General features: G+C 49.6%; 1 protein-coding gene across 2 annotated transcripts; it reads right to left on the reverse strand.

Annotated features, from left to right (window-relative positions):
- Window positions 1-24,474: 24,474 nt before the first annotated feature.
- Window positions 24,475-56,364, reverse strand: PMP22 (peripheral myelin protein 22). Of its 2 annotated transcripts, none has more exons than XM_058703044.1 (5): window positions 56,192-56,364; window positions 51,525-51,636; window positions 50,061-50,160; window positions 34,074-34,214; window positions 24,475-25,842 (listed from the first exon to the last, which is right to left on the reverse strand). In XM_058703044.1, exons 2-5 carry the CDS (start codon window positions 51,600-51,602, stop codon window positions 25,679-25,681), a joined length of 483 nt encoding a protein of 160 aa, XP_058559027.1. In that variant the 5' UTR covers window positions 51,603-51,636; window positions 56,192-56,364; the 3' UTR covers window positions 24,475-25,678. The 2 variants fall into 2 exon arrangements, with proteins under 2 accessions (XP_058559027.1, XP_058559026.1); XM_058703043.1 differs by lacking the exon at window positions 56,192-56,364 and adding an exon at window positions 53,399-53,548.
- Window positions 56,365-71,391: the final 15,027 nt, after the last annotated feature.

Consider the following 71,391-nt stretch of genomic DNA (forward strand, 5'->3'; position numbering starts at 1 on the left):
CTATATGGATGCAAATCTTTATTTTTAAGTAAATTTGATAATTAAAAAAAATGAAACCCAAGGAGGCGCATAAAGAGTGAAATAGGCGCAGGGGCGCCTGGGTGGCCCAGTTGGTTAAGCATCTGACTTCGGTTCAGTTCATGATCTCACGGTTCGGGAGTTCAAGCCCCACGTTGGCTTCTCTGCTGTCTGCACAAGCCCACTTTGGACCCTCTGTCCACACCCCTCTCTCTGCCCCTCCCCTGCTCTCTCTCTCTCTCTCTCTCTCTCTCTCGAATCAATAAACATTAAAAATTTTTTGAAAAGAAATGAAATACGTGTGCCCAAGTCACTATCTTTACTCAATTATAATCCACAGTGCACATAGGGTTTTGTCTCACAGCACCCTTTGTTTAAGGAAACGACTCCTTCAATTTCTGTTCGCCTGGTTTAGGGGGTTAACCCCATTCCCACTACTACAGAAGTGGATACACGACCCAGGGTTGGCCAGAGTCCTCCTCGGAACTTGGCTTTGCGGAAGCTACTGGAAGAGATGCGCCCCTCTCCCTGAAGTAGGGGCTCTGAGGACCATACGGGCCGATGGCTGCTGAGGCCCTTTTGCAGCCATGTGCAGAGCACCTATCAGAATGTTTCCAAGCCAAGGCAACAATTTTCAAGAGAAAGGAAGAGACAGAACCCCGATGGTGTTCTTAAACCTCTGTTAGCCTGTGCGCCTGCGTTGGAAAAACTTCGGTCTGGTTTTCTCCACTCTCGCACAAGCACCACACTCACAACCCTTCTGACCCCAGATGTGTGGGGCTTGTCCTCCACCGAGCAATTCCCTGAGATACCAGCGGGGTATCCTACAATCTCACTGCATATGATACTATCTCCCCGAAGACAGCATCAGGCTCCAGTGGGCTCAATCCCACTGCTTCAGATGCTAATCACAACTAGTAGGTCTCCAGGTTACCTGCAACTTCTGTCCAACTTGGCTACAAACCAGAGGTTCCGGGATGCCATCTTGGGTGGGACTGATTTATCAGCGTGGCTCACAGAACACGGGGAAACACTTAATTACGCTTACCAGTTCATTAAAGGACATGATAAAGGAAGAGCCAGATGAAGAGGTACACGGGAAGAGTCTCGGATGGTACCCAGTGTGGGAGCTTCCGTCCCCGTGGAGCTGGGGTGCACCACCCTCCCCATGTGGGGAATGTGTTCGCCAATCCGGAAGCTCTGCAAAACCCAGCCTCTTTGGATTGTTATGAAGGCTTCCTCAGATAGCCGCGATCGGTTATTAATCCCATTTCCAGCCCCTCTCCCCTCTGTGAAGACGCAGGGGTGGGGCTGAAAATTCTAAGCTTCCAATCATCCTTGGTTTTCCTCCTGACCAGCCCTCACCCAGGAGCCATTCAGGGGCCCGCCCAGAGTCACCACATGAAAACAGACGACGCTCCCGTCGCCCAGGGAAATTACAAGGGTTTAGAAGCTCTTTGCCAGGAACCAGAAGCAGAGATCAATTCATATTTGCTATTATCTCACAGTGTCTGAGGCCAGGTTTGCCTTCTCGGATTTCCCAGTTACAAATGCTAATAAATCCTGCATCTTATCTGAGCTACTTTGAGCAAGCTAAGCTAGATTTCTGTCACTTGCATCCAAAGCAGTTCTGACAATTATAGAATCGGCCCTTCCTACTTCTCTTTAGCATCACTCAATATTTTAGGAAGACGGCCTTTTCATATTCCACCTGGTTTACATGAACTATCCGGCCTCCTCCGCATCTCCTATTCTGTCAGTCATTCACTGTGAGTAGATAACAAAATCATGAGACGTGGAAGTCTGAATAAAATATTCACCGGGCACGTATTTTCTGTCAGGACTCATGCTGGGTCCTTTATATCAGTCACTTGGTTTCATTTTTGCAATTCTCCTCTGTCACTACATTTCATTCTTACAATCCCTCTTCAGGCTGTTGATATCTGCTTCACAGACAAAGACCCCCAGGGTCTCTACACTGAATTCTAAAGTCCTTCTGCCACCAGCACACGTCTTCCCTCCCACCCCCATCACTTAATTATGTCACAGAAATGAAAATGCGGTGAAGTCAGATCAACACAACAGGGCATAGAATATTACGCTGCCACCTTTAGGCTTCACGAAAATCCCAGATTTTTCATAGCGTCTTTCATTTATTTTAAATAGAAGTGTTAACAAGTGTCGCATTTTAAAACTTTAAGAATTGGGACGCGTCTACGACGGGTCACGCATTTCCGCAACAGATGTCTTTGCTTTTTCTGGAGACGTTTTGATTGAATCAAGGGCATATTGGGGCGCCTGGGTGGCTCAGTTGGTTAAGCACCCGACTTCAGCTCAGGTCATGATCTCACAGTTCGTGGGTTCGAGCCCCACGTCGGGCTCTGTGCTGATGGCTCAGAGCCTGGAGCTTGCTTCCGGTTCTGCGTCTCCCTCTCTCTCTCTGCCCCTCCCCCATTTGCACTCTATCTCTCCCTTGAAAGGCACTTGAAAAACAGAAAAGGCAGGGAGAGGCTTTCTCTGAACTTCCCTGATCTGTTCAGGGAGACATCCTCCAAAGGGACTCAGTCTTCATAAATCTGCTCCCCCAGGAGCTTCACCACTGAGGGAAGACTGACCCTCGTGCCGGGAGGGGAGCCTAGCAGCTGACGCCCCACCCAGATCTCATCTGATCTCCCCTGTTCCGCTGCGAGATTAGAGGGCCAATTTGATTACTTTCCTTTTCCAGCTGACTTGCCCAGAGTAGACCCTCCATAACTATTTACTGCAGAGCGAAAAAATGAAGAAACTGCAGTTCAGGGGTAGTATGTGCGTGCACGTGCGGGCGTGTGTGGGCTCGGCCCCAGATCGCACCAGGCGTGAAAGGCAGAACCCATGTTTTCTGGCATCCGGCCAGAATATTTGGCCTGCCAACGGTAGTCTTTCCTGAGCCTCCGCCTGCTGGTCCTCCTGGCAAAGGATCCAAGTGAGCCCCAGGTCTGATCAGGACCCGTCCCAAGGTGAAAATGTCAGGAGTCTCGTGCAGGAGCAAGTCAGCTCTTTCAGAGCTCTGGGTCCTTGAGGCCAAGTCGTGTCCTGGACAGAAATGATGACGTTCAGCCGGATCACCAGGCAGAAAAAAAGGGAGGGCAGGAGAAGTCTCCGCTCTGGAGAGCTGGATCTCTTGATCTTCTGGGAGACGGTGCTTTTAATTTTCATCAGTGCAAGACTACGTCCCCAACCAGAAGGGGTTTGCCTAATTCATCATGCTCCCTGGCCACACAATGGGACCCTTGACAAGCAGAACATTGGAGAGCGAGAGAAACGAACATCACCAGTGTCCATGAATTGCAAATGCTTCTTCCTTAAAGGATGGTCTCTTGCTCGGGACCATCTGCTTGATGTAACTGGGCCCAGGTCCTCGGGCTAGCAACATCTGCCACGTTAATAATTTTACCTCTTAATTAAAGCCCAACCACAAGGGGGCCATGCCTAGCTATGACCCTGGACACAGCAGACATTCGCCATACCGAGGGCAAAATGCATCTGCCTCCAGTGCGGCACGAATGAGAACACGTAGGTGTGCCATTCACCCAGTGTCTGTGCTCCCAACTGAGATACCACAAATCCAGGCAAAGGGATCCCCTTTCCCCATTGACTTCGTGTGTCATTCCAAAGATATTGGCCTCCAGATTTAACTGATCTTGCCCTGCTAGGGCCTCCTGACTGGTTTGGTTTTCTGCTGCTCTGCCCTACACCATCCTGGTCACGCCGTTAGTGACCTGGACATAAACACTTGGAGACTCCAGGCGGTGGGGGGGATGTTATTTAAGGGAACCCTGCACGAATCCTTTTGCCCCACGAAGAATTCTTTTGCAACGCAAATAGATGCCCTGTAATTGATCTGTGTTGTGAGTCCAGATCTTCAGATTAATTTCAGATGTTCATATCAATTTCACATCTGCTATCCCGGGGATACTGCGTGGAAACACTCCAACACATACCCAGTAAAGCACTGAATAGCTAAATGGCGGCTGGCCCTACGATGTCTCCCTTCGCGATCCGCCCACATCGTCTTGGACTCGGGTCACATTGTAAGCACGCCAGAGATTCCAAGCAGGCCCCTGTCGACCCCCACCCCGTCAGTCTGTGGTCTCTTGAAGAGCGAGGCACATCGCCTTTATTTTGTTTCTCCTCTAGCTGTCTTGTACTGAGTTCTGTACTTCGGGAGTGGCTGTTGCCAAAGTGATTAAGAAAGAGGACCCGTCGTTTGCGCATCTGCTCATTCGCTCAACAAACACTTGTTCGCCATCTCTTTGTGCACCGGGAACGTAGCCATAAGCGAGACACGGTGAGGCCTTTGTAAAGCTTCGGTCGAGCGGACAGCCAAATAAATACGTAAGTAGAGTGCTCAGTAAAATACCGGTAAGAAACGCCACCTAAGCAGAATGAAGCAGAAGACAGAGGCGGAGAAGCTGTTTTAAGGAGGCTTGGTCATGGAACACCTACCTCAGGAGTCACGAAGAAGACTGACGCATGCCATGGGGGTGTCGTGTAGAAGGTGCAGCCAGTAGAATGGCCCTGGGGTCCAAGTGTGCCTGGCATCTTTGGGGAACAGGAAAATGAGACCTAAAGGATGGGACGGAAGGGGTAAAGGAGATGATGGGAGGAAGTGAGGGTTAAGAGGTCATGGAGGGGCCAGATCATGTCAAACCTTGTGTGTATCGTGTCCCAAGACCTATAAGAGAAGACTTCATGATATTCTGTTCGGCTCCTTCTCTGGAGGAAAAGACTACGGCTGGATGACTATGAAACCCCCAACAGCATTTGCGAGCCTCTAAAAAGCCACCGAGGCATCTAAAGCCGCCCAAGTGTCAGGGGGGACCCTAACAACCCAGCTCCCTCATTTCACGGCTGTAGCCCGAATAAATTCCGGTATTTTATGTGATCCAGGCTCAAGGGAATGTCTAGCGACCAATAGTAATTAAAACGTCAGCTACTGACTCGGAGAATTGTAAGGGAGATTACATGTATCCTGAAAGACTGCTTAAAACCCCTCCCTTCTCCCAGCGTCTCACACTCCACCCCTGCTTTACTGCAGGCTTTCCCTTCCCGGTTCTCGCCGTTTCCTTCCCCCAAATCTCACAGACACCCTGAATCTGCGGGCTCAGCTCTGCACCGAAACACCCTGCACTGCCTCCCTACCAAAAGGCATCACTCCTGCCCCCGGAAGGGACTCTGCCCGCACCTGCTGGCTGTGTAATGCCTGCAATGGCTAAAGGGACCCAGAAGTTCCACACCCCAACCCTCCCTCCTTCAATATTCCCTGGAGGATAGCTCTTCCCCCTTTCCAACTGCCTTTCTCAAGGGAACCCGGCGGGGAATCCGGAACAGAAAATCATTCATTCCACTCCACAAATGAGCAAAGACTGTGCTCAGAATGGGGAGGCGGGATGTCTAGGGCGTAAAATTAAGATCTCTCCGGGTTTCAATGCAGCACTTTTTCCGGGATGGATAGAACACAACCTATATGCCAGGTGCCAGACATTTACACGCACCGTTCCACGCAGTCTCCTCCACAGAGGAAAATATTCGGGCTCTGAGGGGACGGTTCTACATTCCCAACGACACCCAGCTGCCATGTTGAGCCTGCATTGGGAAGCCTTGGCTACTGAGGACTAATCAAGTCCTCTTACATCTGGGCTTCTGACTTCAAACCCCGTGTTCTCACACTCCAAGGAAGGGATTCGCCGTCTTTAGCCTACAGGCAGAGACTGTCAAAAACTCGGCTCCTTTTTCCCCCTCGAGGGAAGGATTTGAAAGAATAGCATTGCCTGCTGTTACCTGCTTTGTGAATCATGGGTGTCCCATAGCTTATCCTTCGGGGCTCGTTTGTTTGTGTGGATGGGCAATTCAGCCACCGTGCAATATTCAAAGGGTACGTATGAACGGGCTAAACTGAAAAGTAATCATCCCTGCACTCTCCACAGTTATCTGGGTCCCGTCCCTACGTATTTTTTCCAGAAGTATTCTGTGCATCTACACACGACAGACTGACGTATCGATGATAGACTACTCAACTGATTTCCACCTTGGGGTTTTTCAAACCATGTAATGTTTCCTGCATTGTGTTTTCCATAGGAATGTATCTTAGCGCTTGTTTCATATCGGTACCCAAAGAGCTTTCTCATTCTTTGTCAGAGATGAATAACGTCCCATCAGGCGGAGGCATCACACCTTCCTTAACCGGTCCTCTATTGACGGGCATGTATATTGCTTTCACAACTTGACTGTTGACAGATCTTGCTGCCGTATTTAATTTCACACCATTTCTCATGTGGGCAACTACATCTAGCACGTTCCCAGTAATTACGGCGCTTGGGTGGCTGAGTTGGTGAAGCGTCCGACTTCAGGTCAGGTCAGGATCTCGTGGTTTGTGAGTCTGAGCCCGCGTCGGGATCTGCACTGACAACACAGAGCCTGGAGCCTACCTCAGGTTCTCTGTCTCCCTCTCTCTCTACTCCTTCCCTGCTTGCACACTCTCTCTCAAATATATATATATATATATGCAAATATATATGTACATGTACATATATATACATATGTATATATACATATGTGTGTATATATGTACATATATGTATATACATATATACATATATGTGTATATATACATATGTGTGTGTGTATATATGTATGTGTATATGTATATGTATGTGTGTGTGTATGTGTGTGTGTGTGTGTGTGTGTCAAATAATTTACCTAGCTGGGAATTGCAGGATCAAGAGTATAGCATTTTTCATTTTAATAAATACTCAGTTGCCAAATTGACCACAACCTGCACCAACTTGCACAGCAATCAGTGAAGTGTGAGCAGGTAACAACACTTTTGTCCTGAGTTAAAACTCTCACTCCTGGACAGACACCAAATTGTCTTCTTAACCACGCTTAGGGGAGGTGATTTAATGTTCAGCTAATGCGGAAGAGCTAACCGTTTCGGCAAAAATGTCTACTGAAAGGTAGACACAACCACGTGCTCTTTACAAAACATTAGTATTTACGGAGAAAATGACAAGTTTTGTACTATCTAATTTCTTTTTTTAATTGTTTTTTTTTTAAGTTTTTCAGTGTTTACTCGTTTTTGAGAGAGAGGGAGAGGAGACAGAGCACGAGCAGGGGGAGGGGCAGAGAGAGAGCAAGACACAGAATCGGAAGCAGGCTCCAGGCTCCGAGCTGTCAGCACAGAGCCCAACGCAGAGCTTGAACTCACAGAGAGATCATGACCTGAGCCAAAGTCGGACGCTCAACTGACTGAGCCACCCAGGCGCCCCGAAGATGTATCTTAAAACCCTGAAGCACTGAAATACAAAACAAAGAGCTATACCAGGTAAGTCCACAAAGGAAATAAAATCCTATGATGGTTTTTGGTGAGTCAGCTTGGCTGAACTAAACTCCCAGAACAGGAGGAAGAATAACATTTTGTGGCACACACATACCTCTCCCAGTGTTCAATCAAATGCTGATGGGGATTTGCAGTGAAGGAATATAATTACCGTCTCTAATCCATTGGCTTTAATAAAGAGATAATCCTGGTGGGCCTGGCTTAATCAGTGGAAGCGTCTTAAAAGAAGGCTTAGGCGGTCCCTGAGCCAGTTACCAAACAACAGTTGACTCTACAATTGCCCTCCTTTGGCTGGATTTTCCCTTCCTGACTGCCTGTAAACAACAGCTTTGGCCCATGTCTATGGTGTTCGAGGCTACTTATGATCTCTTCTAGACTGCCTGTCTCATGGATTTCAGACTTGCTTAGCCAGCCCCCATAATTATCTAAGCTAGTTTCTTGTAATAAGTATCTATCATCCATCCATCTATTATCTCTCCCTCTCTCTCTCTCTCTCTCTCTCTCTCTCATCTATTCATAGGCATATGTATCTTCCAACCGATTCTGCTTCTCTGGTTGAACCCTGAGTGATACTAATGGAATCATTAAAAAATATTCTATTAATCCCCCCAAAATCAAACTTTCTCTTAAATGACCAGATGGTGAATATTTTAGGCTCATAGACATATAGTTTCTGAATCAGTTACTCACTTTTGACATTGTAGTAAGAAAGCAGCCATCTACAATGCATAAACAAATAAATTAAGTTGTGTTCCAATAAAAATTTATTCCTAAAACACATGACTGGCTCACAGGCTGTCGTTTGCCAATCCCAGTCTAGATAGACTGACCTGGAAGAGACAGAACACAAGTAACCAACATCAAGACTGAGAAACATGCCAGCCTGGATTATATCACGCAGACGATAAAAGGGAAATTAGGAAATTTGTAAACAAATTTATAAATTTTATGGATTATGTAATTTCAGTGAAATGAGCAAATTCCTTGAAAGACCCACCTTACCATACTCATTCAAGAAATAATAGAAATCTTAATAACCCTATACATATTTTAAGAAATTGGGGCTCAGGGCTGTCAACTTAGAGCCTGCTTCGGATCCTCTGCCCCTCTCTCTCCACCCCTCCCCTGTGTGCACACTCTCTCTCAAAAATAAATAAACATTATATAAATAGATAAATAGATAGATAGATACAATGTATATATACAATGTATATATAATATATACGTGTGTGTGTGTGTGTGTGTGTGTGTGTGTGTGAAATCAAAACCACACTCAGATATCACCTCACGCCAGTCAGAGTGGCCAAAATGAGCAAATCAGGAGACTATAGATGCTGGAGAGGATGTGGAGAAACGGGAACCCTCTTGCACTGTTGGTGGGAATGCAAACTGGTGCAGCCGCTCTGGAAAGCAGTGTGGAGGTTCCTCAGAAAATTAAAAATAGACCTACCCTATGACCCAGCAATAGCACTGCTAGGAATTCGCCCAAGGGATACAGGAGTGCTGATGCATAGGGGCACTTGGACCCCAATGTTTATAGCAGCACTTTCAACAATAGCCAAATGATGGAGACAGCACAAATGTCCATTGACCGATGATTGCATAAAGAAGTTGTGATACACATATACAGTGGAATATTACTCAGCCATGAAAAAGAATGAAATCTTGCCATTTGCAACAACACGGATAGATCTAGAGGGTATAATGGTAAGCGAAAGAAGTCAGAGAAAGACAAATCCCATATGATTCCACTCATATGTGGAATTTAAGAAACAAAACAGATGAAAATAGGGGAAAAAAATAAAAGAGAGAGGCAAACCATAAAGCAGACTCTTAACTACAGAGAACAAACGGAGGGTCGCTGGAGGGGAGGTGGGTGGGGGATGGGTTAAATGGGTGATGGGTACTCAAGAGGGCACTTGTGATGAGCACCGGATGTTATATGTAAGTAAGTGATGAATAAACTGATTTCTACTCCTGAAACGAATACTACACCGTACGTTAACCAATTGGAATTTGAGCAAAAACTTGAAACTACCAAAAAAAAAAAAAAAAAAAGAGAGAGAGAGAGACACTGGTTGAAAGCAAGCACATCAAAAAATGCTGGACAACCTTCAGACGAGGGTGTGAATTAAAAGCAAATTAAAAAGGAAATGCGAGTGCATAAGTATTAGAATGTGTCTAAAGAAAAACCCCGCTCAACTTCCCCGTCCCGTGCGGAGCGGGAAGAGAACCTAGGTGTTCCCTACTGTGTATTTCTCCTGCGAGTCTCCTTAACTGCTGACACAGGAACACTGCATTTCTGACATTGCTGGTCACCAAATGTGAGGTTTATGCCACATAAGCAATTCTCTGCAACACCAACTAGGTGTGCTACCATTCACTCAATGCTCACACTACCTACCTGGAGGTAGCATCAGATCGCACAAGTTAAGGGCTCGGTCCCACAAGACTGTCCCCCTCAACACACACACACACACACACACACACACACACACACAGCGGAGGCCAATGTCAGTCACCTGTGCTTCTGACCTGCCGTCTGTAGACAGTTCCAACTACCCCCTCTTCTGGTTCGCTTAACTTGCAAGAGCATCTTGCAAGGTCAGGAAAACAGGTTGTTTATGTTTACTTGTTTATGATAAAATGGCACAACAGAGGAGACAGATGAACAGCCACAGGCAAGAGACGCATCGGACAAAGTGTGTGGGAAGGGCTGTGGAGCTGCCATGCCCTCTCTGGGCATGCGACTCTCCCAGACCTCCCGGGGTTCACCAGACCCGAAGCTCGCTCTCCAAACCTCATGCTTTGGGGATTTTATGGAGGCTTCCTCACATAGGCATGATCAATCATTCACTTCATCTCCAGACCTCCTCTCTTCTCAAGAAAATGGGGGCTGGGGCAGAAACTCCAAGCTTCTAATGTGGCTCGATCTTCCTGGTGACCAGCTTCATCCAAGAGCCATCTGGGAGCCCATGAGAAACAAGACCTTCCAAACCCCCAGGAAATGGCAAAGGTTTCAGGAGCTCTGTGCCAGGCACAGAGGTCCAAGACCAATAAGAAATAAAAATTCTGTTCTTAATACGCAAGCGTTTTATTTAAAAAGAGCTTAATAATAGGGGCACCTGGGTGGCTCAGTCGGCTAAGCATCCAACTCGGTTTCAGCTCAGGTCACATCACAGTTCGTGAGTTCAAGCCCCGCATCGGGCTCCACAAGGACAGCACAGAGATTGCTTGGGATTCTCTCTGCCTCTCTCTCTGCCCACTTTCCCACTCGTGCACGCTCTCCCTCTCTCTCTCTACAGTAAAATAAAATAAGAATTTAATTAAAAAAAAAAAGAGCTTAAGAATATATGCTATAAAATGAGAAAACACAATAAATGATATAATAATAAAATAATCTCACCCAGATTTAATTCTTGCATGACGAGTCAGTGCAGTAGAGTAAAAAAACTTTGCAGTTAGGACATCTTGGGTTTAGAAGTGACACCGACTAGCTACGAAGTAGGATTGCCAGGACAGGAAACGCAGGGCACCCAGTTAAATTTGTATTTTCAGATAAAGAAACAAATTTTTTCTTGGTGCTAAATATATTCAACTGTTGCACAGCACCTACACGTACCAAAAGTTATTCGTTGTTTATCTGACATTTACATGCAACCGGGCTCTCTGTAATCTGTTTTGCCAAATCTGGCAACTCCACATTTAAGTCACTTACCTTCTCTGATCTGATTTCCCCTGAGAAGTGCATAGAATTGTTGAACGTTTGTATTGGACCCCTGGGGCTAATATAGCACCGTACGTTAATGAACCATGAATTAAAAAGAAAAACAAAAGAAAGAAGATATAGGGGCGCCTGGGTGGCTCAGGCGATTGAGCGTCCGACTTCAGCTCAGGTCACGATCTCGCGGTCTGTGAGTTCGAGCCCCGCGTCGGGATCTGGGCTGATGGCTCAGAGCCTGGAGTCTGCTTCCGATTCTGTGTCTCCCTCTCTCTCTGCCCCTCCCCCATTCATGCTCTGTCTCTCTCTGTCTCAAAAATAAATAAATGTTAAAAAATTAAAAAAAAAAAAAAAGAAAGAAAGAAGATATAAAAACACCTTAACTCTCTGAGTTTTCAAGATACGATCTTGTCTCATATGCTGGTGTGGCAGGCGCTAACTGTCCCGGAAATCTAAAGTCATGGCTGCTCTCTGCGTGTCTCCTGTGGTCTAAGGGGATAGGACACCATTTCACAGACAGGAAATCAGCACCAAGTGTTCTCATCACTTAGGAAATTACAAAGGTTTTAGGAGCCGTGTGCCAGGAACCGGGGTGGGCAGCGACGCATCTATATTTTCAATGGCCTCACAGAACGGCTAACATTGACGACTGACCACACGATGGCAAAAATGTGGAAGGACCAGCGCTCTCATATCTCTGCTGGTGGAGACTGAACATGATGCAGTCACTTTGCAACACAGGGTGGAAGTTTCCTAAAAAGTTAAACTTACACCCAGCAAAGGATTCAGTCATTTCAGTCCTAGGTTATTTGCCCAGGAGGAAAGGAAACATACAGTCATTCAAAGACTTGTGCACGCGGGTCCATAACAACCTTATTTGTAATTGGCCCCAAACGGAAACAACCTTAATGTCCACTAACAAGTGAATGGATAAAGAAGGTGTGTTAGTCGTAAATTAAATTTTGTCTCCTTTATTTAAAAATTTTTAATGGGTATTCATTTTTGAGAGACAGAGAGAGACAGAGCGCCAGCGGGGGAGGGGCAGAGAGAGGGAGAGGGAGAGACAGAATCCGAAGCAGGCTCCAGGCTCTGAGCTGTCAGCACAGAGCCCGACGTGGGGCTCGAACTCACGAACCGTGAGATCGTGTCCCGAGCCGAAGTCAGACGCTCAATCGCCTGAGCCACCCAGGCACCGCCACTCACCCCCCCTTTTAAGTTTATTTATTTATTTTGAGAGAGAGAGAGAGATGTAAATTAATGATAACTAAATAAAGTTAAAAATTCACTCCCTCGTCACACTGGCCACATGTCAAGGGCTCAATCGCCACCTGTGGCTGGTGGCTCCTATGAGGAGAGTGCAGACATAGGCCGCTCGCAAATACTCTGAAGTTTCTCAGTGCTCGGTATTTATGCAAAAACCAAAGCTCAACTCTATCCTTCAAGTACACGCAACCCACCTACAGCAAATGACTGAGGCTTCCGAGGTTCCCCAACCTCACCCCCGCCTTCCCACCTCTCATTCTAAGAGGGGGTGCGAAAGTATGCGAAAAACCTGTCTCGGAACTCCAGTCTCTTCACTCCAGATGTCTGGACTTTCCTTCCACCCAAAGGGCAGATTCTATAAAAGGTTACGGGAGACAGAGAGCAAAGTCAGCTTTTAAAACTGAGGTTTTGCAACAGCAAACTCTTCTTTTGTGGAATCAGGAGTGGGAGGGACTCTCTGGAGAAATCCGGTAAATAGAGACAGTGTAAAATAATCCAGGAGGTCCAGAGCGCATGAATTAAAAGCTGAACCTTGATGTTGAGACTTAGGCTAATGTCTTTCGTTTGTATCACGTGGGTCCTGAGAAGATTACATCGTTGTACACACAATGACCACCCTCCCCCTCATTTGGGCGGCCTCTGAGTCTGCGTGGCTTTTAACGGCAAGTCGGATCGGTTCCTAAAGCTGGCCACTTCAAGAATGAGAAGAACAAGCAAACACCATTGTTGGGCATGACGGACACAACCACGGGATTCAGTCGATGACGAGTCCGGCTTTGTCTCACTCGGAGAAATCACTAAGAAACCACTTTGATTTTCTTCCCCAGACAGCGCTCATAGAATGCTCCCACCCCGGAGACAATGGATGAGCCCCAGGCTCACACCTTCTTGCTGGTCCACACCTGGGATCCATCCTGCCCTTGACTTTACCCCTCTGAGGCTTTATCTGAAAACTGCATGGTAATTAAGAAGGTTTGGATGAATGTGATTCCAAGGTACATGCCAACCACCCATTCAAAGCCTCTTAACTGGTTAATAATTAGTATGTATCTTTCAACTGCAAAATGAGTACAGTAAGCCCCCAGGACAGATGGACGGCGCTCAAATATTCGATGCTTTGTGGTCAATCACCAGGCACCAAAGCCAAGGTCTGGAATTGGTCCAATCCCAGGTTGGGGGATTCCTGCCCTGGGATCTAGACAAAGAATCAGTAATTTGGTTCCTTTCAAAGAAAAAACAAATCTTGCGGTTAACGTACAAATAGACCCGAGGGGTGGAAAAATATGAAAATGAATTCTACCCTAAGTCTTTACTGTGTGAATTTTGATGAAGGTGACAGGGACAAGGATAGAAATGGTCCCCCCATTGTATTACCCGAGCAAGGGCTCCCTCTACTGGAAATCTATTTTGAAACCCGTGAATTGTAATTGATTCCTTGAAATGCCTATTTCGCAGTAGAAAAAGCACCCATAATTTAAACTTTTGAGACTGACGTCACCTGTCTACCTGGGTAATGATAGCTTTTCAAAAATACTTTTGAAGCTAAGGCACTGATTTAGTAAAGTAAAGAATATTCATTTGATTTAGGATGAACATAATGACTATAGGAAGACGCTCTAAGTCTTGGGAAAATGCTCCCGAAGAATGCCTTTTTGTTGTTGCTATCCTTAATTTGGCAGAGCTATAAAATTATCCCGGGAAATACTTTATGGAACTCAAAGTAGTTAAAAAGAGTGAAGGGCATGAGTTTTCACTCAACACCCTGATGGCTTGGCCGCCATCCATCTGAGATGTGGGCTCACTGACTTTTTCTCAGAGATTTAGACCTTGACTAAATGTGTAGGCATCCCAAGGTGGTCACCCTACCTCTCCAACTCTTAAACCTACATGCCTGCCCAACCTGGATCAGCACACTGAAGATTTTGTATTCTAGATCTACGATGTAGTGATAAAGGCTGGGCGTTTTAAAATCTTATATTGCCTTCCTCTGGGCTCCATTTGTAATTAAAAAAAAAAGAAAGAAAGAAAGAAAGACTGATATAAACTCCAAACAATGTCCACTTGAAATGCTAAACAGGTAGAGTGACATTTTGGAATCCACAGATTAGATTGTGAATGATCGTGTCTAAAAGACATTATCAATGATGTCAAACCAATAGGTCATCAACCGTGAATTGTCTTACAATTCCCAGCAGTCAGGTGCACAGAAGTGTAGAAAGCCAGTCTTCCCATTTGTGTGGCCAACAAAACAAATTGACATTCTCTCTATACAGACTGAGTTCATACCACATTTCCATCCTCAACTCACACACACACACACACACACACACACACGCCAATAATACTCATGTAATCTAACCAGTTGAAAGCAAAGGGTCACAATTCAATTCAACAACATTCACTGAGAACTTTCTGTCAATTCCATGAGAAATTTGTTAGCAGGAGCGATGTCTAAAAGGCAATGAAAAGGACAGAGGGTGAGATGTGTCCACAAGTAAATAACATTTTTGAGTGTGAGTTAAGGAGTTTCTTCATTTTCACGTTGACGTGGAGATCCATGATTCTATGAACACTTTGAGATTTTTGTTATGAACCAGTTTTGTGGCAGAGAAGTGTTCTCCCTCACAAAGAATATAGCCTTATTTCCGTAAATCTATTATAATGTAGTCGATAATCGGGGTGCCTGGGTGGCCCAGTCGGTTAAGCGTCTGACTTCAGCTCAGGTCATGATCTCCGGGTTCATGGGTTCGAGCCCCATGGCAGGCTGTCTTCTGATAGATCAGAGCTTAGAGCCTGCTTCGGATTCTGTGTCTCCCTCTCTCTCTGCCCCTCCCCGCCTTGTGCTCTCCCTCCCTCTCAAAAATACATAAAGCATTTAAAAAATATATGGTAGATAATCAATAAAAATGTGTAAAATTGAAATGAGCAGAATTACATTAAAATGGTGTTTTATAGCCAGCTTTCTTCATTTTACAATGCATTCTGATTATATGTCCGTTTTTATAAATATTCTTCTACATTTCATTTTTAAAGGCTGTCTGGTAGTCCTCGTATGCGTGTATCATAGTTTATTGAGACAGTTTATTATTATTTCCAAGTTTTCTATTATAAACAAGTCTGACATTAATATCTTTGAGGCTAAATCTTTTCACACAGTTCTGATTACTCTCTTAGAGTAAAACCCAAAATGTAGAATTGCTAAGGCAAAGGATATTTTCACATGTAGTAATTTTGAGGTATGTTAACAAATTGCCCCTCCATAGAGGTTATACCAATTCATAATTCTACACTAACTTTTTTTTTCCAATTCGGCAGACCACAAAAAAGGATCTTGCTTTAATCTTTATTTTTTGATTCATGTTTAGCACCTTTTATGATTTTTTATAATCACAAATTGCCTGCTTTTAACATTCAACCATTTTTCCACTGGTATGTTTGTTATTTTTTATTTATTAGCAAGACATTTTTACAGGCAGCACTGAAAATAAGAACGCTTTGGGGCACCTAGGTGGCTCAGTCGGTTAAACATCTGACTTTGGCTCAGGTCATGTTCTCACGGTTCGTGAGTTCGAGCCCCGCATCGGGCTCTGTGCTGACAGCTCGGAGCCTGGAGCCTGCTTCCGATTCTGTGTCTCCCTCTCTCGCTGACCCTCCCCCACTCATGCTCTCTCTCTCTCTCTCTCTCTCTCTCTCCCTCTCTCTCTCTCTCTCTGCCCCTCCCCTACTCATGCCGTCTCTGTCTCTCCCAAAATAAACAAATAAACAAAAAAAAAAGAAACAAAAATTCAGACGAGACAGGTTAACGACAGAAGAAAAACCCAAAGTTTTATTACACAGGCATAGAGGCCCAATAACAAAATGGAGACCCAAAGAAATGACAGAGGCGGGCAGGTTTTACACCTTCTAGACAAAGAGACATTAAATTTGTGAGAACTTTACAGGATAAGGAGAATGGGTGTTTGGGAGTTTTAATGACTAAGGAATTCTAAAGCAGAACTTGGGCTGAGTTAGTAGGTTAGTAAAAAAAAGTAACAAGGTTTGTTTGTACAGCTTTCTCAGCTTTAAAGTCCCTGTCTCTGGTGTCTTTAAAAAAAAAAAAAAAGTGTATTTATTTATTTTGAGAGAGAGAGAGTGAGCAGGAAAGGGGCAAAGAGAGAGGGAGAGAGAGAATCCCAAGCAGGCTCTGCATAAGTGCGGAGACCAGTGAAGGGCTTGATCTCACAAATGGCGAGATCACGACCTGAGCTGAAACCAAGAATCAGATGCTTAACCAACTGAGCCCCCCAGGCTCTCTTTACTTCGCCATATAGGGAGGATGTTTCCACGTGGGAGATTTATGTCCTGTTTTCAAGGGGAAGCAGAGGGTCCGAACGCCCTTCCTGCATAGGCTGTCTCTTAAATAACTTTCATTTAAAATAATCAACGTGACAAAGTGGCACATTTTGGGGCAGGCCGGGCTTGACCCCTCCAACCCACAAGGGAAGATACGGGTTTTTTTTCCGAATAAAATCTATGAAGTTAACATAAACCCTTTCAAAGTAAATAAAGAATTTTTGTTTTCAAATTAAAAGGGGCTTCTTGTACAGCAGCTTGTAGCAGATAAATTCTCCTGGCTGAGAACCGTGAAAACAATCGGACCAAACTTCTCAAAATCTGTTTGAGAGCATCATTTTGACACTAAGACCACCAGGATTTGCGCCAGCAGATCAGAGAAAAGGAAACCCACTGCGGTGAGCCCACCACCAATTCCGAATTTCCCCCAAAGCAGCAGACCAAAGGGGGGCACTTGGGTGGCTCAGTCGGTTAAGCGTCCAACTTCGGCTCAGGTCACGATCTCACGGTTTGTGAGTTCGAGCCCTGCCTCTGGCTCTGTGCTGATGGCTCAGAGCTTGGAGCCTGCTTCTGATCCCGTGTCTCCTTCTGTCTCTGCCCCTCCCCTGCTGGTGCTCTGTCTCCCTCTCTCTCAAAAATAAATAAAGATGAAAAAAAAAATTTTTTTGAGAGTATATTAGCAGCAAACCAAGAGCTTGCAAAGCTGTCTAGAAGCAGATGCTAAGGGCAGAAAGACTAAGCCGTTTTCAGGCCCTTGAAGACTTGCAGACAAAGTTGGAGTTTAGGGTTTACTAAGACACGAGGGTACAAAATCCTGGAGAGAAAAGAAAATGGAAGAAAGCATGCCTGACGCCCTGAGGTGCTCCTTCGCTCCATCCATTTGCCATTTTGTAAACAGGACACTCCTCGAGTCTGAACGCCCGGCAGAAGGCGGCTGCTAAGAGGGCGATTTCTAATCAAAACTCCATTTGTATAAATTCCTGACATTGAACTATTTCTCAGATGAGCTCCAGGATGGAAAATAAATGTCATCAAAACAGTCCCCTGAGAAAACCCAAGATTCTTAATTTTTTTTAAATGTTTTATTTATTTTTGAGACAGAGAGAGAACAGAGCATGAGCAGGGGAGGGGCAGAGAGAGAGAGGGAGACACAGAATCGGAAACGAACTCCAGGCTCCAAGCTGTCAGCACAGAGCCCGACCCGGGGCTCGAACCCACAAACCGTGAGATCATGACCTGAGCCAAAGTCAGACAGACGCTCAACCGACTGAGCTACCCAGGTGCCCCCGAAAACCCAAGATTCTGTTAGTGAAGAAATATGTAAGCTGTTCATCTTCAATATCCTGCCTTGCTTTTTATTGCTTAGAAGAAATAAGAATCTTGTCCCTTTTGGATGGGGAGGTGGGGGGGAGCGCCTGGGTGGCTCAGTTGGTTGAGCGCCTGACTTCGGCTCAGGTCACGATCAGGGCTGACAGCTCGGAGCCTGGAGCCTGCTTCGGATTCTGTGTCTCCCTCTCTCTCTGCCCCTTCCCCCCGCCAAAGATAAATAAAAATTTTAAAAATTAAAAACAAAAAAAAAGAATCTTGTCCCTTTAGGAGAAAAAATAACCCAAACCACGAAAATAAAAGGCGGATTACTTTTCAAACAGAAAGAACAGACTTAATGAGAGAACAAGGAACAGCAGGAACAGACAACCATCTCTTTTCTTTCTTTTTATTAACAGCTTTATTGAGATATAATTATCCTAGTACACAACTGACCTATTTAAAGGATACAATTCACTGGTTTTTAGTATATTCACTTCCAGGAGAAGATATGTAACCATTATGACAGTCAATTTTAGAACATTTTTATCACCTCCAAAGGAAACATGGTTACCTGTGAGCTATCACAACACTGCGTTTCCAGCCCCGCTTCCCAGCCTTAAGTCGTCACTGATCTACTTTCTGTCGCTGTAGAGTTCCCCACTCTGGACTTCCAAGGAAATTGACTGACACGATATGCAGCCTTTTGCAACTGACTTCTTTCATTTAGCATAAGGTTTCCAAGTTTCACCCACGTTGACCGCATCTCCTGGCATTTGGATCTATGACGTTTTATTTATGCATTCTTCAGTCGATGGACATTTGGGTTGTTTCCACCTTTGGGCTGGTATGACTAACACGGCCAAAAACATCCCTGTACCAGTTTCTGTGTTTTGTGTGTTTGTGTCTCTCAGGTATATTCCCAGGACAGAAATTGCTAGGTTATATGGTAGCTCTATGTTTAATATCCTTTGAGGAACCGACAATGTTTTCCAAACGAGTTGTGCTGTTTACATTCCCGCCATCGGTGTATGGGGGCTACAAATTGTCTACGCCCTCACCAACATGTGTAATCAATTGTCCGACTTTCTGATTCTAGCTAACCTAGTGGGGTATGAACTAACATCTCCTTCTGGTTTTCATTTTCATTTCCTTGATGACTTCCAATGCTGAGCCTTTTGGCCGGGAGGGGGGTGTTTACTTGCCATTTGTATTTATTCCTTGGACCAATGTCTGCTGAAGTCCTTCACCCCTGCTTTAATTGGGTCATTCATCTTTTTTATTATTGAATATAAGGGTTCTTTTTTTTTTAATTTTATTTTAATGTTTATTTATTTGTGAAGGAGAGACAGAGAGAGACAGAGCGTGAGTGGGAGGGGGGAGCAGAGAGAGGGAGACACGGAATCCGAAGCAGGCTCCAGGCCCTGAGCTGTCAGCACAGAGCCTGATGTGGGGCTCAAACCCATGAACCGTGAGATCATGACCTGAGCCCGAGTCGGACGCTTAACCAACTGAGCCACCCAGGTGCCCCTAAGGGTTCTTTACAAATATATTCTAGATGTAGGTTCAGCATCACATATATGATTGGCAAGTACTTTCTTCTATTCAGTGGTTTGTCTTTTCACTCTCTGGATGGTGCTCTTTGAAATACAATAGCTTTTAATTTTGATGATGTCCAATGTATTGATTTTTTTCTTTTGTTGCTGATGCTTTTGGTGTTATAGCTAAGATGCTTTGCCAAACCCAAGGTCACAAAGATGACGCCTAAGCTTTCAACAGTTTTATACTTTTAGCTCTTAAATTTGGGTCATTGATCCATTTTGAGTTAATTTTTGTATATATTGTTAAATAAAAGTCCAATTTATTTTTTTGGTTGCATGTGGATGTTTGGCTATTCCAGCCCTGTCTGTTGAAAGGACTATTTTTCCCCATTAGATGGTCTTTGCACCTCTGTGAAGATCCAGTTGATGGTATTTTATGATCATAGAATTCAAATATATGTGGGTTTATGATATATGATCATAGACATATGGGCTTACTTCTATACTTTCAACCCTATTCCACTCATTTATATGTCTGTTGTTGGGCCAATACCACACTGTCTTGATTACCATTGTTTTGCATAGTAAGTTTTGAAATCCAGAAATAAGGGTCCTCTACTTCGTTCCTTTGCCAGATCGTGTTGGCTATTTTGGGTCTCTTACCATCCCATTTGAGTTTTAGAAACAGCTTGTGAATTTCTAATAAAGAAGGCAGCTGGGATTCCGATGGAAATTGCCTTGAATCTGTAGAAAAATTTAGGAGCATTTTCCTTCTTAACAATGTTAAAGTTTCCAATCCATGAACATAGACTATCTTCCCAATTACTTAGATTTTCTTTAACGTCTTCATCAATGTTCCATAATTTTCACACGTAAGTTTTTCACTTTTTTGTTACATTTATTCCTAAGTTGTTTTTTTTTTTTCCCCTTTTTGGATGCTATTCTAAGTGGGATTACTTTCTCAGTTTCATTTTTTAATTGTTCATTGCAAATATAAAAATACAACTGATTTTTGTATGTTCATATTGTGCCCTGCCTCTTTGCTGAATTCATTTATTAGTTCTAAGGGTTTTTTTTTTTATTGGATCACTTAGGATTTTCTGATTATGAGATCATTTACCTGTGAATACAGATAGTTTCAGTCTTCCATTTTAATCTTGATGACTTCTGTTTGTTTAATCTAATTTGCCTAATTGTCCTAGCTGGAACCTCCAAGTTAATGTTAAATAGAGACAGACACACTTGTCTTCTTCCCGATTTTAGAGGGAGCACACTCACTATTTTACCAATACATATGATGTGAGGTGAGGGTTTTTTTTTTTATAGATGGACTTCATTAGGTTGTGGATATTCTCTTTTATTCCTAGTTTGTTGGCTGTTTTTATCATAAAAGAATGTCAGGGCCCCCAGGTGGCTCAGTCGGTGAAGCGTCCAGCTTCGGCTCAGGTCATGATCTCACAGCTCCTGAGTTTGAGCCCCCCGGGTCAGGTTCTGTGCTGACAGCTGGGAGCCTGGAGCCTGCTTCGGATTCTGTGTCTCCCTCTCTCTCTGCCCCTCACCCGCTCACGCTCTATCTCCCTCTCTCTCTCAAAAATAAATATAAAAAAAAATTTTTTTAAGAGCGTCGGGGGGCGCCTGGGTGGCTCAGTCGGTGGAGTGTCCGACTTCGGCTCAGGTCATGATCTCGCGGTTCACGAGTTCGAGCCCTGCCTCGGGCTCTGTGCTGACAGCTGGAGTCTGCAGCCTGCTTCGGATTCTGTGTCTTCCTCTCTCTCTGCCCCTCCCCTGCTCATGCACGGTCTCTCTCTGTCGCAAAAATAAGTAAAACATTAAAAAAAAAAAACTAATTTACTGCCAAAAAAAAAAAATGCTATCGTCTGAGATTTTAGCAAGGCACAATCCCTGGTCACAGATCACCGTAACAAATGTAATACTGAAGAAGACTGACATATCGCAAAAACTCCCAAAACGTGACACAGAGGCACAAAGTGACCAAATGCTGACGGGAAAGCGGCATGGGGAGACTCGCTCAACGCAGGCCCCACAAACCTGCAATTTGTAAACGATGCAAGATCTACGAAGTGCGATGAAACAAGGTATGCTTGTATTTAGTAACCGACTGGATTCTTTTGGTGAGGTCTCTTTCCTCCGCACAGTGTTCAGCCTCTGATGTTCCTTGGGGGGGGGGGGGGGGGGCGGTGGTTAGGGATGCTTTGGAATGTTCACCATGACAGGGGATTCATAGGGCTCTCTTGCTCTCTTTCCCAGACCACATCCCGTTGTCAGACGCCATTCATTTACTGCCGGTTTCTCTGCTGTTTTCAGCAACGCCTTGGGTCGTCAACTGGTCTACGAGTTCATCCAGTCAAACTTTAACTCCTTTGAAAGAACAGTTTCTGAAGTCAGGGTCTGATTATTTGCTCTGACCTCAGGAGGCTTCCTCCTACCGGTAGTATCCACATGTTCTGTCCTGCAAACCAGTGGCCTATAATGCAGCCTGGGCCTTCAGCGTCCTCCCAGCTGCCCTCTCCGAGCACTGCCACCATGCTTGGGAGCACCCCGAGGCTTGAACTTCACTCTCCGGGGCAGCTGAGGTCTGTTCCTTGGAAAGAGAGTAGCAGCTACCCGTTTTGTGGATGCGTCTCCACCCAGGCAAAAAGCGCTGAGCCAGGGCTTAGGGAGGCTTGACGAACACAATGCAGAAGCTTGCGAGAAATCCGGAGCTCGTTGAAAAGAATGAGGTCTGTGCTGAGGTAGAAAGATCTCCAATTTGGATCATTAAATGAAAAGAACAGCTTGGTGCAAAACAGTGTGGGTAGTCTGATCCCTTTCAGGTACACGTTTTATTGATTTCTTAAGTTTTTTTCCTGTTTATTTATTTTTGAGAGAGAGAGAGAGAGAGACAGAGCGCGAGCAGGGGAGGGGCAGAGAGAGGGGGAGACACAGAATCCGAAGCAGGCTCCAGGCTCCGAGCTGTCCGCACAGAGCCCGATGCGGGGCTCGAACTCACGGACCGTGAGATCATGACCTGAGCCGAAGTCGAAGTCGGATGCCTAACCGACTGAGCCACACAGGCGTCCCTTGATGTGCTCTTTTTAAATAAATGGATGGATGTATCTATGTTGGCATTGCCTTTTTCTCCCGGAAGACATCATAAGCTATGTCTTACGTTAGCTTTGACAAGACACTGTGGGGAGGTGAAAAAGAGGCTTTCACGTGTTACTTTTCCCTCCAGATGTCTTTAGGATGTTATGCTCCTTGATATATATTACTTTTTTTTTTTTTAATGCCAAAAACGCTACCTGGGCGGGAAGATTTGGACCACTTTTGGTTTTCTTCTTTGATCTCACATATAGGCATGTTCAACTTTTAGGTAAATATTATAAAAACAAGTTTGTGACATGAAAGCCAACTCTTCCAAGTACAAGTTGGTGAGGTTCCCAGTGTTCCCAACCACCTACGTCTCCCGGGCATAGGAATGGCCATCTGTACCACCTGACCCGTTCTACCCAAGTCACAAGCAGAGTTAGCTGGTCACTACTGAAAACCTGGGAAGGGGGAAGCCCTCCTATCACTGGGGTTCAGAGACAAAAGAGTACGAAGTGCCTAAAGGTGGCTTCATTGTGGCCCTCGCTGCTTAAAGCATGGTCCGGGGGACCTGGTCCCGGGACATCAGCATCACTTAGGCAGGAACTGGAAATGCAGAACGGAAGTCCTCACCCCAGACCTCCGGAACCAGGATCTGCATTTGATAAGCTTCCCAGGTGATTCATCAGCACACTGAAGTCTGAAAAGACCCGTAGAGGCTTTCAGATCCATCAAGGCAGGTGGGGGCCAACACAGACAGAAGGAATCCAAATCTCTGGGGCGGCCCCCCGCATGGGAGATTCTCGCATTGGGCCTGATATTGACAATCCCTCAGAAGAATCGAGATCTCCTCTCGGTACACCCCAATCGTCACATCTGTGATAATCACTGATTTGCTTTCGAATTACTGATCACTGTGCTAAGCACGTTACACATTTCATCTTTTTCCTATCTACCATCCCATAAACTTGGCCTTGGCATCATCTTACAGGTGAGGATGTGGGATCCTAGAGTCGTAATAACCTGTCCAGCCTCCTACAGCAGGTAAGGGGCAAAGGGCAGGTTCAAACCTAAGGTGCCTAATCTGTGTGCTCTTCGCTACCGTATGGCTGTCTGCATACGCCTCTTCGCGAAACCATCACCCTTTGCGATTAAGAAGTATGCGATCCTTTCTTGATCCCTGGTGCCCAGTTTCACACAGATGCGCAATGAGAACTGGGAAAATATCGAACACACCGGGAGCTCGATGTATCGCGAACGCGCAATAACACGTCAACGGGTAAACGTGGCTATGAGCGAGACGCAGCCCAAAAACCTGGAGCTAGACGGCACGGTCGGCCCTCTCCCTCCCTCAGGACCACACGCAGAGCGGGAGCTCTGTTGGTGCTAACATCTCACCTGAAAGCCCAGCCTCAAGTCACCAACTTGTCGCCTTTCCACTATTAACACATCTCCCCTCCTTGTACACGTTACGGTCTGTGCCGCTCACGCCAACATTCCCCGAACGTTAGGTTGACGCAGATGTGACACGCCCCCTGGTCCCCATGCGGGTCACCAGAGGACAGCGCGAGACAGAGAGAGGGAGCTGAGCTAAATGAACACGCAAGCCCCTTCCGGTCCATGTCCAGTTTCTGTTTCGGCTGCAATTCCTGTTCTCCCTCAGTCAGGAGACATCTGCACAGGCTTACGGAAGGCATATGGTGCTCCCTGTGGCCTGTTAGGGAGCCCAGACCACGAGCTCAGCCTTGCTCTCTGCTACGGCTCTAAAGTGCACCGCCGCCCCCCACCGCGCGCGCGCCGAGGTCCCCACAAAATCCCAAGAGAGATCGTTGAGTTACTCTGATGTTTATTTGAATGCATCTTAGTCCACACTTGGTATAAAATCAGAAAAAGCCAAGCCAAAAAAAAAAAAAAAAGGAAAAGAAAAGAAAAAAAGAAAAAAAAAAAACAGGTCTGGAGTCTTAGCATCAGAAGGGCACCTTATATACAGGTACAGTCGGTGGCCAATACAAGTCATTGCCAGACAGTCCTTGGAGGCAGAGAACAGTCTAGACCCAGAAGAGTCCTGGGAATGCACGGTCCCGAGGGGTCTAGAGGCTGGTCCCGATGCTCCGACCGTAAGAAAAATGTGGGAGCAGTAAACGCTGTGTTTATTATTTATTTATTATTGTCATAACTGCAGCCTCACTAGGTACAAAAGCAGTTATAAACCATTTATATGACACAGAATTACTCAGGTGTCCATCCTACTTTATGTCATAAAACCGTTAATTGAATTTCCAGTGAGTAGTTTAGACGATTAGTGATAATAAGGAATGGTAAATCCATAGCACCATTTCATAGGTTTGCTGTCACCGATTTCTCATCTAGACGTGCGGCTGAGACACTCACGGCCAAGGGCAAGTGTTCCAAAGCCGAGGGCTCCAGTTTGGGGGTTCTGTCCATGGCTTCGCATGGAGGTGCGGGCGGGACCTGTCTCTGCGCGACGCACCGGGTCGCCCGCCAAGCAAAAGGGCTTCTGGCCAGTCGGGGCTCCCACCCACGCTTTGGTTTTCTGAATGAGGTGGAGTGAAGGGAGGTATCTACTTTCCGATAAAAGGGAAGGGGCAAGATGGGAAGTATTTTACGTCCGGGCCAAACAAAAAGAACAACAAAACAGAACAAAAGAACAGAGCTCCGTTATACGGTTAGGAGGTAAAAGTTCCTTAGCTACTTCTTTAAGATTCAACACAAGGCTGATGGTCAACATAAAAAGCGAACGATACTATGTACATATATGTAAAAAGTGTTATAAATAGGTTTTATAAACCATAGATATTATATACATCTTGAGTCAACACGAACCCCCCCCTCAACTGCTTTCTGTTTGATTTGGTTTGAGTTTGGGTTTTTTTGGCTAGCTCTTTTGTTTGGATGGTTGGTTTGGGTTGGGTTTTTTTCTTTCTTTCTCTTTTTTTTTTTTTTTTTTTCTGGTTTCCTTCCTCCCTTCCCCCGATGTACGCTCAGTGCCTCAGACCAAACCGTCTGGGCACCTCATTCGCGTTTCCGCAAGATCACGTAGACGACGCCGCTGAGAAGGGCCAGAGGGAAGGCCACCCAGGCCAGGATGTAGGCGAAGCCGTAGGAGTAGTCAGAGTTGAGATGCCACTCTGGGTGCCTCACCGTGTAGATGGACGCTGCACTCATCACACACAGACCTGGGGAAAGACAGGGACAGGTAGGGGGAGGGAGGCGGGGAGGGGCCCCCCGTCCACCTCCCCGCTGCAGATTCCATAGGACTCCGGACACCTGCCCACACCATTTCCTCTCTCTTGACACACACACACACACACACACACACACACACATACACACACATACCAGGAAAAAGGTCACCCAATCTTCCGCAGATAACGCTGTGCTCAAAGAGCATGTCTGAGGGGCGCCTGGGGGGCTCAGCCAGTTAAGCAATCGATCGACTCTTGATTTCGGCTCAGGTCACAATCTTGTGCAGTTCAGGGGTTCAAGCCCCGAGTCAGGCTCTGTGTTGACAGCGTGGAGCCTGCTTGGGATTCCGTCTCCTTCTTTCTCTGCCCCTCCCCCCTCTCGCTCTCTGTATCTTTCTCAAAATAAATAAATAAGTAAGTAAATAAACTTAAAAAAAAAAGAAGAAGAAGAAGAAAAGGGGCACTTGGGTGGTTCAGTCTGTTGGAAGTCTGACTCCAGCTCAGGTCATGATCTCACAGTTCGTGGGTTCAAGCTCTGTGTCCGGCTCTGTGCTGACAGCTCAGAGCCTGGAACCTGCTTCGGATTCTGTACCTCCCTCTCTCCCCACCCCTCCCAAAACTCACACTCTGTCTCTCTCAAAGATTTAAAAAATTAAAAGAAGAAGGAGAAGGAGAAGAAGAAAAGCAGCTGTGATTCTGGATCTGGCAGCAGGGAAGGGCCTCGAAGATACAGAAACAGGGGAAAGAATCTGCTCTCTGCTTCTGATCGAGGGGACCCAGACCAGCATCTCCAAGGTTGCTTGTCATCTTTTCTGCCCTATTTCTCTTCCTCGGACTGTCGCCAACGCCTCGTCGACAGAAGGATGTGGCCAGCAAGAATTCGACTCACAAGATAAACCCACCTAGCGCTCTCCAGGGAGGGTTGGGCATGGGAGCGCCTGGAAACCCGTAAAGCACTGTTCAAATGGGTGGTGATGTTATCTGAACCAGTAAAGCGAAGGGGCACTTGGCCACGATCTGAATTGTGCCAGGGCAAGAGCACTGGGGTCCAGGCAGACCTCAGAGCCCCTTGGCAGGACTTCCACTCAGGAGACCAAGCAAGCAATGCCAACGAGCACCATTAGGCAGACAGAGGATACAGAGAGAGGAAAAAGAAGGGGGGGGATAGGATATGAGTGGGAAGCCGAGAGAGGAATCTATCAAGCTCCATTGCATCCGGTCCCTTCTAACAGTTCTTGGTGCCCTCAAGGTCGGGTCTGAACCCCCAAGAGTGCAAGATTATCGGGTCGAGAGATAAATCAGGTGGCCCTTCCCCTGCCCACCTCTGCAGCCCTTTGGTGTGGGACTCTTGAAGCAGGCAAGTTCAAGAGCGATGGTCCGCGCCCACAGTGACAGTCAGCATCCCCCTGCAGGGAGGGGTCCCGCGATGTCAGCACCCCAGCCTGGCGCCCCACAAAGCCTGCTCTGTTCCCTCTGTTCCCTCCTGAAAACAGGGTCTTTGAGAGGCTCTGAGTGACTCTATTATAAACCCAGCGTGCTATGTGGGATTCCTGTGGTTCCAAAGCTCCCAATGTCCCAGACCACCTACATCTAACCTCCCTGCTATTTCACTGGACACTGTAAACTTTGTTTGAACAAAGCACGTAAGTGGGAATATACTACATTCGCCACCCTGATAAGACCATCCTTCTCCCAGTCAGAGGAGAAAGCTCCCACTTGAGTGGCCCCTGTTGAGAAGGCCACACAATAGTCCCGCAGCTCCCGCGGGATCGGATCCAGGACCCGCTACCTACAGAAAGTTAGGGGGACAGCGCGGATGCCCGGGGTAGAGGGAAAACCAAGGGCCGGCAAACTGCCATTCGAGGGCTCTGCTGGGAACGTGCTTTATTTGCCCTGTTGTCCGAGATCCCCGATTATCTTCCCCAACGGCTCCATGGCTGACCTCCGCAAGGTGCAAATTCTTGTCTTCAAGAAATACTTGAACTTCAAGAATACCGAAGTTGTCTCTCGGCCCGATACCCGGCTACCTCCTGGGGGCAGGGCTATAGAAAGACAAGTGTGATCCAGGGAACGAGTGCCAAAAGGCCAGGCCCATGCTTGTCATGCTGGCGAGGCTTCCGAATGGGGCCCGCGTCTACCCAGCATGGGCAGGAACAAACCCGCGGTGGCTGTGCAGACCAGCTGTGCCCAGATTTCACCAGCAGAGAGCACACGTTCCGTCGGCGACCACGGGGGACAGAGGGAGGCAGGACACCCAAGTGCAGTGACTCACTAGACGGCCTTGTCTGTAGGGTATCCGTCGAGGAGTATCTCGGGGGTTAAATGACCTTGAGCTTCGCTGCCACGAGCCACCTGCTGAGACGCTCGCAAAGCCAAAGAGCAGATATACGCTTCGTAATTACGGTCGTCGGGAGACTGATGCTTTAGGGTATACGCGATGACAAGGCGGTCTGCGTGTAGTGCCATAGCGGTGCCCTGGAACACGGGGAGTTAATGCCATACGACAGACCTCCCAATGTCACACAGGTGTTCCCATAAATGGGCGGTCCCCATAAAGTCGCTTTCTCAATGACCTGTAGGTGGGGGCATGGTGATGAAGGTCCTCCCCACCCCCCCACCTCGTGGGGAAGGTGAGGGAGGTTGCGGTCACACCAACAGTGTCCTGCCTTCTCCAAGGACGAGCGGCGTGTGCCCCGGCAGTGACAGGGATGCCCTGGGAGGGGCCCGAGTCTGGGAGGGCAGGCAGCTGTGAGTGGGGGACTCTGACCCTCTCCAGACAACACAGAAGAGCTGGCCACTCAAGAGTCTATCCCCGTCACGGGGCGCCTGGGTGGCTCAGTCAGTAAGTGTCCGCCTCTGGGTTTCGGCTCAGGTCACGATCTCGTGGCTTTGTGGGTTCGAGCCCTGCGGAGGGCTCTGTGCTGACAGCGTGGAGCCTGCTCGGGATTCTCTCTCTCTCTCTCTCTCTCTCTCTGACCCTCCCCTGCTCGTGTGCTCTCTCTCTCTCTCTCTCAAAATAAATAAACTAACTTAAAAGAGAGAGAGAGCATGTGGACATCAGTGACCTCTGCGGAAGCTGTTCATTAGAGGGCCCGGAGTGGAAGCCTGAGAGAAGTTGCTAGAAAGCACGCGGCGGGCGGGGGGGGATGGGGGGGGGGTGAGTTGCCTTGTGGCGATGGTTGGATGAGTGAACACCTGTGAGTCATGTCCTCCCCCCCGCTCCTGAGGGTGACAAAACGTCTCGGGAAGAGGCTAGAAGGTCCATTCCTCTGAAAGCGTTGGGCTCTCTGTTGGGCTCTCTGTCGGACCCACACAGAGCCTTCTCTGCACTGCCGGGCCGGTTTCCGCTTTCGGCCCCCAAATGCTGCTTAGAAAATCACCCCCACAGCATTACTGGCTTCTGACCTGGGCACGGCTGGAGCAGCATCTGGAACAGTTCATCCCTTTTTTTTTTTTTTTTTTTTTTTTTGGTTCATCCCTCTTTTTCTTTTAATTTATTTATTTTGGGGGTGGGGGAGAGAGAGAGAGAGAAAGAGCACAAGCAGGGGAGGGACAGGGAGAGAGAAAGAATCCCAAGCAGGTTCTGAGCTGTCTGCACAGAGCCCAACGTGGGGCTCGATCCCACGGACTGTGAGATCATGACCCGAGCGGAAATCAAGAGTCGGCCGCTTCACCGACGAAACCTCCCAGGCGCCCCTGGTTTAGTTCATTCCTAAGGGGGGGTTTCTAAATGTGGTGTCTGACCACAGCTGCCTTTGGGCCCCTCGGAACAGGGAGGGCATCGTGCTTTTATGCATCCCCAAAATCCTTTCGTTCTAAAGCCCTAGATCTCTATCAGTCTGTTTGACGAAACAAACAGAACAAACGGAAACCCTCCCTCGGGAGTCCCCTTTGACCGGGTTTTCTGTTCCTTTTAGTCACAATAAATAGTAAGCTATACACACACGTGACCCGAGTTCGCGGCAAGGGAACACAATTATCCAGTAATCCAACAAGCGGGTTATTCAGGCCCTTCTATGGAGCCTTCGATGCACAGAGCTCGGTGCGGGGCGTCAAGTAACGAAATCAGTCAAAACTTGGATCTGTCTTTCGGGTCTGTACTTCTGCGAATTTCTTGATGTTCTCCCATCGAGGGCAACCCAGCCCAACAGAGCTAGGGCCAGGGTAAGCGCTGTCTGAGAACAGACGGCTGCAGGTTCTGGAAATAAAAAGGACTCCGAAGTCCAGACACTGATTCAGAATGGCTCTTCTCTAAGAATGGGGTTTGGAACAATCTATGGCTCCTGAGTGGGAAGAGTCATCAGCAGAGAAAGTCCAGTAAGACCAGAAAGAGGGATTACAAAGAGCTCGATGGCCACACCAGTGGTTCCTAAGCCCTGATCAAGAGTCACCCAGGGAGCAGCCCCTCCCAAGAGCTCTCCAGGGACAAAGGCTGAGCACTGGAATTTTCTAAAAGCACCTTCTTTATTCGGGGCACCTGGGCGGCTCAGTCGGTTATGTGCCCGACTCTTGATTTCAGCTCAGGTCATGATCTCACACAGTTCATGAGTTCAAGCCCCGCATTGGGCTCCAGGCTGACGGCTCGGAGCCTGGAGCCTGCTTCGGATTCTGCATCTCTCTCTCTCTCTCTCTCTCTCTCTCTCTCTCTCTCTGCCCCTCCCCCGATTGTGCTCTTTCTCTCTCAAAAATAAACGTTAAAAAAATTTAAAAAGATGGGGTGCCTAGGTGGCTCTGTTATTAAAAAAAAAAAAACCCTGGGGCGCCTGGGTGGCTTAATCAGTTAAGCATCCAACTTCGGCTCAGGTCATGATCTCAGGGTTTGCGAGTTCGAGCCCCACATCGGGTCCTGTGCTGACAGTTCGGAGCCTGGAGCCTGCTTCGGATTCCGCGTCTCCCTCTCCCTCTGCTCCTCCCCTGCTTGTGCTCTGTCTCTCTCTCTCAAAAATAAACATCAAAAAACATGTTTTTAATATAAAAAAAAAAGCAATGAACTAGATGAAGACACCTGTTGCTATATCCCCCAAAAGCAGCCAACCTGTGAAGTATGTAATCAAGGGAAGACAGCTCGTAAATGTTAAGACCTGCTAATTACGACACGCAGAAGGGAATCAGGCAGACCAATAAGCACACACAGACGTGTAATCTGGAGAAAGACAGAGACGGCTCCCTACATGGACAGTCAGCCCCGAGAGCCCCCCACACCTTTCATCCGCCTTTCCCGCACCCTCGTGCGTGTGATCTACGAAGACCACAGCTGGATCCTTCCAAGGGAAGTGAGGCAGAGGCAGCGCAGAAAGTATTGGGAGACTCAGAAAATATTCCAAGGGCTTCCGCTTAAAACGGCTCAGTGCTTTGCAGAAGCACGGAAATCTTCAAGTGAAGCCTCTTCTCCTTGAAGTTTTCAACCTGAGTGGGAGGACCCTGTAGATCAAGTTCGAATGCAACGTTCGGGGGGGTGGGGCAAGGAACCTGCGGCTCCCAGACCACCTGCTTTCAGCTCCCGCTAACTGGGGTGAACAGTTCAGAACAGAACATTCCTTAGGGCTGGTAGATTACAACCGCTACTGTGGCTTGACTTTTCTCATCCAACACCACTTTCTATTCAAACCGGGGCCGCTAGGCTGATGAACTGATAACTGAACGTTGGATCCCATGATAGATAAGAAGCTACATTGGAAGGGGAGAAATGAAGAACAAATCATGTGCTTTTAGACATAGAGGGGTTTTTTTTAATTTATTTTTTACATTTATTTATTTTTGAGAGACAGAGAGAGAGCGCCAGTGGGGGAGGGGGAGAGAGAGAGGGAGACACAGAATCCGAAGCAGGCTCCAGGCCCTGAGCTGTCAGCACAGAGCCCGACGCAGGGCTCGAACTCACAAACCATGAGATCATGACCTGAGCCGAAGTTGGATGCTTAACTGATTAAGCCACCCAGGCACCCCAGGGTTTTTTGTTTTTTTTTTTTAAATAGCAGCAGTCTAAAAGGCTTGTATCGAGTTCAGAGGCGATTCAAAACAGAGAAGTGAGGGTGCATCAGGAACTATATTTTGGAAAAAGCGGAGTTTCCACCCTGCATTTTCCGTTCTGTAGCAATTCGGGCGGATTCCGTTATCTCTAACCATAAGGAGGTTGCTAACTATATCGAGCCCACGTGGTATCGGAGGAAGTATGGGCTTCTGGTTGTTCCTGCTTGAGCTGGGTGACCTTGGCTATTCATTATCCTCTCCTGATCTCAGTTTATCAGTAAAATAACACCCTTGTATAGGTCTCATATATATATACACATACATACACACACATACACACACACACACACATATGCATATACATATGATGATATATGTATGTATGTGATATATGTACATATATGATGATATATGTATATGCATATGTGTGTGTGTGTGTATGTATATATATATATATTTTATGAAAGTTCTGGTTCCCAAGTCTGTATTATTCTCTCTTGAGGACAGATCCACTGATGCAACAGATAATGATCATCAGTCGACTTGACATCGAACTGTAAATGGTAAGCCAAAAAAAAAGAAATCCCCAGACCACGTTCCAGTTTTGTGTATTACTTTCAGAAACGGGAATGACTAATTGATAACTCTTCTTCTAACACACCTAGGAATGACACCGTACCGCATAATGAGTAACTTAATAAAACCGGCACCACTCTAGGAGCTTGGCTCGCTTGGTCGAACTAAACCTATGCAAGCAGCAAAGCCCTATTAGGTTTTCACATCCTAAAACTGCACGTACCGGAATGCCGTATTTAAGTATTTCATGAGAAGTAGCTGTCCAATTCCCCTCCTTTTTCCAGGGAAGGTGGCGGGGGGGGGGGGGGTTCTCTCTGGCTTCTAGAAAAGATCATCAACATCTAACCTCAGCCCGTGTCTTCCCGTACAGCCGTGGGTAAGCCGTTACACCTGCACTCACCAAAGACGTGTGGGCTGTTATCAACCCTCCAATGACTGCCGCTGAGCACAGGGTGGTGATTCAGCACCACGGACATTCTGACAACCAACTAAAAGAAGAGAGGACAGCCTAGCCCTCCGCCTACTCAGCCAGCCGGCATCTAGAACATCTCACAGTACAGAGAGGCTCTCTGGTGCACCGGGAGCATGTGACTTGTTAACACGGATTATAGGATCCACCACCGCATCTCTTAATTCTCTCCAGCGCCTTCTGACTCAGTCAACTGGCAGTCAATAGACAGGAAGAGAAGAGTCAGTGAAGGAAGACACTGGCCAGAATCTAGAGACAAAGTTGGAAGCTGTCACCCTCTGTAAGAGAAGCTTCTCGGACTCTGCACATCGTACATACGGATAACCTATCCTGTGGGGGAACTGGAAGGTGGTTTAAGGAGGAGAGGAATAGGGCGGCTCAGTCGGTAAGCGTCCGACGTCAGCTCGGGTCGTGCTCTCACGGTTCGTGAGTTCAAGCCCCGCGTCGGGCTCTGTGCTGACAGCTGAGAGCCTGGAGCCTGCTTCCGATTCTGTGTCTCCCTCTCTCTCTGCTCCTCCCCCACTCGCGCTCTGTCTCCCTCTCAAAAGTAAATAAACATTAGAAAATTTTTTTTAAAAAAGGAGGAGAGGAATGAGACCTCTCGCGTGTTGTCACGGCCCCATGTTAGGAAATGATGCCGTGTGGGGGGTGCCAAAGTGAAGATACCTAAGAAGGACAACAGTAAGCCAAAGCCCAGTGGAGCCCCGGAGCTGGGGTAAAGGAGAACAAGAATGTGCCGTGGCTTCACCACTGCTTGGAGGTGAGAGACACGTATCTGAAAACAACCTCAGCCGCCCACTGGGGCCACTTTCCGTGCTGAAGGAAGGATGGTTCCTTGGGGCTTCGCACAACGTGCAGGGATACAACCCTCAAGCGTGGCCTTTGCTCTACTCCTATCCTTATTAACATTCACCTCCGATGATGTGTCCAGACCGTGGCTCCGTCCCCGGTATTAGGTCTGGCTGGGTTATGGACCTTCGTTCTCGAGTCCCTAAGTCCTATTTCCCATCTACCCTGTTCCCTGGGGAGGTAGAGAGTTCTCAAATTCTAAGGTGCATGCGTAGGTACACACACACACACACACACACACACACACACACCTGTACTTTATAAAAACCACCCAATGTGCAGACTCACAAACATCAGTCACTCACCAGCCTTGGAGACCCAGGAACAGCTTCCCCCTTGGAGTTTGTCATCCCCAACTCACCGGCAAGGATCTGGAAGACTCCGGTGATGTAAAACCGGCCCCCTTTGGTGAGAGTGAAGAGCTGGCAGAAGAACAGGAACAGGGACAGAACGCTGAAGATGATCGACAGGATCATGGTGGCCTGGACAGACTGCAGCCATTCTGGAAGGGGAGAGGCACTGGGGTTAGGAGAAGTCAGCCTGAACTCAGACGATCCACTTTTGGGACACCTGCTTGCTTGTGGCCGTTTTAAGAAAGGGCTGCAAGAAAATACTAGCGTCCCGGAACGAGGAGCTAAACTCCAGTTAAAATCTATTGAACGCCTTCCCAGTCTTTTCGCCAAGGGTCTGAGCCCCGCCCACTGCCTCTGAGCCCCGCCCACCGTCAGCTCTCTTCTTGCCCTCAGGGGCTTGCCAATTGGAACCCCTGTCTTCCAAGCACAGTTCAAAACCACCGTCCAAAATATCAGCACCCCCCCCCCCCCCGCAAGGAGAGGTGGAGATCGTGGGGCTGGCTGGGAAGAACAAACAGTGCTGGTCAGAGCCAAAGCCAATTCTGCAGGAAACTGGAAGAAAATGCTGAGGGAGAAGACCCTGCAGCGAAACCCATTTGCTCAGCCGAGCTGGATCTTGGCCGATCTCGATCCTACTCATGAACCTCAGCGCAGAGCAGCCCGTGCTCCGACAGGTCACCGGGTGGGACGCTGGACGACAGTTCCGCATCTTTGTTGAATGCCTGACCCGCCCCCCCTCCCCCAAGCCTCGGATCAAATCTCCACGCTTCCGACTACACTTCAGGCGGAAAAGAGAATTCTGTAGTTCACCATCTATGGTAAAATAGTGCCATTTCCGGAAGGAAGGGAGAGGAGACGGCCTGGGTTCAGCCTACGGAGGGAGCCTACGGTGTCCTACTCGAAGACCCGCATTTGGCATTGCCCGCCTGTCACCCGCGTCCCTTCTTCCAAGTGCCAAAGAAATCACCGGGGTGGGTGCTCCTCTACACAAGGCAAAGCAACTGGAGAAGCCACAGGGCCTTATCTTCTCCGCTCAGTAACTGGCTACTTCGTAAAGGCTTAGAAAAACACACACTGCTGCTTAACGCGGTACTCAACGCTATGAAAGCTGCATGATTTATAGTCAGTCACTGAATAAGATGAACCTGGGTTGAGGTACCAAGAGATCATGGCAGAATCTTAAGGGTGTTGGCTGGGTTAACCGTCACCGGAGTTTCAGCATAAGACTTCTCCAGACACGGTTGGAAGAAGTGTCGGATCCGGATCAACTAATCCAGCTCCTTCGTACGGAAAGAGATTTCCAGAGATGTTTGGATGGGCCCAACTGGGCACGATCAAACCTGAGAGGCCCTTGATTCCAGTCTAGCATCCTTTTCACCGTGACAGAACATACGCTTCTTTTGTGTTTTCAGTCTCTGTGTCAACTCAGGTAAGAAAAAGATGTCCCGGGTTGGGTGCCATCTTTCTCCAGCATATTTAGTCCCTCTAGGTGAGCCTGCCATGAAGTTAATGTTGCCGGAATACTGTCTTTTCGAGAGTAAACCAATTATCCGGGACTCTGGTAGGGGAGTCTGGAAACACAAAGATACGTGAGACCCAAATCCAGAACTGAAAACAGTGATTCAGTTTTGCTGGGAAACGTTCTTCAGTTTCCCTCCCAGGGAGCATGGCTGATGCAGACAGTACCCTGGATTTCCTCCCCCAGTTCTGAAATCTTTACCCCCCACTAACCCCTAACAACAGACCTCACACTTCGAGAAGACCTCAAATCTTTGACATTAAATCTACACGAAGAGGAAAGATCCCTTAGAATTAATAAGGGAACTTAAAGCCTTCTTGAGAACTTCTTTTACCAATAATTTGAGCGTTAGTCCCAACCCCATTACAATGGGGGGCTTCTGCCATACGTGGTCAAATCAGATCAGAATCCAGGGGTCAAGGAAGGTGTTATTCGATGAGCATTTGTTGAACATCTATTGCTGCGAGCCCAGCTCTCAGGTTGGCTCTGGGAGATACAGAGTTGAAGAAGAAGCTTTTCAATCATAAGTACAATAAATAAATCACATATATGAAGATAGTCCAGTCAAATCACCAATCACAATACATGTGAATGGGTTCGAGTCCCTCGTTGACCCAGAATTTCACCTTGAATTACATTAATTCCTATCTATAGTCTGAGACAAGAGATACATCTCAAACAAACAATGGTAGAAAAATCAAAAGATTTTTAAAAGAGGCTCCAGGCAAATATTAACAAAAAGAAAGCAATTATGGTAATCATAGCAGCAGAAAAATAAAGCAGAATTTAAATTGAAGAAGATGAGGGGTGCCTGGGTATCTCAGTTGAAGCATCCGGCTCTTGATTTCTGCTCAGGTCGTGATCCCACGGTTCACGAGTTCAAGCCCTACATCGGGCTCCACACACTGACAGTACGGAACCTGCTTGGGATTCTCTTTCTCCCCGACTCTCTCTGTCCCTTCCCCACTTGCTCAGGCACACACACGCTCTCTCTCTCTCTCTCAAATAAATAAACTTTAATAAATAAGTAAGTTGAAAAAGATGAAAGGGGCCAAAGAGAGATACTTCCTAGTGAAGAAAGATCCAGTTTACCATAAGGAAATGGCAGTCATAAACCTTTATGCATATAATAACACATCCTGGAAAATGTATAAAGCAAAAGATAATTGGAATACGAGAAGATATTGACAAAGTCACAATCACGGTGAAAGACTTTGGCACACTTCTCTCAGAATAGATAAATCAACTAGCAAAAAACAAAAACAAAAACACAGGAGCAGAGAGATTATTCATAACAGGGCTAACAAATTCAACTTAGTAGATACATAGAAAATTTGCATCCAGATAACAAAGACCGTGAATTATTTTCAAACGCACGAGGAACAGTCCACACACTCCGTATCAGGCATCAAAAAAATCTCAATAAATTTCAAAGGAAGCAGAAATCATACCGGCACAACTTGAGGCAAACACAAAGTAGAAATTAAAAACAAACTGGCCAAGATAACGTTGGAAATTTAAAAAATGGTATTTGGACAGAGAAATCGAGACAAAAACCAAAACTTTCTTCAGCAAGGATTGCCGCTGTACCACGTGACGAATCTATAGGCGGGTGGCCCAAGCAATACTTAGCATTTAATGGACACCCTTAGAACAATTACTAAACAATAAAAAATAATGACAAAGAATGAACTTTCAACTCAAGAAATTAGAAAAGGAATAATGAATCCAGAATCAGTGGACTCATTACTGAGAAGGGCAGAGATTAATAGAATTTAAAAATGACAAAAATACAATTGATTAAAGAATCATGTTCTTTGGGGAATCCAAAGAACATGGGGAATCCATGTTCTATTGGAATCAATAAGGCAGACAAATTTTACTAAATCACACAGAAGACGTGCTAAAGACACAGAAACATATTATGTCCCCAGACAGAAACACCCAAAGTCATAAAGACGCCACTTTTCCCCAAAGCAATCTACGAGTTCAATACTATCCTAAATAATATCCCAGCCAGAATGTGACACGTGCTTTAACAACTTATCTAAAGGACAATAAAGCAACAAGAGCCAAAACATGTTGAACCAAACACAAAAACAACAGGAAAAAACAAAACGAGACAAACAAAAACAATGAGGCAGAACATCACCTACCAGATATCAAACATATATTATATATATATGTATATACAACATATATACATGTATTATTATATATGTATACATAGTATGATTATAACCATAAATTATATTTTTGTGTTACTATATTTATATTAGATTACACTATATAGCTTATGCTACAAGCTTATATTATACTTTATATTATAAAGTTTTAGCAACTCAAACAATGTGGTATTAGCCATGAAAGAAAAATAAAACAACAGAACAGAATTAAGACTTTGTGAGTACACCTGTGAATTTAGTATATAATAAACACAACATACAACTCAGTAGGGAAAGGATAGAACAGATACCAAGCGGTGTTGGCCATCCATTTGTCAAAAAACCCAAGTAGATCTCTAGCTCACATCATCCACACAATTCAATTCCAGAGGCATCAAAAGGCTCAGTGTAGAATTATAAAGCCACGGAGACACGCGATTCACAAAAGAGAAATACGAACAGCCAATAAACATATTTAATGGTGCTCATCTTCATTAGCAACCGGGAAAACACAAGTGAAATCCAGAAGGGATGTGATGCCAATGTTTACCTATCACACTGGCTGAAATCAAGACGACTGATAATGTCAACAGAGTGCACGTATGAGAGATACGTCTGTATACCGTTCAGAGGGATGATAATATAATAATTGTTCTGTGCCCAGCAATTTGGCAGAATCCATTTGAATTTTTAAATGTCAGGGTGCCTGGGTGGCTCAGTCAGTTGAGCGTCCGACTCTTGATTTTGGCTCAGGTCATGACCTCACTGTTTGTGGGACTGAGCCCTGCATTGGGCTCTGTGCTGATAATGTGGACGGAGCCTGCTTGGGATTTTCTCTCTCCCCCTCTGTATGCCCCTCCCTGACGCGTGCCCTCTCTCTCTCTCTCTCTAAGTAAATAAATAAACATTTAAAAAAATAATAAAAAAATAAAACTTTAAATGCCAATACCACGACCCCACAGTTTAATCACTACATCCCGGATAAACATTTAAACAGAGGCTCCAAGAGAAATGAATAAGGATGCTCGCTGTGGTAACACTCTTCGGAGTGGAAATAAATTAAGGTAAATCCTTGCAATGGAATGTTTTGCAACAGTTAAAAAATCATGAGTTAGAAAATGAATAACCACTGAAAAGCCCTCAAGACAACGAAAAGACTCAGGTGTATACACGACGTGATGTCATTGTGTAAATACACACCAAAACACTATTAAGCATCCGACTTCAGCTCAGGTCACGATCTCACGGTTCGTGAGTTCGAGCCCCGTGTCGGGCTCTGAGCTGTAGAATTAGCTCAGAATCTGTCAGCAGGTAGCTCACTTCATATCTTCTGTACCCTTCTCTCTCTGTCCCTCCCCCACTCGTGCTCTGTGTCTTTCTCTCTCTCTCTCAAAAATAACCATTAAAGCTATTTTTTAAATGATCTCTATCAGTTGGTTTATTTTTAATACGGAGAATACTCTCATGTAATCTTTGAATAAACTGAAACTAATTTAAAAGATCACAAGGTAAAGAAAACCTCGCAGGCCCCAATAAGTGAGGATTCCGAAACTCAAAGAATGGCTGGAATCTGGACAGGACCGGTTTTCCACCTGCAAAGAGTAAAGGGACTTCACATTTCTTCAAATGCCATCAAATCAGAAGCCACATGTTGACAGAAGGGAAAAAACAGCGCTGAGCCAGGAGGGAGAAGTTTGCATTCCAGCCCCAAACAGGCCGGCTGAAGGTTCGAGAGCCCTGTCAGTATTGTTCCAAAGGAAGCCAACGATGTCCTGAGGGGATTCTGAAGTTCACAGGACATCGGTCCAGAGCCAGAATCCTTCATCTGGACTGGACTAGACCCACGGCGGACAGTAACGGAGAGCAGGTATCTGTGCTCCTGGCATGGCAGGTGTTCGATCCTCTATGAGGATATATGAAGCCTGACCACCCAGCGGTCATTCAGTCCAGTTACAGAGGCCCAGGGGACGGCTCTGTCACCCGCTTCTGCTGACCGCCCCCTTCACTACCACTTGCCATGTTTGGGGCTCTGAATTTTTCTTCCCTAACATGACGTATAATCTCGTAGAGCGGTCGCAAGGATCAAACAAGCTGATATAAAAGATCTGTCAAAAGACAATACAAATAACCCGATTTAAAAAGCCGATGTTGGGGCGCCTGAGTGGCTGAGTCCGTTAAGCGTCTGACTCTTGATCTCCGCTCAGGTCATGATCTCATGGTTTATGAGTTCAAGCCCCATGTCGGGCTTTGTGCTGGCAGCACAGAACCTGCTTAGTATTCTCTCTCTCTCTGTTTCTGCCCCTCCCCTACTCATGCTCTTTCTGCCCCCTACTCTACTCACACTCTCTCTGCCCCTCCCCTACTCATGCTGTCTCTGGCCCCTACCCAACTCATGCTCTCTCTCTCGCTCTCTCTCAAAATAAATATATAAACTTAAAAAAAAAAAAAAAAAAAGCTGATGTTGAAGATTAGGGTAAGTAAGCATTTACAGACTGTTCCAGGGTTCTGGGGGTACCTCCATCCGGGTGACTCCAGTCATGATGGGGGGGGGGGGACCACAGGGCTCACACCAGCCATTTTATTAGGGGACCAACCAGAACTCCAAAGTATCCTGGAACAACGTTGACATCAATCCAGAATATCTCACTTTCAGCTCAGAGTTCCGCAGACTATTTGTAAAGAGTCAGATGGTCCATATTGTTGGCTTTGCAGGTCACACGTACGGTCTCGGCAGCAACCATCGGGCTCTGCCATCTAGCACCAAATCGGTCTTGGCCAATGTGTACGTTTCATCCGATGAGGCCTTACGTACAAAATCAGGGAGCGGTGGGCCAGGTCCGGCCCGCAGCCTCTACGTGGCCAAGCTCTGCTATCGCAAAGCTAATCAGACGTACAGGAAATCATGCTTAGGGCGGAGGGACGTCTGATACAAGGCACAGAGCTATCAATGACGGATCGATGTCAGACAGAAAGCCTGATTTATACGGAGCACGCCTGACGTCAGGCCAACAGGCCAAGTGACAGATCCGCACCCCCATCCCGGCCCCAGCGCGGGGACACGCTGTCTCTCAAACTGCAAGCTGAGCCCACGTTGGGCACCCACAGTCTTCCTCACTCGGTGGCTGGCCCCCGAGTGGATACCCGGTAAATCCTGGCAGAACTCTGGCGACAGTGTTTGGGGCAGAGCACAGGGATTTAAAGCCCTAAAAACTCTTTGGAGACCTTGTTCTAATGAGAGTGCCGCATCCAAGAGCTTTTGGACGGGTTGCGGATGTGGGCCGCGGAGGCAGGCCGACCCAGCGTCCCCGGCAGAGAAGGGCAAGCTTGAGTTACTCCGCGATCAAAGCTCGCTTCAAGGTCAGATTCCTGCTGCCGGGGCAGCTAAGCAATGAAGGAAATACATCTGCCCCCGCAGCTGTATTCTTAGCCGGGGCCTGGAGTCCAGTGAGTTACGGGCTCAGAAAGGATGAGGCGCTTTTCAAAGCACCAGATCATCTGGGCCCTTCTGCGGCTTTCATTACCGGCACAGAGTCAGTCCCCTGCCCCTCTCGTCCCCTGCCCCCCCCCCCCCCGGGGTCCCTCTCTGAGCGAGGCACAAACGCTTTCTGTTTCCATCGAGAGAACAGGTTTTCTTGGAAGGGAGAGGACAGACAGCTGAGGGAAAGTCAGAGCACACACCGGGGAGGCCGTGAAAGAAACAAAGCCTCCAAGGAAAAAGCCACCAGAGGGGCTAAATCCCAAATGCAAGAGATGTGACAGGCACGTGCACACCTGGGCAGAAGGCTGGGCTGTTTGCAACAGCACGTGACCAACAAGGCCGGGCTCTGCACCCTCAGACCGCCCCGCCCACGGCCACCACACAAATTGCCATTTTCCTCATTTGTCACTATGAATGCCATTCCAGGAATAGCGGACACGCCGAGGGGCCTCTATCCTGAACAACGTGGCCTTTGCCCTTAAGGCTTCACCCACCTGCTGGAGCACCTGCACGGCCCCCCTCGTGGGTCTACACCCTGGCAGGCGGGGGGGGGGGGGGGGTGGGGGGGGGGGGGGGTCTACACCCACACAAGAGGATACAGAACCACCCAATATGGAATCATGGGGGCCTGTTAATTAGAGCAAACGAGCGAACACGCCCATGTCAAGCAGGTGGAAAGAAACTTCGGGTCAAGGTGTTCCTGCTTAAGCCTCATTAACTGGCTCAGGGGTGGACAGAGGAACCACTCAAACTGCAGTTTGAGACCACAGTTTCATCCTGCTAACGAGACCTTGGGCTCCAAAAGGGAATGTAATATGGCACAGAGGATACCAGCAAACACTTAAGGCAGCTTAGGTTTCCTTTGGAAAATGCTCCGGCTGGAAAAGTCTAGAAACTACAGGATCAGGTGAGGCTAGGCTGTGTCCCTCGAAGAATTATTGTGCTCTCTCTCCCTCTCTCTCTTTGTGCCTCTCCCCCTCTCTCAAAATAAATAAATAAATATTAAAAGGAAAAAAAAAAAAAAGAGAATTGTTGTGGGACCACTTACCCACCGGTTGACTAAAAAAACAGAAACAAGGGACGGGTTCCACAGTCAAGCACGTTAAGCTCCCCCCTCGGGTGCTAATTACAACCTACAACGAAACGTTAAAGGCTAAGAGAATTCTTGCCATCAAAGAAGCAGCCCTTAGCTTTTAGTGTTCTCCGATTTTTCCAATGGACTTATCAGAAAAAAAATTTTTTTTTTCTTTTTTTTAGAGCGGACCACTTGGAAATGTTGGGTTTGGCCAGAGAAAATGGCAGCAGGGGGACAGAAAGGCATTGTGTGTGAGCTGCAGTCTCCGATTAGCCAGGAGTGTGTAAGGGGTGAGGGGGATGCCCGGGTTGTTTGCAGGATCTTTGGGTCTGAGAGGCTTTCTCTGCAAAATAATAGCCAGAAGCCCCCTCTCCTTTTGATTCCTAAAGCATTTTCGAAAAGGCCAAGCATCGTGGCGGTCAAGAGCTAGAACAGAGCCCCTACCCCTTCAATCGCGGCAATGGCCCTCCGTCACCTAGCACAATGTCCTTCTCTCCCCTGCACGCCTACCGAAATTCTCCCCAACGTCCAAAGCCCAGCTCAAAGGTCACCTCCACTCTGGACACTCCCCCACCATGTCACAAGTACACCCGGAACGAGAAGACGCTCTGGGACACGACGTGGTAGCTGCCTTTCCCTGCTCACTCTATTCGGCACCCAGGGCACCTGCCCCAGATTCCCAGTTGGTTAGACAAAAGGCAAGATGCCCAGGCTACTGGGTTTTCAACTTCGACACACACAGGGAGGGGTGCAGAGAGGGTCAATGACGTGCTTGAACTCTCTCTCGTGATTTAAATGATCCTACGGCCTTTCTGTAGGTTTAAATTCACGGAAGCTGGACAGGGAAGAGGGAGCACGGTATGAGCTTCCCCGATTCTCTGCCCGCCCACCTGGCAAGCCCACGCACCGCCCCAGCTCCAGAGGGACAAGGAGAGGCTGGGTGCCTGCCCTCTACAGGCGGTACCTGACGAGTCTTCCAGCCTGGCCCCCTGCCACGAGCTACAGACTTCTCGATCCCAGTGCCTGGCCGCCAATCCCTACTCTCAACCTAACGGCCAGCCTGAGCCCTCGAAACACAAATCGAATCCCGCCCCTCTTCTGCCTAAGATCTTTCAATGGTGTCTCACTTGTCCTTCTCAGTCTGTGGCCTCTGGGGCCCCGGCAATACGGCCCCCCAAGCCCCTCTCCCCCCATCACCTCACTCCCCTTCGTCCAGCCAGCACACTCAGTCACGCCGGACTCCTCCCCGCCTCAGGGTCTGGCCCCCTTGCCATGACCTCCTGGAATATTCTCCCTGTGGTCCTTCACGTGACAGGTCCCTCCGGTCTTGAAGTCGAGAGGGCAAGAACGAGGCCTTTCCGTAACCAGCCTCCCCCACCGTGGGTGATTTTCGAGGCCACCATCCCGTCTCCTACAGGGTCCTTTCCACCCCCCGCCCTCGTTTATTGTCTATTCTGTGCCTCCCCCAAGGACCCGTGCGCCCCACTAAAACAGAGACGTGGTCTTTCTGGCTCGGTCTGTGGGGTTGGTTTGTGGAACAGCGCCTGGTACACAGGATGTGCTCGGTACGTTCAAAAACTAAATGAAACAATGCTGCTGTCAGCGCTTGGAAAGTGCAAGAGGTTCTCTTGAAAGGTAGTGAGCTCCCCATCACGGGCAGGATGCCCGCGTGGCGGGCGTACTGGAGTGGGGCCTGAAGTGAGGCGCGGCGGGAGAGGGGCGGACGTGATCTCCCAAGTCCTGCCCAACGCTGGGAGTGCCCGTGCGTGCCCACGATGGATGCCACGCTCCAGAGGCTTCTCGCCAGACACCCTTCTCTCGGGCACCGAAAACCCACGCCCACAACCTCGCGCCACAGTACGGCCAGGCCCTGCTCCCCAGATGCAAGAGAGACGCCTTCTCGACCCTGCGGAAATCCTGGGAACGCAACTTAAATTTTTTTTCCAGAAGCGAAGACTGTGAGCGTCAAGGGCCACGTGGCTCAGGCGCGGGTTTGCACACGCATTCGGAATTAACTCCTGGATGCTGGTGGCCGACGGGGAGCTCCGGGGGCTGAAACATAGCATTACGGCACCACCTCCCCCACCCCCCACCCCCGCCCCTCCCTGTCCCGCCAGGGCCTTGGCAACCCACACGGGCCTGTAAAAGCAAGAGCCATTACTTGGGCAGAGATTGTGGGTTGGTCCACGGAGCCACAAAGATTTCAAATTGCAAAATACGACCCCGTAAAGGCAGAGGGCCTCCGGTGTCCTCTAAAATCTGCCCAAGCACCGAGCCGCAGACAAGGAAATGCTCCGATGCCCTCGCCGGAATGACGATGCCACCAGATGGATAGGTCTGGAATCGTCGAAAAGACCCAGAGAACGAGTGCCCCCGAGAGGCTCAGGCTGGGGGGGCCTCGGAGACTGGTGAGACTTAGATTGTTCTAATTCTCAATGCAAAGCATCCATCGAATGACACCCACGAGCTTGACTGGCACGAATTTATTGTGGCCGTCGTTGCTTGGAAGGGAAAGGAAAAGCATCGAGGGCTCATTTTCTTAGCTTGCGATCCTGGACCCAGCCCACACTCTGGGACAGGAAGCCAGCCCGGGGTCACTGGCAAACGGGGGCACCTGTGTGCGGCGTCCTTCCTTATACACCGGAGGGGACGACGGAGGCTCCGGGGGACAGACTGCAGGAGGGCCTGACTTTTTGCCTTCATGCTTTCGTGTCGAGCATGGGCCCCTTCTTTCAAACTACACACACACGGGGCACCCGGGCGGCTCAGTCGGTTACGCGTCCGACTCTTGGTTTCGGCTCAGGTCATGTTCTCACGGTCCGTGAGTTCGAGCCCCACATCGGGCTCTGTGCTGACAGCTCGGAGCCTGGAGCCTGTTTCGGATTCTGTGTCTCCCTCTCTCTCTCTCTGCCCCTCCCCTGCTCATGCCCTGCCTGTCTTTCTCTCTCTCTCTCTCAAAAAAAATAAATAAATAATAAACATCAAAAAAGAAATTTAGAAATGCATTTATAGGCGCCAAACTGTTTATTAGGCTCTAGAAGGACCAGATAGGCCTGCCCTCTGTCCCTCAATGCTGCCAGGCCCCTTTCCTACACGAGATGGTCCCCTCTGCCTCGAATCAGCCCCAGATGCTCCTGTGGCTGACTCCCGGTCACCCCCAAGGGGTCACGCCCGCACGACGCCTCCCTTCCCTCGTTACACATGACCCTGTTTTCGTTCTCGTTGTAGTTCCCATCCCTGCCCCCAAATTTATTCATGCTTATTGGCTGTTTTGCCCAGTAAAATGTAAGCTTTTGTTCATTCTTACATCCTTGCTGTCTACAACAGTATCTGGTATATGGGAGGCAGCCAGGGAGTAGCCACACACGAAAAAACAGGGGAAGGGAGAAAGGCAGAGAGGGGGCGGGCCCCGGAGGTGGGAAGTTCATGATCAAGGAACTAAGAGAAGGCAGAAAATTCCAGGAGATGAGGTTTCAAGGGAATGGGTCCATTCAGGTCGATTCCTATGGGATTTAGTAAAGATTTCCATCTGAAGTTTAAGGCCAAGGAGGGGCCCTCTGAAAGGCTTGAGATCGAGAGTGACAGGGCCGGCTTTGTATTTTTTTAAAATATCACCCTGGATTGGGTGTGAAAACTGAGTTATAAAGAAATAAGCAAGGTGACGGGTTAGGGGGCAGCCTCAGTGGCTCTGATAAGTCCTGCAGGCGTGGCGACCCACAAGGAAACAGCCAGCGCCCGGGGGGGGAGGGGGGGGGGTGGCCAGGCCGAGGAATCAGAAGGAAACACATCCACACGGGCTGCAGACGTTAGCAGCATTCTCTAAAATACTAGGAATTGTCAAAGAGGTAGATGTGGTGGAGGAGAATGGAGACTGACTGGTTCGGGGATGACCCTGAGACATCCCAGTGGAACCATCTAGAAGGTGGCTGCATATGCAGATCTGGAAGGTCAGGAGAGGAGGCCAGGCTGGAAGGAAACACAGATCCGAGAGACATGATGAAACGAGGAGACTTAGGGACTGGAGGTGGGGAGAACAAGAGGAAAGTCCAAAGGTCGCACGCTTTCCAATATGGATCTCTGTGAGAACGGCCGGTGCGGCTCTTAGAGCCCAGGATACAGGAAGGAGGAAATATTTGAATAATCCTAAAATAACGGGGCTCTGCCCAGAAACTGCCTAGGACCCAGCGGAGCTATGGTAAAGAGTATGACGGGGTAAAGAGAGGGGAAAGGTCAAAGCCCCGGAGAGAAGTGTTTCAAGCCAGGCTTACGGGGAGTGCTTGCTGTTAAATTTCTAGGAATCGAGAAGCCATGCTTCCCACGAGGCCAAGTGACTACATCCTCAGCCTCCCTGGTAACTAGGTGTGGCTGTGTGACTAAGTTCCTGTAAAAGAACACACACAGCAGTGTGAGTGAGGTCTCTCTGGAGACATTTCACGAAAAGGGAAGGGCGCACATTCTCCTCCTCCTTTCTCCGCCCTATCGCTTGAAGCCTGGATGAGATGGCTGGAGCATCAGCAGCCCTTGCGACCATGAGGATGAGGACCACATTCAAGAGAGAGCAAAGGAAAGAGCTAGAAAGTGCCTGGGTCTCTGACAACTTCACGAAAGCGCCGTAGCTCTCTCTTCTCAGGCCGCCGACCTCCCAAGAGAAAGGAAACTGTCTTACGGAAGCCACGGCCACTTGAAGAGGTGCTGTTACATTGCAGTCAATTTTAATCCTCATCCGAATACTAGCCGACGGATCCAACACGTCCCCTGCACTGCTGTCCCCTTGCTGTGGGTCACGTCATTGCCTTGGTAGGGATATCCTCCTCCTTGCCTGTATTTATTTAAATCCTGCCCATCCTCTGGAGGATGGATCAGATTCCACCTCCCACACGAGACTTCCTCCCTTGAACTCTGGCGCTGTCTGCCTGCCCCCACTCCTTGGGCATCTGGCCTATGCTGCCTTCCCAGTGATTCACCCCCCCACACTTATCTGCTGGCTCCTCAGAGAGGCTCAGGCCCCTCAAGGGCAAGGTCCACCATTTCCCAAGTGCTCGTATTCCCTGGGCCCGGGGAGGCCATCCATACAAGGTCATGATGAACAGGCTCCCCCCTAAGGTTCTTCCCGCCCCCCACCTGCAGCCAAGTTAAGGATGGACCCAGAAGGTATGGAAACGAATTCAGAAAATGAGAAGGCAGGTAAGACAGCTAAAACCACTTCTCATAGCAAGAGGTAGCTTGAGGGAAAGATCTAAGACTTCTCCCTCAGTCTATACAACCCAGCTGGTTGACCTCCATGAGGTTCACGTGGCAGGGGGCACCGTTCACACAGAAAACGAGGGGCAGATGTCATGCCCCAGGCCCCGCACGGACCAACGCAAGTCCCTTCGGTAAAAGCCAGCCAGTCAGGTCAACCGACACGTTTTCACCTAATGCTCCTGTAACATACTTAGCGATTCGTCGCTCTCGGTAACAAATCACTTTGGAGGACCTCATCCCAGAGGATGTTTGGAACAGCCTGAGCACAAACGCACAGCTCAGTTCATTCGTCAAGGCAGTCTAACGTTTGTAACTGCAGATTTTTGCGTCTGTGGTTTGCCTCGGAAACTGTTAAACGATCGGCCAAGCACAGGAGGCCCAGAGGATCCCCCGCCCCTGGTCAGAGCTGAAGTCCTAACACAGGCTGACCGGCCAGGGAGCCGTCAGCGGAGATAACAACTACTGGGGAAGCTTCCATGGAAACGTCTAACTTCGAAGAAGCCCAGATCCCTCAAAACATCTGAGAAGGCAGGTGCAGGGGAGAAGGGAGGCTCCCAGGTGGCCCTCGGAAAGCGACCACGTGGACTTGGAACCCACGCGAAAGACCCCAAAGCTGTCGTCAACAGACCCAAGAGGCGAGCTTGGCACATCAGGAGCCAATTGAGAGAAGAGAAGGGGCCTGCTGAAAATAACACGAGATGGGCTGCTGGCCGGAGATGACAGCCATTCACAACCAGGTCAAGTGCAGCACCAGGGGTCAGTAACCGGCCCCGAGGTGAAGGCTGCCCTCCTTGCCATGCACGGCCGGAGCGCAGTCTAGACAGCTGAGCCTCTGCCCCCGTCCGGACCTCAGAGTCCAGGATTTCACGCCAACCCCGAGTGGCATTTGACGCCTGGGGAGGCCTGGGGAAAAAGCACTCTCTGAGGCCGCATCACCACTGGTGACCACCAGGTGTCAGTAGTGAGCGGGGGCGCCACCCATCTGGAGTCTTCAGAGCACTTGAGCCAGATCCTGGTGGGGGGGGGGGGCACCGGATGCTGTGGCTTTGGGGGCAAACAGGGCTATCACCGCATTCTCAGGCATGCACGAGTATTTCATTTCAGTTACTCGGCTGTCAAGTCACCATGCAAACGCGCTGCACCCCGTCTAGGATGTTTTTCATCCAATATCCTTCACGCACTCCGAGAAAAGATTCCGGGCTGCTCACGTCCATGAGGACAGAAGCCTCTCTGTTTTCGCCCCACCCCCCACCCCCGGGAAAGCTTAAACGTAAAGCAGGATTTTCTACTCCTCGCCGATCCTTCCCCCTCAGACACTGCCCCGTAAGTGTTCTAGAAGTTTCTCTTCATACAGAGGTTCGAGATGTGGGTTTGCAATGCTTCAGTGACAGCTTGGGGGTTACTGGGTGCGGAGCCCGCAGGGACACAAAGCTTGTGCACCGTGCAAAAGCCAGAGCGGAGGGCCCCTTCCCTGCCTGCTTTATGGAGCTGGACCCAAACTGGTCTCTGTCAGCAGTTGTAACATCTCCAACGGAAATACTAGATCATGAGTAGCTTCAGCAACAACGGAGGCTGTCCTTGCTCGGTCTTTTAAAACCCGGGATGTCAGGAAAGCTTTGTCAAATCCTACAGCGACTTCCCTCTCCAGGCTGGGGACGTATCCTTTGGAGCACGGGCCCATGCCAAGCCCAGCCCACGATGTCCTCAACACCAAGCACTACGGTCCCTTTCAGGGTCCACAGTGACACTCAACAGCACCCAGCCACCCCAGAGAAGGCACCCCATTTACCTCTGCCTCTCCATATCCAAAGACGCGGGCGGCCCCTGCATCGGAGCACTCCTCTGAGTACAGGAAGTGTCTAGCGGGTCCCTCACTGCCAATTATCCCTTAACTGGAATCCAAGTAAGCCCCGCTTCAAATATCTCACAAGCAATGATGCCGAGGACAAAGGAGAAACACAGTTCTCCGCACGAAGGGCACTCCTAGGCTCGCGTTTAGCATTTTGCAAATAGCTTCGAGTCGCCATCTTGCCGCAAGGAAACACCCAAAGGTTGGAATGCCAAATGACATCACCACTGAGGCTCACGACCTCGAAAAGCGGTCTTGCCAACGGGGGACCAAAAGCTGGCCCAACTACTCCCTGGGACCGTCACTGAAACAGGAAGTGGCAGGACCTTTCTGGATAGAAATAGCCACCAAAGCAAGGATAGCAGTTGGGTCAGGAGACCCAACTGGGTCTGCCTAAGGTCTTGCCATGGTGCCACATTTATGGCTTATCTGTGCCCACGTTTCTTTGCTGACAAGAAGCCCGGCATCTTTCCGGGGAGAGATCATGTGCAGTGAGAGCCGGGGTCTTAGGTTAGCCAGGGAAACTTCTGCCCTTCTCCTGTCTCGGATTCCCAGTCCCCAATTGCATTCTGCCCCACCCCAGCAACAACTTTTGAGCTGCGTCTTCCAAGAACAAGGGTTTCCAGGTCTGGACTGAGAAATATGGAGCAAAGACCCAGTCTCACCATTTGCTGACGATGAGTAGCAGTGGTGGACGTTTCCAGAAGAAGAGGTGCTACAATTCTGCCAGAGGTCGGTTGCATGTCCATTGCCCACGATCCATTGCTAGAAAGAACCAGACATCTTCGATCAGACAGGGTGGTGAGGAGCGAAGGGAAGGGGAGAGAAAGGGGAAGGGAAGGCAAGAGCGGCCTCATCCGCCTGTCTACCTGGCCTGCCCCTGCCCTGCCCAGGGTGGCCCAGCCAGAGGCCACAGTCACGCTGGGGAAAGGAGAGAGGTGGGGGTCTGGCTCAGACATGTGTTGGGCGGAGGGCCAGCGTTTCACAAATGAAAAGCACTTTGTGAACAGAAAAGTTCACTCACACACACACACACACATGCACACAAGGTAGTACATGCAGAAGTATGTCCTATAGCAGAAGGAGCCATGAACTCAAGCCAGGACACCTGCATTCAAGCCGGCTCTCCTCACCCCGGATCTCCTGGGTGTCGCTCCCCCAAGCTACTGCCTCTCTGAGCCTGTCTCCTGGCTCCTAATTCCTATCAATCCCACAAGATTAAGAGGTTGTAAAAATGCTTACAAACGATGAAACAATCCACAGATCCCCAACATCACAATCTCTCACTCTGACATATTTCTCAACCTTGGAAACGGACAAGAATATCACATCTGGGATACGCGCCTTACGTTAAGAAGTTAAAACCACAGTAGGGGCGCCTGGGTGGCTCAGCTGGTTAAGCGTCTGACTTTGGCTCAGGTCGTGATCTCAAGGTTCCTGACTTCCAGCCCCCAGTCGGGGTCTGTCCTGACAGCTCAGAGCCTGGGGCCTGCTTGGGATTCTGTGTCTCCCTCTCTCTCTCTCTGCCCCTTCCCCACTCACGCTCTGTGTTCATACAGAGGAGGCTTTAGAGTGGAAGGTGCTATGCCCACATCACAAAGCAGACCGGGGGCTGTGAACTCTTTTCCGGAAGAGCCTATTTTAACCTTCCCATTTCCAGCCCTAAAGGGTGTTCCATGACATGTGGAGAAAAACAAACCTTCATAAATACTCCACTTCCTTCCTCAAGGAACCTACGGTGCAAAAAAAAAAAAAAAAAAAAAAAAAAAAAAAAAAAAAAACCAACCCTGCAATTTTATCAAATGAAGGTCGGGAAACCCTGAGGTCTCTGCACTGAAATTATTTGGCTTAAATGGAGGCCTGCGCCGCTCACCTAGTCTGGCGATCGCCTCCCTCCTACCCCTGAATCTGCTCGGGTTTTCTCCAAACAACTGAAAGGGGGCAGCCTGCCAGAAACTGCAAAAACGCCCCGGGGGCCGCCCGAGACTTTCACGTCGTTTGCAAATCAGGACGCGTCGCGGACCTGGAGGAATCGCCGCCCGGGAGGCCCGAGCCCTGGGCGGTTGGGGGGGGGGGGGGTCCGGGTGCCCCGCCTGCGCCCACCTCCCCGCTGCCCGCCGGGCACTCACGCTGACGATCGTGGAGACGAAGAGCAGCACGAGCACTGCGACGTGGAGGACGATGATGCCCAGCAACAAGAGGAGCATTCTGGCGGCTGGTTGTGCTCAGCGGAGTTCCTGCCTGCCGGGAAAGAGAGCCGAAGCTGGACGTGAGGCCCAACCAACTGGCCCGGGCGAGCGAGGGAGGGAGGGAGGGAGGGAGGGAGGAGGAGCGCGCGGAGGGAGGGTCCCCGCGCCGGCGGAATGCAGGGGCCTGGCTGCGCGCCCGGCCCGGGTCGCGGCGCCCGCACGCCTCCCGGCGGCCGGCCGAGAGAGGGCAGCAGCCGGCCGCAGCATCCCCGCCCGGCAGCCCGCGGGGGGCCCGCCGCCCACACGACACCTCTAGCTTCGGGGACGAGACGAGGGGGTACGCACGTCTAAGTCACCCCGGGAGGAGAGCTCTTCCCAGAGTGACCAGCGGAGGCCACGGCACACCTCCACCCACTCGGGGTTGCCTCCGGAGCACAGCCCCACGTGGGGAAGGAGGCAAGAGGAGGAGAGAGCCCCCTTTCCCTACGGGGTGGCGGTTGGGGGTCCGCGCGTGGGCGCCCCGATTTCTGCCGGAGGCCCGGGGACGCCAGCGGCACGCTGCGAGGGAGAGCGCGCGGCGGGGAGCTGGTTTCCCAGGCCCGGTGCGCTCCGCGTTCCGTTAGTCTCCCAAGTTTCCACCGGGTTCTGCCAGCGCCGGGGAGCCGTCCTGGCCCCGGCTCAGCCTGGCGTCCACACCGGCGGCTCCGGAGAGGAGGCGCAGAGCCGGGGGAGTGTGGGCAGGAAAGAAAGGCCCAGAGAGTGGCGGGACCCCTGCGCTTCCCGCCCACCGCGCGCTTCACCCCCCCCCCCCCAATCCCCTCCCGCCGCAGCCCCTGCGGGCCGGGCCCTGCGCTCCCGGGCTGGCCTCTCGCCGGTTCTCCCCGGTCCCGGCTGCGCCCCCGGCACGCGGAGCCGAGACATGACCCGGTTCGGCCTCGGCGCGCCGGGACGCGCGCCCAGGAGCCTTCACGGAGGGGGGTGGCGGGGGGGGGGGGGTTGGTGGCAGATGTCGGGTGGGAAGGAGAGGCGGAGGGTGGAGGGCTGAGTCCCAGGAGAACCGCAACCCGCCAGAGCCGGCAGGACAGCTTCCCCCACGCAGCTATGTGGTCCTAGCCCCTCGTTTTACAGCTCTTGGGGGGAAATGGAGACTGGGGTGACCCGTTAGAGGGTACTATGGCTGTGGAAGCCCAGCTGCATTTGGGGGCACCGTCTCAGCACAGGGCCTTGAGCCAGGGGAGACCACGTTTCAATAGGTCCGTTTTAAAAGTCCCCAATACCAGGCCCCTCCGCTGCTCTCCCTAAGCAACACAGTCCAAGGAACCCCTGGAATGTACGGGAAGAAATGAGCACGGCTTTCGGATTGTCTCCCAGACGGTTTAAATTAAATCCAACGGCTCCTAGAGCCGGGAGGGACAAGAGAAGGATAATCGGGTATATGGCTAGAAATGGGGGGGCCACGGGGGGCCAGCAGCCCCATCTCCGGGGTCCACCGCAGGGACTGCTTTGCCAATGAGTCCCCAAGTAGGCGCGTCTCCAGCGAGACCCAAAGTGCTCAGCCCTTGCCGCATATCCCCACACCGCCACCCGCGCCCCTTACGATTTAGGGACCGTAAGGCAAGGCCACATGGTGTCCCTACAAGCCCCGCAAGAACCAGACGAGCCAGACGGTGGTCCGCCTGTCCGAGCTCGGAAAGACAGCTCGCGGGCCTGGCCAGCCCAGTGCCCGCGCCTGCTCCGCGCTTTCTGGCACCATCGACGGAAGATGCCCACGTTTCTCCTCCATCTCCTCCACTTGTCCCTACTAAAGCACTTACAGCCCAAAGGGATAGTTGTCCCCGTTCCTCCAAGTGGCCTCCGGCACAAACTCGGCGCGGCTGGCTCGGCGGCTGGCGTCCCCGAAGACAGCTGCGCTGCGGGGCTGCGCGCGCGAAGCGAGGGGCCAGAGGGAGGCTCCCGGCGTTCCCCTTTAACGGGAACAACGCCCTGTCTGCGTCGCTGCAGTAGGGTGTGTCCCTGGGTCAGCGTGTGCAGGGGGGCGGGACTCGGGGGAGGAGAGAGGGCAGGAGGGAGGGAGGGCGGGAGACAGTTACTCGGCCTTCAATCCGCCTCGGGAGAAAGTCGATCACTGCAAAACCGCTGGGACTTTTACTCGCTACTAGCCGGCGGCCGAGCTTTCTCACCTCCGCTTCCTCTGGCTCCCCGAGCTCCTGGAGACCAAGTGTCGGCCAATAAACTGGCCCTTCCGCCCCCTCGGCCACGTGGGAAAAGCCCTCCCGAGGTCGCCCCCGCCGGGGCGCACGCACGTGCACTGCGCCCACGCGGGGACCGAGGCCGGATTCCTCTCCTCCGGGGAGGGGGGAGCCGGCACTTAAGCGCAGGAAGACGGCCCTCACCTCTCGGGTCCTGGCGCGCCTGGCCTGCCCTGGCATTTGTGCTGGCCACACCTGCACCGCGCCCTCCCGCGCTGTCCGTGTCTGCGCCCAGGCCGCGTGCCGGCTCCCTAGGACTCAAGGGACCCACTTTGCGGGCCCCGCTTGGGTGACAATTAGCAGGAGGAGGGAGAGTTCCGCCGACTACAGCACAGCGCGCCCGGGGGAAGGGGGTCTGGCTCCTGCTAGCCCGGACCACAGCCGGTTATGCTCCAGGCGAAGTTCGCCTGGCCAGGCTCCCAGCCTCCGCTGGCGTCCCCAGGCCATTGGGTGGGGAGTTGGCCATCGAGGTGGGGGAAGATCAGCCAGGGAAATCCGCTGATTCATAGTCGCCTGAAAGTGGTTCGCCCAGCGTCACAGGGACGGAGAGGCTAGCCCTTCTGGGCGTGGCGCAGGTGGGCCCCAATACGACTCTCGATGGGGGAGTGGGCGCGCAAGCCCAGAGCCTTAATGTGGATTTTAAATGTCTTTACTTACTAATGCAGCAATTCACACACACCCGGACTGCTAGTGTCCTGTCATAAAACCTCATCATTCCAACTGATTCAGACAACTCCATACTATTTTACTATTTGAAACCAGCTGTTTAGGGGCGCCTGGGTGACTCAGAAGGGTTAAGCATCCGACTCTTGACTTGGGTTGAGGTCATGATCTCTGGGTTCTGAGTTTGCCTCTCCTGGGGCTGACAGCGCAGAGCCTACGTCGGATTCTCTCTCTCTGTCTGCGCCTCCCCCACTCATGCTCTCTGTCTCTCTCTCAAAAAATAAACAAAAATAAATTTTTAAAAAGTACCTGCTTATGGTAGCTGATTGCATATTCTTGTCTTTAAGTCAAAATACATTGTCTGAAATACTCTTCAAACCACGGTCTTTTAAAAACTCTTATATTAGCCAATTAAAAAGATGACATGTGAAAGTTTGGCTCAATGCACATTATATGACAGGTGCACACATGGTCTGGGAGAGGCGGTGCGGGGCAACGCTTAGGCACGCTGGCTCTGGGCTCAGACAAAGCTGACTACTCAGAGTCGTGAATTGGGGCAAATACCTGAAGTTCCACGAGCTTCCATTTTTGCATCTACAAGCAGGACTGACAATGCCTACGTTAGAGGTGGCGAGTAGGGGGGACAAGGTGTGCGAGGCAGTTTGCATAGTGTCCGGAACGTAATAGGGACCAGGACCCAGTAAACTGTCACCATGGTTACCGTTATATCACATTTTGCCCTCACATCAAGCAAGGCTGAGCCCCCACCCCACCCCACCCCGCCCCCCCGCCAGCCCACCCCTTGAGCTAAAATAGCTTATGCCAATAGCATAACCAACCACAGGAATGACAGTGTGTTCTCTCCTCCTGGGTCATTTGATAGGTCAGGTATGCCCCAGGAACTATGGCCTCTCTTTATGCCATTCAGACTTTTATTTTATTTATTCCACCAGCCCTGATGTGGACACTATGTACCCAGTACTGTTCTAAGCACTTTCCAGATAATCAGCGTATTTAACTCAGGATTTCCTTTCTCCTCCTTTTCTTTTTTTCTTTTCCCAAGTAACCTTTTTACCGAAGCGTATGCATCTAGAAAAGAATACACGTCGTAAGCGACAGCCTGCCTCTTCCTCTTCCCAAGATTTTAGTCCCTAAGCGGGTGACACCACGCTGTGAGCTTTGGAACCCATGAGCTTGAACCCTTTTTTGCTCCTCCCTTACTGCCTCTCGCCTGTCTCCTGCCTGCACGGCTCCCAGGGTGGAAGACGAAACACCGCCCCGGGCAGTGTCCACCAGGCTTGGCCACACCCAGGGCCAGGCCAGGGCTTGACTACCGGTGGAAGCTTCTCCCTAACCTGCTTCCCAACCCAAGGTCCCCTGCCAGCCAGCTGTGTGTGCAGAACTCCATCCCATCAGGAAAAAAAAGCATTGGGTCCCCCTTCTCCCTTCAAATCTGGACGTGCTGGGGTTTCCAGACGCTCTCAGATAGAGCCTCTCCCCTCCCCAGCCAGAGTATATACCCAGCTTCTAAAGGAGGAGTTGAAAACCCTCTGACTGTCGGTCATCTGCAACACAAAAGCCCTGTCTCCCTGCAGCCCTTCCCATTTGTGATTTGCAGGGGGTGGGGGACTGGGCAGTTCTCGGAGAAGCACAAGCTTCCACTCTGCAGAGGGACAGTGTGCCAAGAAAACTCACCGGGCCGAATGGTGTAACCCCTTCCTCCACGAGGATTTCTCTGCTCCAAACACGAGGGATGCCAAGGCGGGGCCCTCCCCACAGGGCAGCTGAGAGACCAGCAGCTGGCAGGTTGTAAGCCCCACTGCTTCCAACCAGGCTCCCCGAGATGTTTCCCCGGGGGTGCTCCGTGTAACTGAAGCCAGGGCAGGCGTCTTTCCAGTTTATTCAGGGGCTGGTCCAATGCTGGGATATGTCATGGTGGCCTGAGAGCTTCTCAGCCTCTTCTGCTTAAAGAGACAGCGCCCAGCTTGGTCTACAGTGATCCCCAGAGGCCCTGCTCTTTTCCTCTGAGGAGGAAACGCGCCAGTGTGAGGTGTCCTATGTGTTAATTGCAGATAAGTTTCTTTTTTCCTTTTGTAAATCAGTATCATCATTTGAAAGAGCGCAGGCATCCTGCGGATGATGTTGACTACTGTGAGATCATTCGGTCCAAGTCAACAAGACTCGATTGAAGGCATTCGAACCATCGATAGATAGGAACGATAGGCTGGGAGGACAGTTGCAAAGTTATGGAGCGTTGGACCAAGGAGGCCACCAGTTTCTTCAGGCTCTTTGCATTATATGCGTCCTCCAGTCTCCTGGGTGGAAGTCCCAAGACAAGGGCACTTAGTTTTATTGAAGGAGTCTCCTGGAATTCTGGCAGTTTCCCCACCTCTTAGGACAGGGATGCCAATCCGTAGTGCCCTGTAGAGTCTGGGGAAGTCTCTCTTGGCCGCAAACACCTTATGTTTTGTCAGGCTCCACAGTCGGGAGGGGGGTCCCAGAGGCCCACTGCCCGTTCTGCCATCAGCCAGGATGTTTCCAGGCGCAGTGAAACAGTGTAACCCGGCCTGGCCTCGGGTCTCCTTAGCTCCGACTGCTCATTAAAATTACGGACAGCTTTGCACGCAGCCTGGCCTGGGCCCGTGTGCGAGAGTAGCTGACTCAGTGGTCCGGGCTGGGGCTCGGGTGTGGGTAACAGACGGTCAGAAGGCATCGGACGGTCACTTGTTTCTGCCTCGCTGCCTTCGGTCACGGTGCCCAAAATGGAAGTAATGCCCAGGGAGGGCTGTAGCGCCAGACAGGTTATGCTTCAGAGCCTTGCCAGGTAATAGAGGGGCGTAGGTGTATATTTGGTGTGCGTGAGAGAGAGAGACAGAGAGAAGAGAAAGAGAGAGGAGCTCCCTCAATCCTCCCCTGACTTAGGGCGTGAGGGAGGGCCCAGCAAGCAACGTTTTCAGCTTCCCCAGACAACCCCCTGCCTTGATGTCCCCAAGATCCTGCTTGAAGGTTGCGGCTGGCCCTCAGGCCGGAAAGCCTGAAGAGGTCTGAAAGCCTTTCTGCCCAAGGGCTACGAATTCAGAGGAAGAAAGGGTGGAGTAGGGGGGTAGGGCAGGGTGCAGGTGGGAAGCAGGGAGTTTGCTTATGGCTGGATAGTGCCAATCTGATCAGCCCTCCATCCTTCCAAGAGCTCCTTGTCCCAGGACCTCCTGTCTTGGCCCCGTGTGTCCTTCGATCCCCGCCCCCCATCTCCTGCAACCAAGCCCTGAAAACCAGCGGGCTTTGGCTGAGCCCTCTTTGATGAGCTCCTCGAAGCTTCCAGCCCCCAGAGCTGGTCCCTGCTGTGTTCCAGCAGCCCATCCATCAGGCCCTTGCACCCCTGTGTCTACCCACCTGGGCCAGGCTCTCTGCCTCCTCCTGGGCCCCCTCTTTCCTCACTCTGGTGTCCCCCCTCAGCCAAAAGAAACCCCAGCCTCTCTGTTTTGAGCTGTGTGTCCTCAGAGACATGGAGACTATCCCCTGGGGTCCCTTGAACTGCCGGGCACCGTTCTGAACATTCCATGTGATTATTAATCTTTACAACAACCTTATGAAATAGGCGCCCCATCACCCTTTTTTCATAGGAGGGGAAACTGAGGCCCAGCAAGACACTGAGTGGCTTTCTCCAGACACCCCACAAGAACATGACAAAGGCCATGTACGAACCAGGCATGGATCCTGATACGGTATACCTATCGTTACAGCCACCTTTCTTTTTCCCGTTAAAAAGGCAAGAAAGGGGGCACCTGGGTGGCTGAGTCAGCTGAGTGTCTGACTTGAGCTCAGGTCATGATCTCGCGGTTTGTGAGATCGAGCCTCGTGTCGGGCTTCGTGCTGACAGCTCGGAGCCTGGAGCCTGCTTCTCTCTCTCTCACTCTCTCTCTCTCTCTCTCTCTCTCAAAAATAAATAAACATTAAAAACTTATTTTTAAAAAGGCGAGAAAATATCCCAAAGCCTCCACTGTTTCCGCTAGTCCTGTGAGCTCCCCTTTGAAGGTCCTGCCTTGTTGTGCCAACCAGGCCTCCGGGTCGCACACCCATCCAGCCCTGTGCCGGGTGGATCTTGCAGGTGTGATAGTTCGGTTTCCTAAGACCATCGGTATTGTCCACGGGGAGTGGGATCTCGGCAGCCCCTAGAGGTGGAACACAGCCCGTCCTTCCTTTTCCTGCATTTAGAGCCGCTGCCGTTGCATATAGCGTCTCGTTCAACAGGGAGGGACCAGGACCGCCTTCCTTGCGGAGCGGTCAGGGCTCGGGGCATTTGCAGCGTGTCCCCCGGCCACGGGCGAGTACAGAGTTCCTCCGCTTTCCAGACCTGTGATTTTTCCATGATGTGGACGCCCCTCCCCCACAAGCGAAAACCAGAGGTGAGTCTTAATCGGGCACTGGTCCTGTTGATGAAGCTGTCGTCAGAGTGTCTGTCTCGCCAGGCACTGACTGGGTCGATATCTGGGGAGTGTTTACATGACAGATGAAGCCTTTCCTGTTTCGGTGCAGCCAGCAGCCTGTGTGGGCGTTCTTGGCCAGGGCTGGACACATCTGGTCGGAAAAGGTCCTCCAAAGTGAGGTTACTGCCTCATCAAGACTCAACTGACTCTTTTGAGCAGCTTAGTGTTAAAAGCTCCAGCACGGCGGTGGCGGGGGGGAGGGGGGGAGGCAGAGGGGAAGGAAGGAAAGCAAGGAGGGAAGGAGGGACGGAGGAAAAAAGAAATGGAAGGACCCTCTTTGACTTCCCTGAGCGGATCTCTGTAAACAGACATGTTTGGAATTCGTGGCAAATCCAAGCCCCCAGAAGACGTTCTCTACGAACACCAGGAACAGATAGAAGCAGCTTGAACACACATCTCACACACACACACACACACACACACACACACACACTCAAGCTGGCACAGGGCTGTTCCCTAAATTACCTCTTTAAAAGTTACAAATGTATCATCTCCAGCGCCTTCACCTGGGGGAGCGTGAAAGCACAGAGCGATCGTGTTGTGCCATTGGAACGATGCAAAGTACAAGGGGTTCTTTGTCCCCGCCTGCTTGTTGCTTAGGAAAGCCAGATTCCACTGATGCCAAAGGAAGGCGAGGAAGTGGGGGCTTTTCTGACACGTCGCGAGCCAGCAGAGAAAGGATCCGGGAGCCACTGAAGCAGGAGAGGGTCCGAAAGTGATTTGGGCTGGAGATGAAAAACTCTGAAACTTTTCTAAGGCTCTCCCTCCTCGGGGATGTTTTTCTGCTCCCGGAGGGAGAGAGGCCCCCGGAAGGTGGGGAGGGTGATGGATCTTGCCACCCAGCAATGGCTAGAACAGGCGGGAATGGACGGATCTTCTGGGCCCCTCAGTCCAGGCAGGACAATGCCAAGGACGGCAGCCTGGGCTTCATGTCAGAGGTTGTCCTCTTGGAAGAAGGTGGGCAGAAAGGTCTGTGATAAGCCAAGGCAATGGGTGATTCAGGTAGAGGAGGCCACACCAAGCCGGGGGGTGGGGGGCGAGGGGCATCACTCTCCCGCAAGAAGAGCAAGGTGTGCACAAGCCATCCTGGAAGGCAAGCCGAGTGAACAAGTCCCAGGGTGCATCGAGGTATGGCATCTCTGAGCTGCAGGCACTTGCATTAAAAATGAACTTGGGCACAGACGTTTTCTTCATCTCGGAGTCCCTGAACCACATATCAAGTGTGAAACCTCGGCTCAAGCCAGAGAAGTTCACGGGCAAAGGTCAAATCCCTTTGTGAGGTTCAAGGCGGCTCAAGTATGTCTGCTCTTGGTTGTTAAAGGCCAGCGAATATCTATCCAGGGGATTTCAGTGGTAAGCCTGGGTTTCGTGCGGCAATTACCTTAGCATTCTGGTCCAGAAATTAAAATCCTAGAACCGTATCTTACAACAGGGACGGATATGCAAAAATGTGGCTGTGACAGCTCTTTTTACGATGAAGGAAAATGTGAACATCCCGAATCTGAAGCAATGGGGAGAAATTTGGGTGCGGTCATTAGACGAAATATTATGTAGATACTAAAACTAATGGGGAGGGGCTGCCTGGGTGGCTCAGTCAGTTAAGCATCTGACTCTTGATTTCAGCTCAGGTCATGATGGCACGGTTCGTGGGATCGAGCCCCGCATCGGGCTCCGCACTGGGGGCGTGGCACCTGCTTGGGATGGTCTCTCTCTGCCCCTCTGTTCCTCCCCTGCTAGTGCAGTCTCGCGCTCTCTCTCTCTCTCTCTCAAAATAAATAAATAAACATTAAAAAAAATAATGCTGAGGAAGGGTATTTAATGAAATGAGGAGAAGTCGACAATGCATGCTTAGTGGAGGGAAAAGTTACAAAGTGCTATACCTATAATTTGGGGGGGGAGCTTGCTTCCTGGGGCGCTGTGCTAACCCTCTCATTTAATTCCTACAACAATCCCTGGGGCACCGAGAGGTTAATATAGTGCCAAGGGCACACAGCTGGCAAAAGGTAGAGCCAAAGTGTCAATTTGGCCATTCCGAAGACAAGGCCCTGTCTTCTCAACCTCTAGACGCCAACAGACGTATACCTTCAGACATATCCCCAGTTGCACGTTGACAAAAACGAAAGCCATATCTGCAAGACTGTGGAGTTTGGAGAGCGGAGCGCAACACGATGTTTCCAAGTTCAACATAAAATGGGAAAAACACATTTGCGTGGAACGGAACGTACCGCCGGGCGAGTCGTGGTTGATTATCACACGTCTCAGTCTTGTGCCTCCATCAGACGAATCTGTGACATTCTGGCTTAGACGGAGGAGGTGGGCACTGGGCCCACCCCAGGGAGGGGTCGCGTGGCCCAGAGCCACGGGCAAAGTCTGGCTTCATCTCTTATACTGTCCCCAAATGGAGTCACACACCCAGACACAGGGGTAGCAGGTCAGTGTTGAATTAAGTGGCACATCTTACGGTGAAATCGATTGTACATCTTACAATGTCGACGGTGAAATGTAAGCATTTATACGGACCGGACCGTGAGTTTGGCGACCTTATTTGGTACTTGTGTAAATACATCAGGAGACTCAGGAATTCAAAACAAAAGAAAAAAAAGGAAGTGTCCTGGAACCATGAATGAGCCAACCGTCCATTGGTCTAGTTACGAGACTTTGAATCTGAGAATTTGTACGACTCACAGCACAAACATGGTCAGATGTACATCAGATGAGTGAAAGTGCACTGACCAGTTATGGTCCATTATCCAAGGGGGAGAGTCTTACACGGTTGTCAATGGTCTGTCACTCACCACGTTGTCTTCTCTTCCTCTCTCGCTCTCTCTCTCTTTTCATGCCTCATTCATCCCTCATGGTGTGCAACCATAATGAAATCAAGATACGATTACTATCTGAATTTCATCACCTCGTGAATTCCTCAACCTTTGGGAGATCTCAGGACCCTTTTGAATGTCCTTCCCAGCAAGGTATTTGCAAGAGACTTCCTGGGCGGGGGCGGGGAAGACACGGTCTTGTGCCTCACTCCTATATGATCTTGGATCCCTGAACACACAACTCTGTCTTGGGACCCTTTAGGCAGGGACCGGATTACGAAGCCTTTTTTAAATTTACTAGACCACACAATTTTTGTGCCCAGATTCTCTCCAAGAGGTAGGTTCCCTGGAATCTTTCCTTGGAACACTGGGCCATGTGACTTCTCCAGCTCTGACATTCTTTCTGGTCTTTACCAATGAGGGAAAAATGGAAGAAATGGCATTCCTTCAAACTGACTATAGACATTTCAGGAAAGGAAGAGACCGATTTGAAGACAGGAGCCTTCAGCGAAGGACTCCAGGCCAGCTAACTTTCCCCCAGCAGGGAAGAGAAAACATCCACGGAGGCCGACCAAGAGATTCATCAGTGTGATCCCGAGTAAGGAATCGGGTGGACGTCCTCTGAGGTCATGCCGTGCCACGTCACTCCCAGTGGCCATTCAGGACCTCCCTTGTCACTTGTTTATTCTTCTATTGGAGAAGACCACGTTGTTTCAACTCCGGGCGGTGGCCTCATCATGGTCTTTGGAAGAACACCGCGGAACCCAGTTATGGTGTTGTATGAGCCTCCCAAAGGTGGCTTTCTCACTGCAGACTGAGACCTGTTTGCCCAAAAGACTGCTGTGTCTAATTCAAACTTTTGCACAACAGATTATTTTTTTAAAATAACCCCAAAGAGCAGATTCTTATCCATCTAGAACCTGTCTGCTTTGCATACCCCATGCGACCATCTGGAGGCCATCAATGACATGGAGGCTTAGAGTTATAAGACCCCAAGCTGCTATGGCCCTTCAGAGTTCTGACCCAGAGACTCCCCATTGTGTTGATGAGCAACATCGCCGAGACACGTACGCCCCCTTTTGGAATCCTGTCTTCCAGGACTTTCTTCTCCCTCTTCCTTTTGGATGGCAGCCTCTGGGCCCACGACAGCCTCTGGACAGTCTCATGCTAAGAGGGACCTACCCAAGCACCACCTAATAAAGTGTGTTACATGTTACTCCCTCTGTTGACCCTGTCTTTTTTTTTCCTAGATCCATCCCAAAGTCCCTCACACGAACCCCCCAGGCTGTTCCCAGCTTCCTAAGATAACCCAGCTTCGTGGCTCCCATTTCCAGAGAGGCCAGAGTGAAACTGGTTGACACGGATTGCCGGGGTAGACTGCCAACTGGAAGACCCGAAGAAGGATCTGCTCTCTCTCGGGCTGAGGGAGAGCACCTGTTACGAGGCTGAAGGCATGAACTATTCAGCCATGGAGCTCTGACTAATAACAACGTAGTACATAGACCTGTACATAGTCTCCTGACAGTCCACGGAGCCCTACCCCATTAAGGTGGTCTCCAGGTCAGGTGACCGATGGACCCATTGTGTATCCAGCAATTTCAGGGGCAGATCCTTACCCACATGGCTACGTGTGAATGCCTGGTAAGGCTGAAATCGGCTGGTGGCATCAGGAACTGCACAACGGAAGCATCAGTTCCCAGTCTACACTGATGGTTGCTTCTAGAAAGGAAACAAAAGCCATATAGTTCCTCTCACTAAGGTCACCGGACTTTGCTGGCTTCTTCCCTGATGAGAGAGTCAACAGAAAATGACTAAGTGTTCTTGGCACCCAAAGCCAATATCCACAAAGATTCCCATCCCTACAGACCTGCCTCTGTGCTAGATAGCTTTTCTATTTTCTCCATCCGAAGGCATGATCTCTTCCCCCACTCTTTGAGTCAGGACCTGGCCACGTGAGCCGTTTGGGCCGGTGGAAATTTCTTGGCAGAAGCAGAAGCTTAGAGAGTGCTTGCTCATTGGGGCTTGCCCTCTTACTACTGGAGACTATTCCCCCATCCTCCGAACAAGCCCAGGGAACCTTGCCGGATATTGACAGACCAGCCATGCCAGCTGAGGCCCCGGAAACGTGAGTCACCCCAAGGGAGAACAGCTGCGCGTGGCCCAGACCTTCAAGCCACACAAAGCCCAGCCAGCGGTCAGAATGTGAAACCTAGTAACTTGTTGTTCCAAGCCGCTAAGATTTGGGGCACTTTGTTACACAGAAAGAGCTAGCTGATACATTAAGGATCCTAGAGTTGGGATTAGGTGCCAAATACATTCTGTAGCAGCAGGACTTTATGCCCACAGGGCAGAGGCAGTCAATTTCCTGCTGTAGCAAATTGACTTGCACTCCCCTTTGGCTCTCCGGGGCCCAGAAAACTGATACTTCTTGGCTCAGCTGATTCCCTGAGGGAGGAGAGTGGTAAGGTCAGTGAGATGGAGCAGATTCCCCGGGCTCTGTGGGAATCACTTGACCCGCTGGAAACTCTCCGGCATTTTCTGAGAGTCTTGTGATTCCGCGGAGAGGCTACGGGTCTGTAAAGAGTCCCGTGGATTTGTGGGGGTGTGCTGAGATGCAGAGTCGAGCAGGACCGCTCACCCTAGCTGAGGCAAAGCACCATGTTTGGTTTTTTTCTTTATCTCAGTAAGCTGCCTGACCCCACTGGACATACCAGATGGATGCGTCCATTGATGGTGGACTTGGACGCCGTGCAACGCGAAACTACCGTGAAAGCTTCTAAATTTGTACTCCCAGTTTCTGGACTTATCACACAGCAGCCTTATACCAGTTCGTGAGCTGGCAGAGGTCCCCTGGGCGGACCACACTCGGAGTAGAATTTCTGCATAGACAGCTGAGGCCGGCCCTTACGTACGTAGAGCCCCTGGCCCAGGACCGTGAACTCTCCTCGGTGGCGGGAGCCTGACTATTAAAGCTTTGCTTTGGACACTAAGCCGAATGGCATCTCTTCCACCCCCCGGGGCAAGGCCTATGGAAAATCAAATAACAGGACAACTTTTGTGAAGAGCAGAACCCTCCCTTGGGCCAGGTGCTGAATAACAAAATAATAACTCTCGACGTGTAGCACCTCATTGGCCACAAGAAGCAGTTGTACTGAGCCCTTTGTTCCGCAACTGCCCGTGAGTCACCGTCTTGACAGAATGCCCGTCTGCGTGCCAGCCTTGCCCTGATTCGCCAGGGCAGAGCCTGCGGGAAGGGCGCTCCAGCCAGCCAGATGACCCCCCTCGGCTCCCAGCAACCATTCTCCTCGATGGAACCACCGCTTCCTTAATCTGCGGACGGCAGGAGCATAAGTAAATCCCAGAAAAAAATCTAGAGGGCATTAGGGAGCGTCCCCTGCAGCCTCTTCCTGGGGGAGGGGCTTGCAACATCGGAAAGGGGTACCGGAAACGTGCAGAAGGCAGATGCTGAGGACATGTGTTTATTTTTTTATTTGAGAGAGAGAGAGAGAGAGAGAGAGGATGAGTAGGGGAGAGGGGCAAGGGGAGAGGGAGAGAGAGATTCTCAAGCAGCGCTCAGTGCCGAGCCCCGACGCAGGGCCCGATCCCACGACCACGCGATCATGACCTGAGCCAAAACCAAGCAAGCGTCAGATGCTTAGCCCACCGAGCCACCCAGGTGCCCCCGAAGATGCTAGGGAGATGCTGGGATGTCCCAGAAGGACCTTTAGTGAGCACCAAGAGCTCCAGCTTTGTGAGCACCACAAAGCTTTAGCGAGCACCAAGGCTCCAGGCCTTAAGTGCCTAACGTACTATTTCTGTGGTCTTTGCGGCAACCAGATGCTCCCAAGCTAACCGAGGCTTGGAGAAATTCAACGAGATGCCCAAAAGCGCACGGTTACTGTCCGCTTATAAAGAACAACAATTACGACTTCTACACGAGCCGCCGACAAAATGACTCTCTTTTCCACCGATCGGTGACGCCGCTTTCAAAAGGTTTTCCCCTTCAACCTTTTTTGTGCCTAACGTGGATCGTGTCGGTGCCCCCCGCTGAAATACAGTCAAATCCTATTTTACTATTTCTGGGCGTCTGTGGCTCAACCTGCCTCGTCATCGTGTTTCCAAGGGCCGGTGTCTGCACGCTCTTCTTGTGAAGGGCTGTCCTTGGGCTTCTGGACCACTCTACCTGCAGGCACGGAGAGTCGGAGATGCCCGGGGGCTGCCGCACCGGCCTCCCACCCCCATCTTGGCCATCAACCAGACTGCCAGGCTGAGGACAACGAAAGCGCACGGCCCTTGCTTTGAGTTGGGGCATTTCCGAGGTGCGACTTCCCCTCCAGTGCTCCCTACAGAGTTAGGAGAAAGCTACCCTCCACAGGACGTGGAGCATACACGTCTTCACACCACGGGGCCACGATGTTTTCAACCCGAACTCACTGCCAGCGTTTCCAAGCTGGAGTCATGCGGAAACCTCCATTTCTGTCTGGCTTCTCTGGGAAAACTGGGACGCTTGGGGACACCAGCCAGGATGGCAGCCGTCATTTCCAGCTGAGCAGTGGCTCACCCCTGCCTCGTGTATTGATGAAGACAGAAAGGACTCCGATCTTAGTGGCTTTACCCAACAAAGATCATTTCTCATTCGCTCCTGGGCCAGTCGGGGTCCATGAGGGCTCGACTCCCAGCTATGACTCCAGGACCCAAGACTCCTGCTTCTTCCTGTGATACGTCATATGAATAAGTAGCATCTAAGATCAGTGGGGGAAGGAAGTTTGAAAGAGGCACGCTGGCTCTGAACCACCTGGCTTGACATTCTTCTTCGGCGTCCATTGGCCAAAACTAATCAAGTGAATCTCATCGAGCTGTGCAGGAGACAGGATGATGTAAGACAGTCCTCGGTATCTGGTCAGCATCGTCTCTGCCACACACAGATGTGTTCTCTGTCTGGCCAAATATCCACAGACCCTATTACCTACCAGACGCTGCCGTTTAACCTCTAACACCAGCCTCTTCGCTCATCCCATTACCCTGGGTTAGAAGGAACCGTATCAGATTGGAAAGCCCTTGGATCTGTGGGTCTCTGGACCTCCAGCTCCTCCTTCAGGACTGACGACTGACGGAAGTGGCCAAGGGCCTCGGACAGGCGTCCCCAGGGAGGAAAAAGCCCTCAAGCCCTCGGATGAGCTCCTCGGCCATTGACCAAAACACACCCGTCCCTGAGAGAGAAGTGACGCCCAGCTGTTCCCGGAGGCCAGACCTGTCACCCACACCTCCCTGTTTCTATTTCAACAGACATCTGGCAGCTGGTTCAAGGACTTTTTGAACAAACATGGTTTCTTCTCCCTGCGTGTAAGCCCACTAGTCTCCTGGGAAAACAACGTATAAGATGGTTATCATGTCTCCGAACCAGGCCACACAACCTACTTAACACAGCATGTGGTGGGAACTTCCCGCATGTGGCTGAGACCGGCCTTTGTGGGTTAGCAAAGAATGACACTACCAACCAATGCCACAGGAAAAGACCTTCTGGGGCGCCTGGGTGACTCAGCTGGTTGAATGTCTGACTTTGGCTCAGGTCATGATCTCGCAGTTCGTGGATTCAAGCCCCGCATCGGGCTCTGTGCTGATGGCTCAGAGCCTCGAACCCGCTTCGGATTCTGTGTCTCCCTCTCTCTCTGCCCGTCCCCCACTCACGCGCTCTCTCTCTGTCTTTCAAAAATAAACATCAAGAAAGAAAAAAACACATTTCAAGAGCAAGCCACCAACTTATGAATGTTTCTTGCCATTACCGCTTGATAAACTAGAATTTACCTGTATTGAACAATCCGAAAGCAGCTCACGGAGGGTCCATTTCTCCCCCTAGTGTTTTGTGTTAAAATTAGATTTCAGGGGCGCCTGGGGTGACTCATTCAGTTAAGCGTCTGACTTCAGCTCAGGTCATGACCTCACGTGAGTTCAAGCCCCACATCGGGTTCTCTGTTGTCAGCACAGAGCCTGCTTCAGATCCTCTGTCCCCCCACCTCTCTGCCCTTCCCTCCCTTCCTCCCTCCCTCTCTCTCTCTCTCTCTCAAAAATAAATAAACATTCCAAAATAAATAAAAAATAAAATTAGGTTTCAGACGTTCCTTACCCTCAGAATAGGTCAGAATAGGAGAGGCTTTTAGAAGCTACTAAGTATCAGTCAAAACATGAAAAATCCATTTGCTGTTTTGTACAATTGCAAAAAGAAACTTAGAAAATCCTCTGTATCAATACTGTCTAGATCATAAGGGCTTATTTCACTCACTTCCAAATACTTTCTAATTTCCCGGACCTGTGGGTTGTTTAGAGGTATGTCATTACTTTTACAAATATGTGAGGACTTTTCCCAGATCTTATGACTGATTTTTTTATTTACATTTTATTTATTTTTGAAAGACAGAGAGAGACAGAGCACAAGCAGGGGTAGGGCGGAGAGAGATGGGACACAGAATCCGAAGCAGGCTCCAGGCTCTGAGCTGTCAGCACAGAGCCCGACGCGGGGCTCGAACTCACGAACCTCGAAATCATGACTTGAGCCGAAGTCGGACGCTTAACTGACTGAGCCACCCAGGCGCCCCTGATTTTTTTTAATTTAATTCAGTTGTCGTAAGAGGACATACTCTGTCTGACATTAATCATTTTAAATTCATCGAGACTTCTTTAGGGTCCTAATACGGCTTATTTTGATTAACGTGCCATGTGCACTTGAAAAGCTTAGATATTTCCAGTCTTTGTATTTTTTTTAAAGATGTTTTATTCCTTAGTGTACAATGACTGCCTAATTTTTTTGATGTAAACTCATTAAATTCAAAGAAAAATAGTTTTAAAAAGTGTATATATTTGGGGGCGCCTGGTGGCTCAGTCAGTTGAGCGTCCACCTTCGGCTCAGGTCATGATCTCGTGGTTCATGAGTTCGAGGCCCACGTCGGGCTCTGTGCTGACAGCTCAGAGCCTGGAGCCTGCTTCGGATTCTGTGTCCCCGTCTCTCCCCGCCCTACCCCTGCTTGTGCTGTGTCTCTCTCTGTCTTTCAAAAGTGCGTAGACATTAGAAAACATTTTTTTTGAATAAATAAATAAAATAAAAAGTTTATATATTTTGCAGTTTCGGGACAGGGAAATGTTAATTACAAATGTTACCTAGATCCATTTGCTGATAGTGTGGTTCAAGCCTTCTGTATCCTTTCTGATTTTCTATTTTTTTTTCTTCAAATATTAAGGAAAGGGGGTTGTAACATCTAATCCTAATGGTGGATGTGGCTTTTCGGTTTTTGCTCCCTTTATTTTGGACTTCTTTTATGTGCATACACATTTATGATTGTTGTGTCCTCTTGATGGGTCGATCCCTTTATTACCATAACATGTATCTCGGCCCTGAAGTCTGATAGTAACTGTCTGATGTTAACTTAATCACCCTGGCTTTTTCAAAATTGGTCTTAGTATATCATATCTTTTCCCCTTCTTTTCCTTCTACGCTAGTTATGTCCTTATATATACAGTGCGTTTCTGAGATCAATGTTCTTTGTTGCTTGATGTCCAGGGTCCAGTTTACACGTATTTTGTCTGGGGTTTGTTGTTGTTTTTTTTTTTTTTGAGAGGAGGGTGTTTCTGGCCAGAGGGTAAGTCCAGTTCCTAACATGCCTTCTTGGCCACACGTTAAAGTCCCTCTGTTTGCTTTTTGATCAGTATTTTCCAAACAGCCAAGGGTCCTTATCGCTGGTCCGTACATGACTCATCCACCAAGAATCTGCTCCCAGATCACCTCCTTCATGAAGCTTCTCCTGACATTTCCCCCCGGCCCCACACCCTTCGTAGAGAATAGAGTTTGTCTATTCACAAGAATACATTCCAAGCACCTCATGAGTTCCCACAGTGGGGTCCCCCAACACAGCCTACCTGTTTTTCCTAAATGCAGTTTTCTGGATGAGAACAATTGCTTCCTTAGGGATCTTTACCTTCTTCTGGTTTCCATCATTGGCATTAGCAACCGGCCTTTTGTCTCAAGATTGTCTTCCATGATGGTACTGAGATAGGATTTTATTACACTGTGAAGATAATTGTGCCGGGGCCCCTCCTCCCCCCCCCCCCTCCTCCATAGAGAACCCAGCCTCTCTGGAACTTGACTGATGTGTGATCGGCTGGTCTCCTCACTAGTTTGGTGACTGGTTCCTGCCCATACATGTCACACAGCGCCCGCAGCAAAATTAAAATCATTGCGTGTCTAAGTAAGCTGTGGTCCATCTAGACAATGGAAGATTATTCAGTACAAGAAGGAAATGAGCTCTCGAGCCACGAAATGACATAGAGGAAACTCAACTGCCTATCACCCAAGCGAAAGAAGCCCATCTGACCATATGCCATTCTGAAGAAAGCAAAATTATGGAGACACAAAAAGGATCAGCGATTGCCAGGGGCTTGGGGAGATGTGAGGGATGAACAGGCAGGGCTAAAAAGATTTTTAGGGCAGTGAAATTACTCTGTATACTCTGACGTTGATATTGGCAGAGGCGGTCTGTGCGTGTGGGTAGAGCTCTACGAGACATCTCTGTACCTTCTCCTGCAACTCCTCTAAAAAAAAAAAAAATGAAGCCTTGTAAAAATCGTGTGTGACTGTGTGACTACTCACAGGCTGTTGACACTATGAATACCAAATCCAGTTGTTAAGAGTCTAATTATACTTGGGGCGCCTGGGCGGCTCGGTCGGTTAAGCGTCCAGCTTTTGGTTTCGGCTCAGGTCGTGATCTCACTGTTTGCGAGATTTGAACCTTGCGTCGGGCTCTGCACGGACAGCAGGGATCCTGCTTGGGATTCTCTCCCTCCCCCTCTCTCTCTGCCCCTTCCCTGCTTTCTCTCCATCTCTTTCTTTCTCAAAAGCATATTTAAAAAAACACATAAAAAAGAAAAATCTGATTACACTCGATTACATTTTTATTTCTTCGCGCTATTTCTTTACTGTACTCCTCCCTTAATCTATCAGGTTTGGAAAACTGAGACTTCCCTTGCGTTTCCCGATTACTGTGCCTAATTATAGTCCCTGGCATAAAATAAGCACTTCACTAATATTTGTTGAATGAATGAATGAGAGCATAGTTAGAAAAACGCACGAATCTCCCAACTTCCATGTATTTCTAGAATGCCTGCCCTGTGGTGACCTGATGTTTATATGCACCTTTGCATATAAAACCCTTTGGGTGCTGAGCATTGCTTTTGAGCTCTTTTCCAACTCATTCACATCGCTTTGAAACATCTAATATTTCCAACCTAATGGTTCACCTTGTATCCATCCATTCTGTCACTCCGACTTGAAGACTGGTTTAAAAAACAAAACAAAACAAAACAAAACAAAAGGCGCGCCTGGGTGGCTCAGTCGGGTAAGCATCGGACTTCGGCTCAGGTCACCATCTCACGGTTTGTGGGTTCAAGCCCCGCGTCGGGCACTGTGCTGACAGCTCGGAGCCTGGAGCCTGCTGCGGATTCTGTGTCTCCCTCTTTCTCTCTGCCCCTTCCCTGCTCACGCTCTGCCTCTGTCTCTCTCTCAAAAATAAACATTAAAACAAAAACAAAAAACAAGAAAGTAGTAGAG

This window comes from Neofelis nebulosa, chromosome 16 (genome assembly GCF_028018385.1).
Source record: "Neofelis nebulosa isolate mNeoNeb1 chromosome 16, mNeoNeb1.pri, whole genome shotgun sequence".
NCBI lineage: Eukaryota > Metazoa > Chordata > Mammalia > Carnivora > Felidae > Neofelis > Neofelis nebulosa.

Excerpts from the sequence above, each read along its gene's own strand:
- PMP22 (XM_058703044.1), bottom strand. The coding sequence starts at position 51,602 with ATGCTCCTCTTGTTGCTGGGCATCATCGTCCTCCACGTCGCAGTGCTC. Across the intron at positions 50,161-51,524 it reads TCGTCTCCACGATCGTCAGC|CAATGGATCGTGGGCAATGG; the intron begins GTGAGTGCCCGG and ends GGTTCTTTCTAG. Across the intron at positions 25,843-34,073 it reads AGTCTTCCAGATCCTTGCCG|GTCTGTGTGTGATGAGTGCA; the intron begins GTGAGTTGGGGA and ends GTCTTTCCCCAG.